Raw genomic sequence first — 72,089 nt, forward strand, 5'->3', positions numbered from 1 at the left:
TGACAGATTGTAGTTCTATCCACCTCATTACATATAGCTCCATCTCATCCCTTTTTATAGCTGAGTAATATTCCATTGTATATATATGCCACATCTTCTGTATCCATTCATTTGTTGATGGGCATTTAGGTTGCTTCCATGTCCTGGCTATTGTAAAGAGTGCTGCAATAAACATTATGGTACAAGTTTCTTTTGGGATTATGGTTTTCTTTGGGTATATGCCCAGGAGTGGGATTACTGGATCATATGGTAGTTCTATTTGTAGTTTTTTAAGGAACCTCCCAATTGTTTTCCATAGTGGCTGTACCAACTTACATTCCCACCAACAGTGCAGGAGAGTTCCCTTTTCTCCACACCCTCTCCAACATTTGTGGTTTCCAGACTTTGTGATGATGGCCATTCTGATTGGTGTGAGGTGATACCTCATTGTGGCTTTGACTTGCATTTCTCTGATGATTAGTGATGTTGAGCATCTTTTCATGTGTTTGTTGGCCATCTGTATGTCTTCTTTGCAGAAATGTCTATTTAGGTCTTCTGCCCATTTGTGGATTGGGTTATTTGCTTTTTTGGTATGAAGCTGCATGAGCTGCTTGTATATTTTGGAGGTTAATCCTTTGTCTGTTGTTTCATAGGCAATTATTTTTTCCCATTCTGGGGGTTGCCTTTTAGTCTTGTTTATGGTTTCTTTTGCTGTGCAAAAGCTTTTAAGTTTCATGAGGTCCCATTCGTTTATTCTTGATTTTATTTCCATGATTCTAGGAGGTGGGTCAAAAAGGATGTTGCTTTGATGTATGTCATAGAGTGTTCTGCCTATGTTTTCCTCTAGGAGTTTTATAGTGTCTGGCCTTACATGTAGGTCTTTAATCCATTTGGAGTTTATTTTTGTGTATGGTGTTAGGAAGTGTTCTAATTTCATTCCTTGACATGTAGCTATCCAATTTTCCCACCACCACTTGTTGTAGAGGCTGTCTTTATTTCATTGTATATTCTTGCCTCCTTTGTCAAAGATAAGGTGCCCATATGTGTGTGGGTTTACCTCTGGGCTATCTATTCTGTTCCATTGATCTTCCTTTCTATTTTTGTGCCAGTACCACACTGTCTTAATCACTGTAGCCTTGTAGTATAGTTTGAAGTCAGGAAGCCTTATTCCACCAACTCTGTCTTTCCTTCTCAAGATTGCTTTGGCTATTTGGGATCTTTTGCGTTTCCATACAAATCATAAGATTTCTTGTTCTAGTTCTGTGAAAAATGCCATTGGTAATTTGATAGGGATTGCTTTGAATCTGTAAATGGCTTTGGGTAGGATAGTCATTTTCACAATGTTGATTCTTCCAATCCAAGAACATGGTATGTCCCTACATCTCTTTGTGTTGTCTTTGATTTCTTTCATCAGTGTCTTATGGCTTTCTGCACACAGGTCTTTTGCCTTCTTGGGCAGGTTTATTCCTAGGTATTTTATTCTGTTTGTTGCAACGGTAAATGGGAGAGTTTCCTTAATTTCTCTTTCTGCTCTTCCGTTGTTACTGTATAGGAACGCAAGGATTTCTGCTCATTAATTTTGTATCCTGCTACTTTACTAAACTCATCAATTAGTGCTAGCAGTTTTCTGGTAGAATCTTTATGGTTTTCTATATATAATATCATGTCATCTACAGAGAGTGACAATTTTACTTCTTTTCCAATTTGGATTCCTTTTATTTCATTTACTTCTCTGATTGCTGTGGCTAAAACTTCCAAAACTATGTTCAATAATAATGGTGAGAGTGGGCACCTTGTCTTGTTCCTGTTCTTACAGGGAATGCTTTCAGTTTTTCACCTTTTAGAATGATGTTGGCTTTTGGTTTCTCATATATGGCTTTTATTATGTTGAGGTAATTTCCTTCTATGCCCATTTTCTGGAGAGCTTTTATCATAAATGGATGTTGAACTTTGTCAAAAGCTTTTTCTGCATCTATTGAGATGATCATATGGTTTTTATCCTTCAGTTTGTTGATATGATGTATCACATTGATTGATTTGCATATATTGAAGAATCCTTGCATTCCAGGGATAAACCCCACTTGATCATGGTGTATGATTTTTTTAATGTGCTGTTGGATTTTGTTAGCTAGTATTTTGTTGAGGATTTTTGCATCTATATTCATCAGTGGTATTGGCCTGTAATATTCTTTTTTTGTGACATCTTTGTTTTTCATATCAGGGTGATGGTGGCCTCATAGAATGAGTTTGGAATTGTTCCTCCTTCTGCTATATTTTGGAAGAGTTTGAGAAGGATAGGTGTAAGCTCTTCTCTAAATGTTTGATAGAATTCACCTGTGAAGACATCTGGTCCTGGGCTTTTGTGTGTTGGGAGATTTTTAATCACAGTCTCAATTTCCGTACTTGTGATTGGTCTGTTCATATTTTCTATTTCTTCCTGGTTCAGTCTTGGAAGATTGAACTTTTCTAAGAATTTATTCATTTCTTCCAGGTTATCCAATTTATTGGCATATAGTTGCTTGTAGTAGTCTCTCACGATCTTTTGTATTCCTGCAGTGTCCGTTGTTACTTCCCCTTTTTCATTTCCAATTCTGTTGATTTGCATCTTCTCCCTTTTCCCCTTTTTCATTTCCAATTCTGTTGATTTGCATCTTCTCCCTTTTTTCCGTTTTGTTTATCAATTTTATTTTTCTTGTCAAAGAACCAGCTTTTAGTTTTATTGATCTTTACTATTGTTTCCTTCCTTTCTTTTTCATTTATTTCTGCTCTGATCGTCATGATTTCTTTCGTTCTGCTCATTTTGGGGTTTTTTTGTTCTTCTTTCTCTAATTGTTTTAGGTGTAAGGTTAGGCTGCTTATGTGAAAATTTTCTTGTTTCTTGAGGTAGCATTGTATTGCTTGTAAACTTCCCTCTTAGAATTTCTTCTGCATCCCATAGGTTTTGGATTCTTGTGTTTTAATTGTCATTTGTTTCTAGGTATTTTTTGATTTCCTCTTTGATTTCTTCAGTGATTTCTTTGTTATTTAATAGCATATTGTTTAGTCTCCATGTGTTTGTATTTTTTAGTTTTTTCCTATAATTGATATCTAGTCTCATGGTATTATGGTCAGAGAAGATACTTGATATGATTTCAATTTTCTTAAATTTACTGAGGCTTTATTTGTGACCCAAGATGTGATCTATCCTGGAGAATGTTCTGTGTGCACTTGAGAAAAATGTGTTTTCTGTAGTTTTTGGATGGAATGTCCTATCAATTAAGTGTAGCTGGTCTAATGTGTCATTTAAAGCTTGTGTGTCTTTATTTATTTTCTGTTTGGATGATCTGTCCATTGATGTAAGTGGGGTGTTAAAGTCTCCTACTATCATTGTGTTACTGTCGATTTGCCCTTTTATGGCTGTTAGCATTTGCCTTATATACTGAGGTGCTCCTATGTTGGGTGCCCAGATATTTACAATTGTTACATGTTCTTCTTGGATGGATCACTTGATCATTATGTAGTGTCCTTCCTTGTCTCTTGTAATAGTCTTTACTTTCAAGTCTAATTTGTCTGATATGAGTATTGCTACTCCAGCTTTCTTTTGACTTCCATTTGCATGGAATATCTTTTTCCATCCCCTTACTTTCAGTCTGTATGTGTCCCTTGGTCTGAAGTGGGTTTCTTGTACGCAGCATATAGAAGGGTCTTGTTTTCCTATCCATCCAGCAAGTCTGTGTCTTTTGGCTGGAGCATTTAGTCCATTTACATTTAAGCCAATTATTGACATGTGTGTTCCTATTACCATTTTCTTAATTGTTTTGGGTTTGTTTTATAGGTCTTTTCCTTCTCTTGTGTTTCCTGCTTAGAAAATTTCCTGTAGCACTTGTTGTAAGGCTGGTTTGGTGGTGCTGAATTCTCTTAACTTTTGCTTGTCTGGAAAGCTTTTGATTTCTCTGTTGAATTTAAATGAGATTCTTGCTGGATAAAGTATTCTTGGCTGTAGGTTTTTCTCTCCCAGGACTTTCAGTATATCCTGCTACTCCCTTCTGGCCTGCAGAGTTTCTGCAGAAAGATCAGGTGTTATCCGTATGGGTTTTCCCTTATATGTTATTTGTTGCTTTTGTCTTGCTGCTTTTAATATTTTCCTTGTGTTTAATTTTTGTTAGTTTGATTAATATGTGCCTCAGTGTATTTCTCCTTGGCTTTATTCTGTATGGGACTCTCTGCACTTCTTGGACTTGATTAATTATTTCCTTTTCCATGTTGGGGAAGTTTTCCACTAAAACGTCTTCAAGGGGGTGTGCTCAGAGCAGGGGGCCTGAAGAAATGGCTCGTCTGTTTACAACACACCCGACAGGAATCTGGGTTCATTGTGACAAGGGGCACAAAGCTTGAGGCCTTCCTATGAACAAATACCCAACATGTGTCCCTGCACCTCCACACGGTTGCTGGGCAGGACCGGTGGCACAGGGCTCAGTACTGGAAGGAAAGCTACAGTATTTAGTGGGGGAGTTTGCCACATAGAGCCAGTCCGGTCCATGCGTGGGTGGGCCATGAATGGTCTTATACAGGCTTTGAACCTCTCTCTTCAAGGAAAAAGAAACATAGGTTACAACTATATACTATTCTGGAAAAGACAGAACTGTGGAGACAATAAAAATATCAATGGTTGTCAGGAGTTTCAGGTGAGAGGGGAGATAATTACACAGAGTACAGAAGCTTTTATGAGCTGTGAAAATACTTTGTGTGACATCATAATGATTTTATGTCATTATACTTTTGTCCAAACCCACAGAACATGCAACACTATTTACTTCATTAAAGTGAACCAACCCTAGGATGAACTGGGGACTCTGGTGATTACGATGTGTCAGTGCAGTTCATCTTCGGTTAAAGGTCTTAAGAACACTCAGGGTAGACATCTTTGGCAAAACATTTGTTTCACTTTTATATATGTGTGTACATATATGTATATATGTATGTGTGTTTGTTGGATTGTGATGTAAAATGTACTTTTTAGATCAACGTTTGCAGGCCACTGTAGTTATACTGGCAGATAAAAGCACAAATTAATCTAAAAAAAAAAAAAAAAAAAAAAAAAGTCTTCAAATATTTTCTCAGACCCTTTCTGTTTTTCTCCTTCTTCTGCCATGCCTATGATTCAAATGTTGGTGGGCTTCATGTTGTCACCAAGGACTCTGAGACTGTCTTCCATTCTTTTTATTCTTTTTTCTTTTTCCTGCTCTGTGGCAGTTATTTCCCCCATTCTATCTTCCAATTCACTTCTTTGTTCTTCTGCCTCAGTTATTCTACTGTATATACCATCTAGAGTATTTTCAATTTTAGTTATTTTGTTTTTCATTACTGTTTGTTTGCTCTTTAGTTCTTCTGAATCCTTATTAACTGTTTCTTGTATTTTCTCTATTTTGTTGTCGAGATATTGTTTCATCTTACTATCATTACTCTGAATTTTTTTTCAGGCAATTTTCCTATTTCTTCTTCATTTATTTGGTCTTGTGTGTTTTTACCTCGTTCCTTCATCTGTGACATATTTTTTTGTTGTCTCATTCCCCCCCCACCCGCCCCGGGATGGGTGAGATTGTGTTCCTGTCGCACTGGGTGTTGGCCTGAGGTTTCAATCACTGGAGTTTGTAGGCTGTTGAGTATAGCTGGGTCGTGGTGTTGAGATGAGAACCTCTGGGAGACCTCACTCTGATGAATATTCCCTGGGGACTGGGTTTCCTTGTTAGTCCAATGTTTTGGACTCAGAGCTCCCACTTCAGGCGCTCAGGCCTGACCCTGGACTTATGAATCAACATCCCACATGTCGTGTGGAGCAGGAAAATGAAAAAAAATTAAAAAAAGAAAGTAGGAGAACAGCAGAACAATAGCAAGATTAAAAATATGCTAAGAATAGGAAATTAACAGATGTGTCAGAAAAAAATTTAGAAAAGTAAATGCAGCAACAACTGGAAGGTAAAACAACTGCAATACCCAAAGTGAGGAGGTGGGAAAAAGAAAAAAGAGAAAAGAAAAGAAAAAAAAAGCCAGAAAAGGCCTTGGCTGTGGGGGCAGGGCTTAGACAAGTGTAGGGGGTCGAGGGTGGAAGAGTTAGGCAGTGGGCAGGGCCTACGCTTAGAAAAGGCCCAGGGGATGGTGGGGAATGGGGCTTAGGCCCAATGAGGCAGAGGGGTCCAGGAATGTCTCTGGTCCTGGGGGCAAAGGACCAGGTGCAGGTACCCAGCAGGCTCCCTGGGCCCAAGTCAGTGGAAGAAATGCTAGGAACCTCCCCTAGTCCTCCAATCTGGGAAGGTCCCTACCCCTTGGGTTCTCTTCTTCCCTACCCCCTCCCTCCTATTCCCCTTAGACCCTCACAGCTGGAGGGGCCACTGGAAGGCAAGAGACCAGACTCTGATGCCCAACAGGCTTCCTAGGGCCAACTGGGCTAGGGTAATGCCTGTGGCACTTCCCTAGATCTCCCAGTCTTGTAGGGTCCCTGTTCGCCTCTCTTCCTCATCACCCCCCCCCCACCCTCCTAGGTCCCAAGCAGCTGAAGGGGGCCCTGGAGTGTGAAAGACCAGGTCTGTGAGCCTAGCAGGCTTCCCAGGGCTAGTGGGCAAGGGAAATACCTTCTCCGCCTCCCTTGATCCTCCAACCCCAGAAGGCCCCTCCCTGCCCACCTCTCCTCTTCTCCCCTGCTTTCCTCCTACACACCTAGGACCAGTGAGACCTAAAGGGGCCCCTGGAGGACCGAAGACCAGGCCAGGGGGCACAACAAGCCTCCCGGTGCCAAGTGAGTAGGGAGATTTCCCGCAGCATCTCCCCTGATCCTCTGGTCTTGCGAGGTCCCCCCCACCACTGTCTGCCTCTCTTCCTCTTCCCCTCTCCTCCCTCCCTCCCATGCCTGTAAGACCCACTCAGCCGGCAAGGGCCCCAGAGACCAAGGCCAGACTCGGGAGCCCAGCAGGCCCACTGGGCCCAAGTGGGCAGGGAAAAGATCCTCCGCACCTCCCCTGGTCCTCTGATCCTGGAACGTCCCAGCATCGGTCTGCCTCTCTTCCTCTTCCCCTGCCACGTTCCTATGCCCCTGGGACCAACCCATCTGGGAGGGGACCCTGGAGAGTTGGAGACCAGGCCCGGGAGCCCAGCAGGCTTCCTGGGCCAGTGAGCAGTGGAAATGCCTTCCACTCCTCTCCCAATCCTCTGATCCCAGAGGGGCCCTCCCCTCTTCCACCTTGCTTCTTCTCCCCACACCACTTTCCTCCTGTACTCCTAGGACCAACTGCCCGGAGGGGCTTTGGAAGGTGGAGGACCTGCCAGGAAGAAATACCCAGCAGCGCCTCCCCTATTCTTCTGACCTGGAGAAATCCCTTCCTACCCCCACTGTCTGCCTCTCTCCCTCCCCCGTCCCTCTCCCTGCAAGCCCCCAGGACCCACATGCCAGAGGGGGGCCCAGAGAGTGAAGGACCAGGCCTGGGAGCCCAGTCAGCCTGCCTGGCCAGGAGGGCAGGTGAAACACCCTCTCGTCTCCCTGTCCCCCAATCTCAAAGCCCCCACCCCCACCTGTCCACCTCTCCGCCTCCTCGCCCCTCCTCCCTCCCTCCCACAACCCCAGGACTCAGGCAGCCCAGAGGGGGCCTTGGAGGGTGGAGGACCCTGCTGGGGAGCCCAGCAGATGCCCAGGCCCAGGAGCTCAGCAGGCCTCCTGGCCTCCTGGGAGAGAGAAATCCAGATGCAGTTTTGCGATCTCCCCAGACCCCAAGAGTCTCTCCAGGCGGGAACCTCCCCCCTCACCCAGCCACCCCCTTGGGGCGCCGGTCCCATCTAGCTTCCCCTTCCCCACCCCCCTGACTGCCCCCAGGTCCTACCCGGTTGCTCTGGGGTTCCTCCAGTCTCCTTTGGCCTCAGGTCCCCCACCCGCCTCTGGCAACTGATCTACTTGTGGGGAGGCACGATCTCTAAAGTATCTTTTTATTTTCTCTCCTTCTCACTAGAATATAAATTCCATGAGGCAAGAAATTAATCTGTTTTATTCATCCATGTGTCTTCAAGGTCTAAAAAAGGTCTGACACATCCTGAATGCTGAATAAAAATTTGTTGAAATTTTGAGTTTGAGTTTTGAAATGTTCAAAAGTTTGTAAGTTTGAGTTTAAACTCAAAATTTGTTGAAAAATGAGTGGAAGAATGAAAGAAACTCTACTATTTATCATCATTATTATCATTACTTTATCTCGTAAACAAAAAAATCTTTGAAAGTTACATGTAGAGTTTTGGGACATGTAGAAGAAAGTGAAGCAGAAAATTATAAAATGACATGGATGAAGAAGTCAAGGAAAGTTAAAACAAATATTAAAAATGGCAAATTGTAGTGAAGCTGCCAACATTCATATAGGCTGCTAAGCTGTGTAAACTAGTAGCATCCTCGGAGACATTGGTACCCTAGCCCCAGAGAATACTGGACCTACTGAAATTTGTTATTTCATCGCTAATGTTCTTTCATTCATAAGTGGATCCCAGTGGAAATTCCAAAATCCCAATGGGTATACTGTGGCTCCTGGAAAGAATAGAGACCAAAGACTTATTTGAAGAACTTGCTTTTCTTTCCTTTGTCCTTGCGTTCAACCCCCAAGTTTCCATCCAAATCATGGTTTCTGAGGGCCCTGGGTCCTGCGGAAGGCCCGCCTCAGGGCAGCCTTTACTTCACTATTCCTTAAGCTGTAGATGATGGGGTTCAACATGGGAATCACCACTGTGTAGGACAGTGACAGCAGCTTCTTACTCTCAGGAGAGGTGCTGGACCGGGGTCGGAAATATGTGAGGATGGCAGTGCTATACAAGAGGGACACAACCAGGAGGTGGGAGGAACAGGTAGAGAAGGCCTTGTGCTTCCCCTCGGCTGAGGGCATCCTGAAGATAGTGGAGAGGATGCAGACATAGGAGCCCAGGATCAACAGGAAAGGGAAGAGGATGAATAAGATAGTGGCTGTCAGAGCCTCCAGTTCAAACAGAGAGGTATCAGCGCAGACCAGTGCAATGACAGGGGGGCTGTCACAGAAGAAGTGGTTCACCCTGTTGGGGCCACAAAAAGGGAAGCTAAAAATCCATGTGGTTTGCACAGTTGCCACTGGGAATCCTGAGAACCAGGAGGCAGCTGCCAGCTGGGCACAGGCCCTGCGACCCATGATGACTGGGTAGCGCAAAGGGTCACAGATGGCCACGTAGCGGTCATATGCCATGGTGGCCAGGAGGCAGCACTCAGCAGCTCCAAAGAAGAAGAAGAAATACATCTGGGCGGCACAGCCCACGAAGGAGATGGTTGTGTCTTGGGTGATCAGGGTTCCCAGCATCTTGGGCATAATAACGAAGTTGAAACCTATCTCCAGGAAAGACAAGTTCCTGAGGAAGAAGTACATAGGACTTTGGAGGGCAGGGTCTGCTGTAGTGACCAGGATTATGAGGACATTTCCTGTGAGGGTAACCAGGTAAATGGTGAAAAAAAGGAGAAACAACAGATCTTGTAGCTCAGAGGACAGGGGGGAGAAGCTCACAAGAACAAACTCACTGACAATTGTCCAGTTTCCCCATGTCATTCTTCCGCCCAGGATTTCCTTGGGCATTTACACTCCAGGAAGGTAGAAGTCCCCATATGTTATTTAGACCTCTGTTAGTCCCTTAGAAAGGGAAACTCCCTTGGCCTCATTCTTCATCCTCTTGCTATAGTTGTTGAAGGTCAAATAGCTGTACTTTTCAAAGTGTAAAGAACAAGTCTGACTGGGATTCACAATTTTTTTTGAAGAATACTTACTTTTGTTTCAGACTCTACTGAGGCACATCATGTGTATCTATACATGTCCCGAGTTTTCTTTACTCCATAGAGGATGGTCAAAGTCACAGCTTCACTTTTGTGTTCCTATTCCATCTCTCTTCAACAGTCAGTGGTGCTAAAAAACAATCCAGGCAAAGCATTTGTGAAGAGAGGGTTCTTAATGCCCAGAAAGGGCATGTTTTCTGCAAAACAAAAGGGTGGGAAGGAGAAAGTCAAGGAAAGTGAGCCAACAACTACCAATGATGCCAGAGGAAGGGACCTGAATGTGTCCCAGTCTGGAGCAGCTCATACTTGGGAAGAGTTCAGTATATTATAGGAATCTTCATTTTGAAACTCAGACAATTGCAGTTTAAACAAAAAGATGCATAATATAGAAGCTGTGGTTTATCTTGCTTGCTGGGCTAAATATTCTCCATGTGGTTATACCTGATCAGACAAGGGAACACAGAGTCAAGATATGGCCAGACCATAGAGAGAATCCAGGTGTCTTACGTATACAGCCTTTCATTAGGTTCCGCTGGTTGACATGTGTCTAGACTCTCAAGAAATATGAAACAAATTTTACATATTAAGAAACATCAACTCAAGTATGTAAGTGTGACTAATAATATTAAATCTTGTAAAAAAGAATCACAAGGTTTCACCATTGCATCAATAACTAAGCTTCAAAGTTGGGACTGTGAAAGTCTTTCTGATGACTACAAACTTAAACGAAGGAATAAATCTAAACATGTAGCATGGAAACTGGCTTATAGTACATACTCAATGAATTCTAATCGTTATAATTATTATGATATAAAGTGAGATCTACCTTCCAAAATCCACTTATTAGCTCATTGTCCAAAATCACTATAGTGCTTTCTTTTCAATCCCTGAGAGAAAAAAATTATTTCTTCAATAAATATTGATTGCCTTTTGTGTGCTAGACACTGCTCTAGCTACCGAAGATAAAATATTAGTAAATAAAACAAACAAAAATCTCTGCCCTCATCGAACTCACTTTCTAGTAGGGAAGACAGATTAATAAGAAATCATGTAATAGAATGTATAGTACATTAGATGGTGACGAGAATAAAATAAAGCAGTAGAGAAGATAGGATTTAGGGTGTGGGGAATGTCACAGAAGGTTTAACTGAGAAAATGATTTTTGAGTAAAGTCCTGAGCAGGTGCAAGACATGAAGTTGGAGTGGTGAAGGAAACAGGAAGGTAAAGAGCAAAAATAGAAAGAATTATTTAAAAATTTTGCTGATTCCTATTCATTTTGAAAACTTAAGCTGGGCATCATTTTTTATGAAAAATTTTTGTGGTATCTTATTTATTTTCGTAGTAAGAATGAATATTTATCGCGCACCAAGTAAGTACCAGACAGTACTCTTAGAGTGTTGCCAGTGTTATGGCTGTCTCACATCTCCAGGAATGTAGGGACTATTATTAGTTTCACTTTACAGCCAAGGATTCTGAGGCACAGAGAAGTGGAGTATTTTCCCAAAGTTAGGCAGTCAGCGATGTTGGCAGCAGGATGTGCATCCCGGGCAGTCTGACTTCAGGCCATGGATTTGCCCATCAGGCGGCACCTTCACCCACTCACTGAGAAAGGAAAAGACTCTGAGTTCACAGGTGAGCTCAGCTGGAGTGTTTGGCATAGGATGGAAGCAAAGGAGAAGAAAGCAAGACACTTTCTAGAAGGGCAGAGCATTTCAAGGCATTAGCACCACTGGAGACCTGAAATACAACTTTCACAGTCCTTACCTTAGAATGACCATGAATACATATCTCCATCTCATATTGTAGGTGGTACGCTCTTCCGGAGCAGAAATAGTGTTGTTCAACTTTTTATCCCAACACCTTGCACAGTAGATGCCCAGTAAATTGTTATTGAATGAAGAATGGAAAATAATCAGGGAAATATCTACATAGGCAGAGTGTAGGCACAGTGAGCCACATTCGTAAGGTATTTAGACACAGAAGGCTACACACACCAACAATATAGGCTTAGATTTAAAGAGTGATAAGAGTCATAAATTGCACCAATCATCTTCCTCTTCCCGACCCCCCTGCTTTTATCTACCTCATTTCAGGAAATGATACCACCTAGCTGTATAACCCAGGAACTGGGATAAAAATTCTTTAATTCATCCCCCAAACTTGATTATTTTTCTTCCTAAACACTGATTCAGTGTCACCTTCTCCGTCCCTATCGCCATGGCATTGGGTTCTGGCTCATATTTTCTCTGGCCTGGAATGCTGTAGGAACCTGATTCCAGCTCATTCTCTTCAAACCATCCTTGACTTGTATGTGATCTGACAGCAACTCAGATAGGGTTATTTACCTGCTAACTGTCTTTCAGTCACTCAGTACTGTTCCTGAAATGAGTAAAACCCTGGACATTTTCTCTGATTTCTGCGTATTTTTCCAGATTAAAATCCCCTACACAGCTGATGCACTGATCACACCAAATTCTTTCTGTTCTTTGCACACACCCTGTTCTCTCACCCCTCCTTGCCTTTGTGCATGTGGCTCTCTACTCTTGGAAACCTCTTCCTGCAGTTATGTACCAATGAGGGTCAAAGATTATCCGCACTCCATTTATATTAAAACTCCTGTAAATTCTATGTCCAGAGTGCAGATAATTTTTGACTCACCCTCATATAACTTTTCTGTTCATCTTGCAAGTCTCAGCAGAAACACCATTTTCTTTGTGAAGTTTCTCTTCCCCCCTTGGCCAAATCAAGGGATTATTCTCTCATTCTCTTTAACAATTCATGTAAACCGCTATTAGAGCATTTTATAATTGTGTATGTGTACATCTGTTTATGTTATATAATTGGTAACACCACGAGTACAAATGTATTCATTCATCATTGTATTCTTTGCACCTATCAGAGTGCTTAACTCTAGGTGCTTAGTAATTAACGTAGCCTAAGGTTTAACTTTTTTCAACACAGTTTGATGGTACTATTGGATCTCTAGTTGAGTCAACAGTCATATAAGACCTGTGTGTGTGTGTGTGTGTGTGTGTGTGTTTTACAGGTGGTACATTAGGCTTTATCTTCTGAGGTGTATTTATTTTGTTTAAATATTTTCCTATGTGCTGAGAAGATATTTTTAAAGCTTTACTCCATCATAACACTGTGCATAAATGTATAAATGTCCAATTCCCTCAAATATTTAATGAAAATATTTCCTAGGACAGAGCCAAGTCTCTGGGGCACATCACTTAAATCATATTCCCAAATAGCTTGACACCAAATTTTAACCTCTACTCTTTGGGCAAATAGCAAAGCTATCTTTTTTTTTTTTTCTAGCAGTGACTTTAAATCATTTCAGACATGGGTTGGGTATATATAAACACAGTTATATGTACTGTCATCCGGAACATATCTCTTTGACATAGTAACAAAGTCGCCTGAAAGAGTTCATCAAATACCTTAGTGACGCAGATAAGCCATATTAATACTCATTCTTTAACCCAAAATCTAATGTCAACTTCCTAACAAAACCTTTCCTGACCATTCTATCCCCCAACTGGATATAATTAATTGCCCTCTCCCCTGTGTTCCTCCAGGATTTTAAAATACTGTTATTATAACGATGGTTTTGTGTCGTAATTATTTTTATGTGTCCTTTCCTGCAAATTGTTTGTTTCTTTAAGCCACAAACCAAATGGTGTCCATCATCATAACCAGATTACATTGCCTAGTACCTACAAAGTAACAATAAGGGTTTGTTGAATTTTACTAATTAACATTTATCTTAACGCCATTAGTTAATTGGCTTAAACACTAATATTGTAAAAAGTTAATGAAGCTTTTTGTCATGAAATTCTTAGGGATTCCATGATGGATTAAATTAATCACTATTATTTTTAAGTATTTGTAAAGATCCTTTTAACAATGTTTTAAATTATTGTCTGGTAAGCGATATGGAAATAAATGTAGAATGATAAAACATTTGAGTTCTTACTGTTATCATTATTATTATTGATATGATATTTCATATATAAAGTATAAAGTATAATTTATACATAATACATATATAAAAATATATACTGTAGTTTCTAGTTTCAAGAAGCCTCTGAGATAGCCCTCAAAATCAGAGAAAATATTTGCAAATGAAGCAACTGACAAGAGATTAATCTCCAAAATATACAAATAGCACATGCAGCTCAATAAGAAAAAAACAACCCAATGAGAAAATGGGCAGAATCCTAAATTGATATTTCTCCAAAGAAGACATACAGATGGCCAACAAATACATGAAATGATACTCAACATCAAGAAGCTTCTAAAGCCAACATTTTGCACTGGATTTAGAGCAGCAGTGTTAGGCAGAAAGAAAGCATTCCGATGAGATGGAGCTGAGACCTGTGACAGTGGAAACCAGAGCAAAACAGCAGCACATATAGTTTGAGGATTTCCTGATGACACACAACCAGCTCACACTACTTAGACACTAGACAGTATGGGACAACAGGCTGCAAAAGAAAAGGTTGTCAAGCCCTCATTTCAGAAGTTAGCAAAGGGAAGATCTGAACATTCAGTTAATGAAGCTGAGGGGACTTGCATATGTACACCGGTAGTTTTTCCAGCTTTCAAAGCAGAGGTGCCCCTTCCCTTTTCTTTCAAATCAGCTGTTTCTGGGACTCTCAACACTTAAGTTGAATGAGGATGAACTAGGGCAGGGCCAGGGACTCAGATCCCCACTTGCATGGCTTTCACTTTCCTCCTGTCTCCTGAAATGGCCCCCTCGTGCCTCTTCTTAGGACCCTAGGGCGGCACAAAACACAACGTGGAAGCAGGATTCTTCACTTTGCGTCTGCCTCCTGCCTGTAGTTGTAATTCCATATTTTTCTTTCTCTTGACCTAGGCTTCCTTCTCTTTCTCTTTCATACCTTTCACCTTTCTCTTCCGTTTTTAATTTCGTTTTCTCTTACTAAATAGGGAAGGGGTGGTGGAGGGGAAGACAGAACCCGAGGGGGAAGGGGATGTTATGGGGAAACTTAGTTGAGGTTGCCTGGCCAGCTACAGCTCTATCCAGAGTGTCTCCTTTCAGGGATAACATCTTGGAGAGTCTACATTTTGTTTCAATGCAGAAGAACTAGTTAACACACTTTAGAGAACTTTGTGAAACTACCACATAAATGATCGTTTGAGACCACAAAGTTATAACGGCAAGGACTTTGGAGTCATAAATTTGGAGTTAAGCTTCTGGTTATTATTTGATTTAGCTGTGAGTCACAGAGCTACTGACATGACATTTTCTGAGTTATGTTTCTTTCCAAGAGTAAAATGCCAGTTATTATAAATGCCCTACCCACCTGACAGGGTAGTTGTGGGCATGAAATGAGATAGTACACGCACAAACACTTTGAACACTCTAGGACACAATACATATATTATCACTGTTTTCTATCCTTTCCCAGGTTCTCTTTGTCCCCTTTCTTTTGTCAAATCCTATAAAACTCCATGGTTTTTTTCACTTGAGACCTCTGCTTGCCTTTCTTATCTCTAGGAAATGTCAAAGAAGGAACCATTTTTGGTGGTGAGCCATCATCTTTCTTACAGGAGATTTGAAGTCTGTGCCCCACCCTCTCATCCTGTACTTACCTCCTGTGAGTGAGGCTTGTGCGTATCACACTGCAGAGAAGCCCTGGTCCGTGTCAGCTGCTCTAGAGCAGCTTTAGATCATGTCTGAATGAGTAACTCCAGGGGAGTCTTAAATTATGGCTACATCTGTGCAAGCTATTTCGGAAACGTCCTGGGCCGTGTCTGTGCCAGTCATTCCAAAGATACTGTGGCTTGTGCTTGTCTTGGTCCACATGGCTGGTGAACTCTGGGGTTGTGCCTTGTCATATTCTCAAAGAAGCTTTGTCCAGGGCCGTAGGTAAACTGTGGGCTGTGGCTGGGCAGTCCCTGCAAAGGAGCTCTAGCTGTGCAGCATTAGTGACTCCAGAGAAGCTCTGGGCTGGGCCTGTGCCAGTCACTCTAGAGGATTCCAGGCTGGGTCTCAGGACTCTTTTGGTCCCTCCTGTTTACTGTGGGACTGTAGGGAAGGGATTCCCTCAATGCTTCCTCTTCCTCAGGTGAAGTCATAGGTTTACTCTGACAGGTATGAGTTTTGAGGGGTTCCCAAGAGTACAAACATTCATGAAGATTCTGCATGAAACCTTTCTTGGAGGAAGGTTTATACCACAGGCCAACTTCTGCACTTGTGAGGCTACAAGAGAAAAAGAACAAAACTCAGTGATCTGTGTATTCTCCAAGATTTCCACCAGAAAGAGATTAGAGAAATATGCCAGTATTGTTTATTTTTTTTCCAGCTTCAATGAGATATAATTGACCTATAACATTGTGTAAGTTTTAAGGTGTATCATGTAATGATTTGATACATGTGTATATTGTGAAATGAATACAATAGGGTTAGTTAACATATCCATTACCTCACATAACTTGCTTGTGTGTATGTGTGTGTGTGTATGGTGAAAACATTTAAGGTCTATTCTCTTAGCAACTTTCAAGTATATAATACAGTACTGTTAACTAGAGTAACCGTGCCGTACATTTGATCTCCAGAAATTAATTATTTAAAACTGAGTTTGGGGCTTCTTAGGTGATGCAGTGGTTAATAATCCGCCTGCTAATGCAGGGGACACGGGTTTGATCCCTGCTCCAGGAAGATCCCACATGCCGCGGAGCAACTAAGCCCATGAGCCACAACTATTGAGCCTGTGCTTTAGAGCTCGTGAGCCACAACTATTGAGCCCATGTGCTACAACTACTGAAGCCCACGCACCTAGAGCCCGTGCTCCGCAACAAGAGAAGCCATGGCAATGAGGAGCCCGCGCACCACAACGAAGAGGAGCTCCCACTCACTGCAACTAAAGAGAAAGCCTGTGCACAGCAAAAAAAGACCCAACATAGCCAATAAAATAAATAAATAAATAAATAAATTTATTTTAAAAAGACAAAAAACAAAACACTGAGTTTGTACCCTTTGACCAATATCCCCATACCCAGACCCTGGGAATCACTATTCTACTCTCTTAAGTTTGTTATTTTCAGATCGCACATAAAAGTGAAATCATACAGTATTTGTCTTTCTCTGTCTGACTTATCTCACTTAGCATAATGCCCTCAAGTTCCATCCAGGATGTCGCAAGCAGCAAGATTTCCTTCTTTACAGCTTATTATTATCACATTTTATATATGTATATATATGCCAATTTCCTGTACGCATTCATCTGTTGATGGACACTTCGGTGGCTTCCATGTCTTGGCGATGGGGAAAAATGTTACAATGACTATGGAAGCGTGGTTATCTTCAGGGTAGTGACTGAATTTCTTTTACGCCAATATTCTTTTATATCTCCTCTCACTTTTGATCTCATTGGTCTGATTCTGAGGACTTTTGCTGACCTGGACTCCAGAGAGGTTTTCCAGGCGTGCAGGGACCATGCAGTAATCACTGTCTAAGCCAAGTGGAGGATGTTTAATGAACACCCTGAGCAGCTCGTGGGGCGTGTTTTCGGTTGGGGAGGCTGTTAACTCCTGGTTGAGGTGAGCAAGCTCTGACCATCGACCTCAAAACCCTAACCTCCCGGAATAGGAACGGAAGCTGAAGGAGCGGGATGATGTCCATGCTTTGCGTTACAAATTCCTGCAGCTTATTAGGCCTTAATCCAAAGACTCGAATGGTATCTGAACATTCCTGACAGTGCTTCTGGAATAGATGTTTGACGGCATGTTTCCTGCTGAAAGCAGGAGCTGTATCTGATGTGTTTATTACTGTTTGCTTAGTATCTGGCACAGTGCCTGCACATACGTGCTTAAGTTTTCCCACAAGGCATCTTTACAACACTGACCTTCTGCCTCATCCCCTACCTGTGTGACTTGAGATGTTCCATTTTGACATGTTAGGACATCCAGCACATTTACCTTGCTGTTTACTCTAGGGAAGGGCTTCACATTCCCAGCAACAGTGATAATAGAGGTGACTCAGTGGATCACAAAGGGTAACTATTTAGTGTTCTCCTTGATAACCCTTATCATTGTCTCGTATATAATATAAATCCTGGTGCCCACATGTTTACTTGGCATCACAACCAAAGATAGTGTGAGAGTAGAAATGGCTACATGACTCCTCTCTGCTGTTTTTCCTCTCATCCTCTCTCTCTTCTCAATTCCTCCTTACTAGCATTTGGAGAAGGAGTAATCGTATCTCAGGCTCCAATGGCCAATGAACACACGTAGAAGATCCACTTTGAACTTTAGTTCATTCATTCAACAAATACTTATTGGGTGCCTAACCTGAACCAGGTTCTGGGGTTTCAGTAGTAAACTTGAGAGACATTGTCCTTGGCCTCATGGAACATACAGTTAGAGGGGATGACAGACATAAGAGAATCATATAAACTGTGAATTTGCAGTTGTGAGGAGTACATAGCCAGAAGAAAATGATGTAGCTGCAAAAATAGCACCACCATTTCCCATTTCGCTGGACACGGCTGTGAGTATTAGGGACTTACTTGTGTAATAATATAATAAAGTTATGAGCACAACCCCGAAACATTAGCTGCATCTTCAGATGGCTAAGAGGAAAACCTTTAAGAGGTAAAATAATCTTCACGAGCTACGTTCTCAGTCCCAGCAATGCCAAAGTGGTTCATTGTAAAAGTGGGAGATGAAGAAAAAAACTAGCACCTTTCACAACCGTATGTAATGATATGTGGTTATAAGTCCAATGTGAAAAATAAAGGCACCTTGAAAATGACGAATGAATAATTAAAAAAGTATTTCACAGTTATATGTTTAATGTTTCTTGTGATTAATGCGTATCCTTGAGAGATGAGTTTGTATTTGTGTGTTTGATACCAATTACTTTTCTGAAGGAAAACAGATGTATCAGAACTCATACTGGGTAGATGTTGAACTTGGAGAGGTCACCACACATTGAACTGAGTTCTAGATTTGGGGTTTCAGAGGTCATTTATTTAATGATCATTTTTTAATGTTCTGATTAAAGGCTTGGAATTTTTTTGTTGACTCAAACCCTTAGAAGATGGAAAGCACGTCTGAAGGGCAGATTGTAATGCACTCTGTTGGAGTTCCTCCTTAATCCTCTTGAGTCATTTTGCCCAGTTGGTGCACCCTTCTGTGTCAGCTTCTGCAAGTTTTGCTTCTAATAGCTTGTACCTGAGGCCATCAGAAGAATGCCCCTGGGCACCAGAAACCTTCTCTGCGAGACAGGCTGCTGGAAAGTTTTAGTTCTCTACAACTAGGAGTACAAAAAGGCCTCCTTCTTAGGACCTGAAGCAGTACAAACTCTGAGATTTATTTTGCTCTGGGGATCCAGCAGGGAACAGGGATTTCACCTGGAATTATTTTGCTTAGCTGCTTCTCCATTCCCCTTCTCCTTTCCCCACCCAGTGAATGGTTTCTCCTTAATGACTCACTTGTACTTGAATCCTTGGTTCCATATCTGATTCTGGGGTAACCTGGCTTATGGTGAAGTATCTGGTCTCAAGACAAGATCAGTTACTGCTTGTTTGGGTGGATGCTACTGAAAGGTGTAAGGGGATTCACAACAGGATGTGAAGGAAAAAACTTTAGGCTTGACTTCTCTGGGAAAATATCTTTCTTGTACCTCTTTCATGGAACTCTCCTAGTCTTTCAGAACACCTGCACTCTACCATAGGAACTGGTCTTGCTCTAGAATCAACACCCCTTTCCTGAGCACTATATTTCTCCACATACAATCCACCAAGTCCTATCAATTCTTCCTATTAAAAAACACTTGGAGTTAATTTCTACTAATACCACTCTCCACGGAGTCACCATCACTTCTCATCTAGATAACCCATTCATTTATTTATCTTGCTTATACTATTGAAGAACAGAAAAATAATTTCATTGTATGTAACTTTGTATTGGGCAAAGCAAATCAGAATAGAGTGAGTAAAGTGATACTCTTCAGCATCTAATAAATGTCCTGAGGCCTTGGCATCAGGAACTCCCTTGGCAGTTTTTAAGAAAAATTTAAAAGTATGCCTGTACCTTAGGCTCCATCCACAAAAAGGGGCACCCCTTGCTCTGTGTAGCTGTGGCTCCTGGAAAGTGGTACTGACTCCCATGGCCATATAAGGGCTGCCCCACTGGTTCAGAGCAGCACACCCATCTGCATTGTCTCAACATCAAATACGTTTTTCTAAATAAAGCATTGTTGGCAATTTTATTCCATTTTTTGTGCATGTTAACGATGTTCTGTGGCAACCTCCAGCCTCACTGAGCTGCATGCCTGGACAGTCTGTGTTGTCTCTCCAGGTACCAGGTATTCTTTCTGTTTACGCTCTGGCTTCAAATTTGCAGATATTTTGAGTGGTCTGCCTTAACCTTATTTGCCCATAGTATTTTAGTGTGAGTTTTGCAGAACATGAAGTTTTCAGGAATGCCTAAGTTGTATTAAAACAGAAACACTCATGGCAGCATTCATTTTCTTACAGGTACGTTGGGTGAAGATGAACATGTAAAAATAAGTATATAAAGAATTTAACTTGTTTACTGACAAACTTAGAATAGATGCACGTAGTAAAGAGTAATTTATGCTGCTTGAGGAATTGCAGTAGACCGTGAAGGATGAGATGGATTTGATTAAAATGAAGGTCAAAAGAACTTTCAAGTAGAGAAAATCGAGTACTAAGACATCAACAACTGCTAATCGTCTAAACTATAATTTAGACATCTAAATGAAATTCATGCCTTTTCTCTGGTTTACTCACCTATTCCCTCTGTATTCTTCAAAATTTATTCATTCAAATTAAATTATGTTCTTTTTGCCTATAATACAAGCAAAATTCCAAATGATTGATGACAAACACTATTGATGTGGCTGTGGGGAAACAAGAACCCCCATAAACTGCTGTTGGGAGTATAAAATGGTACAATCAGTTTGGAGGCAAATTTGCCAATATAGCAACAATATATATGTGTTTACACTTTGCCCAATAAATCCAATTTCTAGATTTCCATATGTCAGGGACACTGGCAAAAACATAGAAAGGCAAATACATAAAGCTATTCTGTGTAATTGTAAAAGACTCATTAAATAATCTATGGTATCTACAAAACAGAGTACTATGAAGTTATAAAAAGAAAGAGGAATCTTTTTGGGGTTAAAGAAGAGCTATGCTCAACTTAGCTGGATGCATGTTAATCGTTGATGAAAGCAGCCTCATGATTGAAATTTATAATATTACTTCAGCAAGGTATAGGAACTAAATAAGATTAAATTAACAATTAAAAATGATCACTCAACAAATAACCACTGAAACCCCAAATCTAGAGAGAGAGAGCCCACGGAAGCTCAGGTCATTCTTCCTGGGATAAATAGAACGAGGAATAAAATGGTTGTTGGAGTTATAAAGGTGTAGGTATGGGAACAATTGATCCACTTTCCCATATCCATGCAGTACATACCAATGAGCTTAAGAGAACTAACACTCCCTCAAGGATATGAGAACTAAAGGCATTGGGAGGACTCATAGGGTTTTCTCTCTGATGAATGGAGTCGGATTTGCCCAAAGGAAGACAAAGTGACAAGGTGAGTTTTGATGGGTTTTGCTCTCTTTTATCATGTGTGTTTCCATGTTAGGATTATAAGTAGTTTCACAGTTCACAGTGTGAACACAGGAATGTGAATATCTGGAATTACTTGGCCACAGAAGTGTTAAAATGACAAGAAGAAAAAGAATGCAAGTCTCTAATGGGCAAGCAGAGGAGGTTTCCAGGTGATAGTGATAGATATGAACTACCTGTGTGCTGTTTTCTCTTCCCTGAGCTTTCTAGTGTTCATTTCAGCAGCTGGGTTTTATCACAGTGGAGAAAGGAAGAGGCAAAGGAATTCTAAATATTGAACTGATTGTGCCCTATTAGAAAAACCTTAGTCTTTTTCTTCATGTCTACGGGATGCAGTTTCAAAGGCTTAGGGCCTTGTGGAAGGTCCGGCCAAGGGCATTTTTCACCTCATTATTTCTCAGGCTGTAGATGATGGGGTTCAACATGGGAGTCACAACAGTATATGACAGTGATAGCACCTTCTTGCTCTCAGGTGAATTATTGGACTTAGGACGGAAGTAGATGAGGCTTAAAGACACATAGAAAAGGGAGACAACAAGGAGGTGGGAGGAGCAGGTAGAGAAGGCTTTGTGCTTCCCTCTAGCTGATGGAATCTTGAGGATGGCAGCAGTGATGCAAGTGTAGGAACACAGGATCAGCAAACAGGGTACCATGACAACCAGAATGGTTCCAACGATGGCATAGATCTCAAAGAGGGCTGTGTCTGCACAGACCAGCCTCAGCACAGGTGGGCTGTCACAGAAGAAGTGGTTCACCTTGTTGGTGCCACAAAATGGAAAGCTGAAGAGCCATGTGGTCTGCACAGTAGCTACAGGAATGCCTGGAAACCAGGAGGCAACAGCCAGTTTGGCCCGTGTCCTCGGGTTCATGATGACTGAGTAGTGCAAGGGACTGCAGATGGCTACATAGCGGTCATATGCCATGGTGGCCAGGAGGGAGCATTCAGAAACCCCAAAGAAGAAGAAGAAATACATCTGAGTGGCACAGCCGAGGAAGGAGATGGTTGTGTCCTGGGCAATCAGGGTCCCCAGCATCTTGGGCACAATGACTAGGTTGAAGCCAATCTCCAAGAAGGCCAAGTTCCTGAGGAAGAAGTACATGGGACTGTGCAGCATGGGGTCAGCCAAGGTAACCAGAATGATGAGGCTGTTTCCCAGCAGGGTGACCAAATAGATGATTAAAAATGCCAGGAAGAGTAATGCCTGCATTTCAGTAGGTAGGGAAGAGAAGCTCATGAGGATAAACTCACTAACTCTTGTCCAGTTTCCTCCAGCCATAGATATAGGAATGAATCCCCAGCTGTGGTCATGGAGAGAGACTCTCGACTGGAAGAGTCAGATTCTAGATTTGTTGTTTGGAGTCCTTTTAGTGTCAGGGAAAGAGGCAAGATCAGGACCTGGTCGAAAGAGAAAGGACCTTGTGTTGTCTGAGAATAAAAGCCCAAGGACGAATGGCCACAGCGTGAGCTCCGGAATGGGCCTAGGTCAGCTTTTGGAGGAGTTGATATGCCTTTATTTGTACACTGACATATAGGGAAAGTTTATGCCTCATCAGAACCATGAAAGGGCCCATTTTGGGCGACAGTGATATCCCTGAAAACACCTAAGCTTTTGAGAAACAAGCCCAATGTTCATGATTTCATTAAATAACACATACATGTGAATTTATCAAAACTTTAGAAACACATTTAATATTTTTGATGCAGAACAATGCATCGTACTACTGTTCTACTCTTTACGAAACTTTTTTACGTGGGTAGAATTTGGGAGGTGAATGAGGAGCTAGTATGTATTGAGTTAACGTATGCATGTGCTGTCCTTGAACATGTGCATTTTACAGGTGAGGAAACTGATCCCAGCAAAGTATAAACAGCAATTAAAGTGGCATATCTGGAGTTCAAACCACATCTGTTGGATTCTGAAGTCCTCTGATTTCTATTAAACCATGCTTCATTGAACTGTTCTGTCTTGATCTCGGGATTATCTCAGTAATGCTTAAGAGAATTACAATTGGAATTTCTGCAAAATCACATTGAAGATAGAAGAAAAGAGAATCAACATCATTAACATCAAGGTGTCCAAACTCAACTGGGTCCTCATTTTACATTATTTCTAATTTGCAGCTGATTATCAAGAGGCTCTTCTTCTCTTATTATCTTCGTAATCTAAAGCATTGTGTTCTAATGGAGACATTATGCGATGAAGTTGGAAAACAATATAGGCCAAGAAGCTGGGATAAATTAAAAGGAATCAGAAGTGGATGGAGAACTCTAGTAAGAACAACACACATTTTACAACAGAAATAAAAACATTATTAGGAGCAGTTAAAAAAAATTGACACAAAGTAAAAGAGAAACAAGGCTGTGGTCAATTTTGGGTATGTTACATGAAAGGACTCCGATTCTGTGCTAAGGAATTTAGACCTCATTCTACAGCAAGAGAGCCACCTGAATACTTAGAAGGTATTAATTATTGAATAACAATTTATGAAAATGACAGCCGTGGGTCAGAAAAGACCACCTGGGGGGAAATCATGATAAATGAAATTAAAATGTTACTGCACACAGTGCTAGAAACTTAAGAAACCTGAACTAGTGAATTAAAATACAAGTTTGAGAATTTATACCTAAATTATTAAGCAAAATTATGAAGAGACAAAAATAATGAGGAGAATAATGAAGTAAAAGACGAAAAATAAAATCAACTTAATAGGCATTCCAGAATGATGTAAGAAAGGAGAGAAGAAAAACAATATCGAAAGGAGTACTAGAGGGAAAAAAAATCTTTGAGCTAAAGGAAGAAATGACTTTTTGAACTGAAAGAATCCGTAAATACAAACAAATTTTAAAAAGATGCTCACAGACATATGTCTTTATATTAATAATGTTTTTAAATTTTTGAGGATAGGGAAAAATTCTATTAAGTAACCAGCCTAGAAAATGATCAAAACAACAAAAAATTAAAACAAATCTTGTAAACTGCAACCAAACAAAAACTCTGGCCCAACTACAAAGGAAAAACATAAATCAGGGAAGTTCTGTGTCTGAGAGATAGGGTAGATGTGCTTTTCCTTATTCTTTCGACTATGAATAACTAACATCCCTAGACATTACATATGAAAGAAACATAAGATTCTAAAAGGTGGGGAAAAGAAGATAGACCAGCTAGGTAGCTCAGAACTCAAGGAAGGCCTTGGCGGTGAGTTCACTGGGCTTTCTTTTTGCCTGGTATACTGCAGGCTTAGAGCAGCAGATGCAAGCAACACTGAAATGCCAATAGGCACAGACAAAAACATCTTGAACAGGAGTCTCCTCTCAATAGCCAAAGGACCAATAAAGTCAGTCTAGCAAGGCTTTTAGGCAATAACCCATCTACTCCAGCTAAACATTAAAGAAAAAACTGTGGTCCCACTTCCACTCACAGCAGCAAAGTTTGAGTGGGAAACAGACTTTTCCCCTCAGTACCTGTAACAGGTTCCCCAACCCATCTGCTGGGTGGTATTAGAGAAGGCCTAGTGGGGAACCAGGACTTTCGTCCCTGCTGAGCAATAACAAAGCCTCCATCCCATCCTGATGATAGTGGAGACAATGTGGGAAGCCTGAACATCCACCCCTACCGGGCAGTAATGAGGTGGCACTGCCACTCCCTTTCTCTGCAGGAGCAATGTTATAGGAAGTCAGCTAAGACAGAAGATTTAAATAAGATTCCGAATCTCACAACATAATGCCCAAAATGTCCTGGTAAAATGGTAAGCAAAAATATATGTAGACCTGATAGACTTTCTGTCTCCTCTTGAGTTTTCTAAATTATGACTGGTGGTTGAAGCACATTCATAACACTATCTTATATGGTTCAAATGTATGTAGAAGAAATATGTAAGAGAATTATATTATAAACCGGGGAGGTCAAAAGAATGGAAAGGAAGGTAAGCTTTCTATAATTCACTCAAACTGGTAAGATGACCACATCAGTAGATTGTGATAAATTAGGTATGTATAATATAATAACTACAGTGGTTACTAAAAAACTAAATATATCTCTATACAAAGAGATATATTTTAAAAAATACTATAGATGAATAAAAATGGAATTATAAAAATGCTCAACTAACATGAACAAAGGTAAGAAAAAGAAAACAAAGAAATGAGAACGAGAACAAACAGAAAAAAATTAACATGGCCGACTTAAGATCTTAACATATCTATAATTACATTACATGCAAATGTTCCAAATACACAATTAAGAGACAGAGATTGGCAAAGTGGGTTAACAACCATAACCTAACTATATGCTGTGTATTAGAAACTCATTTCAAATACAATTACATAGGTAGTTTGAAAGTAAAAAAAATGAAAAAAGATACATCATACAAATATATAGTTTAAAAATGCTTATCCTATTATTGATAATTTGTATCAATAATTATGGCAATAACATATGTCTTTTTTCAGAATTTGAAAATATAACACATATAAAAATCCTCATGGATGAATCTCGCTTTTGAGTATAGATGAAAAAAGTTCAAATAAAATTTAATTCTAGCACAGTGAATCCAAAATTAAACCTCAGTAATACATTATGCCAAAGTAGAATTTATTTCAATAATGCAAATATGGTTTACAGTTAATAGAGTTCCTTCTCCCAATTCAATGAGAAACATGTTAATCTCAGTAGATCCTGAAAATAAATTTTATGCAATTTAGTATTCATTTTTGATTTTAAAAATAGCAAAGTTTTAGTCAACTAAGAATAGATTACTTTCTAAATACAACCTGAGTGTTTGTGTAGAAATAATAGCCAACACTACACTTATAAGTAAAACAGTAGTGCAAAGGTTCTTGAATTTGGGGGGTTATGCAATATTTTGAGAATCTGACAAAAGCAATGATATCTCTTTCCTTCAAAAAAAATAACATTATGTTTATTTTGGAGGAAGTCTTAGAGCTCCTGAAGTGCATCTTGAGACTCTCACACTAGTTTCACAATAAGTTTTGGAGACTTTAGCCATGCAGTAGTGCTAGGAAGATAAATAGGGCATAAATAGTAGAAAGAAAAAGAAAATATCATTTCTAGAAGAAGAGCTATTAATACTAAGAAGTTCAATGAATTGGCCAGTTACAGGGTAGATATATTAAATAAGTAGTTTTCCAATATTCATGAAAAAAAGCTAGTTGGGAAAAAAGTTTCACTGTATCAAAAAAGTACAAAATACTTTAGAATAAACATGTTAAAAGTGTATCATTTGTATGAAATTTAGTATACTTTTATAACATTAGAAAAATGTGTTGGGCAAATTGAGTGCCATATTATCTTTATGAAGAAAAAAGTAGTATTATAAAGATGTCAATTATTAACACATTAATAAGCAAATTTGATATGATTTCAAAAACATTAAGAAAAGTAGAGCGAGAATTATATACACCAGCAGATATTAAAACGTTGTAATATTACCTCACAATATTTTACTATATTGTTTCATAGTATTAAAATATTTTATGTTTATTTGTACATGCTTTGAAGAATATCACTCTAGGCAAATAATTGAAACAGAATGAATCCCAGCAGCAATACATATATAAACAGCTCTTAGGCAGCTGTGGGGCAACTTGAGGGGAAAAGAAATGTTACATTCTCACATTAAATAACACAACAAAATATAGCCAATATGGAAAATGATGTAAATATGAAACTCCAGCTGAACTGAAGAATATATAGGTTAATATTTACTTTAGCTTTCTGAAGGTGTTTCTCAGCATGTATTCTAAACCAGAATCCAAAAAAGAAAAGATCCATTGATATTTACCTATAAAAATTAAACGTTTGAACGTTAAAAGTTTAACACAGAAATTAAAAGATAAATCTCAGATAGAGACAATATCTACAAGACACATGTCAACAGATTGTTACAAATAATTCAAGAGAAAATTAGGTAAATCTATAATCATTCAATTCACATCATCAGATATCAAATGGCAAAAGAGAAAAAGGAAAATTTTCAGTCATCAGAAATCAAATACGTTTTTTAAAAAGGAGATTGTTTTTTCTTTAAAAATTTTCAATATAGTATTTAGTTTGGGTACAATTGAAATATAAACATTCAAATACTGTAGGTCCAAATGATAAATGGATTTCACAGTATATATTAGAGGCTCTTTGCACTAGCAATGCCATATCTATAATTTTAGATTAAGATTATCTGCAAACTTTATCTAGCAGGATACTCCTCTCAGCTTTATTTTTAATAGTGTAATTGAAACAAATAAACAACAAAAGACAATCTAACTGTATAAAAATAGATTGGTGAAATAAACTGTTACACCTATACATCTATACTATGGAATACTATCAATATGAAGTAATTTAAAAGTATAAGTATATCAAATGACCTGAGAAAATATTCAGTAAGTTTTGCTAAGTTGATAAAGTAGGCTACAAATAGTATGTTTAGTGTAAAACACTTATTTTAAAGTGAAAATTTATATATATGCATTACACATGTATTACTTAATACCTATAGAAAGCCTTCAGTTCTATTTCTTTGTTAATGTGTTAGTGGTGCAGTTCCAAGTGTTTTAAATTTCTTCACATTTTATATGTTTTTACATTATCCACAGGGAAAATGTATGGCTTTTAACTTGAAAACAAATACTTGAATATTATTGAGAATAAAATACTTATAACACAAAACAACCCATAAACAAAAGGGAAAGGTAAATGACAAGCTGGGAAAATATTTGCAATAATGCCAACAAATAATGGAAAGTGTTTGGCTACCTAATATTTAGTGAGCTATGGAAATCACTTTTGAAAAGACACGATCTCCCCAAAAGAAAAATAGTCAGAAGACACAAAGATTTATTTCACCAAAAAGTGCCAATGGCCAGTAAGCATATGAAAATTACTCTTTTGCTAATAATAAAATTAAAAGTTAACATAGAAATACAATTTCTTCATCAAATTTGAAATCCTGAAGGATACAATACTCACTGCTAGTAAGGGGTGGTGGAGTAAGCAACATCTTATTTTGTGTGAAGCTGTGCGAATTAGCCTCAATTTGTCACAGATTGTGTGAGGATCCTATAATGTTTATACGTTTTGATTCAAGATCTCCTCTGGTAGAAGAATGGGAGGCAATGCTTTTACGTGTCTGTTCAGTGCTGACCATCATAGTGATACCTCAAAAATGATCATTAATAGATAGATGAATGAATGGTTCAACTATGCAGCATGAATTTGAGGAAAACCATGATATCACTGAAATAATTTTGAAGAACATTTAATGGCGTAGTGCAATAATCACAGTATAGTATTCGTGAAAAAATAAGATGCAAAACTGCACACGTGATAAATTTCTGTTTGTAAATATATGTTTGTATAAAAAGGCTGAAAGTTCATAATCAAAATTTTAAAGCAATCTGCTTCATGTGATGAAAAAGGGGGACTGATCTTCTTATGTCTATGTTCCTGGATCTCTAAATTTTCTGCAGTGAGCTGCATTGGTTATATGAGGGCGATGACAGCAGTAGAAATGAAAATGAGGATGCTGATGATGATGAAACTGCAATAGTTACTGAGAATGTGATAGATTTATGCTTTGTGCTTCACATTCATTCTCTCATTTTCTTTCCACAACAAATCTGTGATTTAAATGCCAAATTTATCCTCCCCATATTAGAGATGAACGCAGAAATTTAATGCAGTACATAATTGCGTCATCAAGAAACTTTGTAATTACATGGAAATTACATGGGAATGACAGAGCCTGCACTTGAAACCATAATCAGAAAAATTTATAATAAAAACACTTGGGTTTTCAACAAAGCGTGTAAAATGAACCCAACGTACACATTTAATTGTCATCGTTGGTCCCAGAACTTCTGTAAACTACTGAGAAGAAGAGATGGCAGCCTGACTTGAGGGTGGGAGACACGGCAGAACTCGCTGGTCCGTGGTGGGGCAACAGGCTCCTTGTCAGTTGCTATAGAACTTCTGCAGGAATATCCTTCTGCTAATTATTTGACTGTCCCAGGAGTAGAAGCTCACTCTTCTAGGCTTTCTAAACCCACAGAATTGTCCTAAAGAAGTTGTCTATTCTGATGTGCTCTGCCTCATGAGTGTTCCACTGAGGCAAGTCTTCCCTGAGTTAATCAGAGGACAGTCAAGACCTGGAGGAGGTATATGTCCCGTCAAAACCTGCAGGGACTGAATTTTTTCTGACCCAGAAAGCTTTAGAGGACAGAATTGGAGAAAAAAACAACGCTGGGTAATCTCGATCTTCTTGTGGTCTAAGATCTCACTTATGACAGAAAAAGGAGGAACTCAGGCCCAGGGAGAAGATTGATGAGATCTTCCCTGTGTGGAATAGGAGTAGAATTAGATGCCCCACCAAACCCTGTCACACCTCATCCAGTTGAGCAACTGAACCTGTTGGATTCGGCCCTTGATAGGAACCTTACCTGTGCCCAGTAACGAGATCTGCCTTGTTCCCCTCTGCCTGCCACCTATGCTTCATGCAGGCCCTTGAGTGTTTGAAGAACTCTGGCTCTGCTGTCAGAAGCATCAGAAGAGGAACCAGGGAGGTCTTACTCCCTGTCCTGGATGAGCCAGTAATGGCTGGACCTGAATCCAGGTCACTGCTGCCTTCTCTTTGTCAAGCGTGAGCGAGCAGACTAGATGGGTTGGCCATGCTCCCAGTCCTGACTTAGGAGACCTGTTCCCAGCTCTGCCTCTTTTGGCCTCAGGGCCAAGTGAAGGGCTGGCACCTGTATTTTCCCCCAGGTATTTTGGAGCTCACCTTAGCTCCTCTTCCTTCCCTTCCTCAAGGGTACCTGACCTTTCTTGACTCTACTGTCCTTTGGGACCCTAAGGAATGTCAGATGCAATAGGACAAAGTTCAAGAAAGGAAAACCATACTCTAGCAATGTGGTATTGTGCAGAGAAAAGCACAAAAGTTTTGAGTTCTGAGTGACCTAAGTTTAATCCTAGCACTGGACCTCTCTGTTTTGTAATGCTCAGCAACTTTAAAATTTTGTTTAAAAAATCAAGGTGAAGAAGATGGTACACACATTATACCACATAAACTGCATATATTTTATATAAAGGAAAATTTAAATATATAGTAATATTATTTATTAGAAAATTCCTGTAAGGATATACAAAAAATTAATAGTTGCCCCTGTGCAATGAATCTGGGTAGCAGAGATCAGTACTGAGAGGGAATTCTACTTTTGGTTGTATATAATTTTATATTGATTGCATTTTTTCCTTAAAACATTTAAAGTTTTGAAGTAATTTTAGATTTATGAGTCAAAGACAGTAAAAATTGTTAATATTTTTTATACTACATTCATTTTCCCCTAGTTTTAACATGTTACATGACCATGGTTCATTTCTCAGAACTAAGAAATTAACATTGGTACAATACTGTTAACTAAACTGCAGGCCTTATTTGAATTCAATCACTTTACCCACAAATGTCTGGTTTCTGTACTAGGAATCATTCCAGAATACTATATTGCATTTAGTTGTCATATATCCTTATTTTTCCCAAATTGTGATGTTTTTGCTGTGTTCCCTTGTTTTTTCATGACCTGGGCATTTTTGAAGATTTGTCTGCAGTTTTTTTGTGATTGGACTTTTTTTTTTTTGTGAGGTGGGGACTCTACCACAGGGTGACGTGCTTTTCTCACCCTATCACACCAGTGTGTGCATGATGTGAACATGACTTATCACTATTCCTTTTCATGGTCTATTCCACAGAAGCAAGTTACTAAATCCAACACACAAGCAAGAAAGGGGAGTTACTCTCCACCTCTAGGAGGAAGGAGTCTGGTGAATTGCTGTCATGTGCAAATTTTGGATTTTTTAATGAAATGGAAAGATATCTAAAACAAAAGAAAGCTACCATTCTGAAGGGAACCCTCCTATGCTGCTGGTGGGAATGTAAATTGGTGTAGTCACTATGGAGAAGTGTATGGAGGTTCCTCAAAATACTAAAAATAGAGTTACCGTATGGTTCAGCAACCGCACTCCTGGTCATATATCTGAAAAAGATGAAAACTCTAATTTGAAAAGATATACGCACCCAGTGTTCATAGCAGCACTACTTACAATAGCCAAGACATGGAAGCAACATAAGTGTGCATTGACAGATGAATGGATAAAGAAGATGTGGTGTAAATATACAATGGAAAATTACTCAAATTTTCAAAAAAAGAATGAAATACTGCCACTTGCAGCAACATGGGTGGACCTAGAGATTATCATACTGAGGGAAGTAAGTCAGACAGAGAAGGACAAAATCATATGATATCACCTATATGTAGAATCTAAAAAGCTCATACAAATGAACTTATTACAAAACAGAAACAGACTCACAGACAAAAAAAAATAATAATGGTTACCAAAGAGAAAAGGAGGGGAAGGGATAAATTAGGAGTATGGGATTAACAAATACATGCTACTGAATATGAACAAGATAAACAACAAGGTCTTACTGTATAGCACAGGGAACTATATTCAATATCTTACCTGTATAATGCAAAATAATTAGCAGGGTTGGGAAGTGAGCATGGAAGCAATGATGACAGTGAGGAGACTCTTAATGATATTACTTTAGACCTGGCTAGCATGTGTAATGGTACGTAATGGCAGTGGCAATGAAAATGGGCATTGAGCCAAGGTTTGAGCAAGAAGAATTTTGCCAAGGAAGAATGAGCAGGATTAGGAGACTGGTTGGACACTTCTAAGATAGCCTTTATTGTAGAATTGTAACATGGTACAGCGTTCTGCATGGCACTTCTTATTCTATAGCTGTTTGTGTGTCTGTCACAGCCAGGAGCTCTGAGAGGGCAGCACCTGGTTCACTGTTACACCAAGATTCAGTCTGTGAATATTCACTGATTGAATGAAAGAATATGTCAACAAATGGTGAGGTCAAAAAGAGGGAGAAGTAACAAGAAAATTCTTTTGAATATTTGGGGATTTTCTGGGAGCTTGGTGCTAGAGGTATGCTTTGACAGCTACGCAGACACGTCCTGGAGGCAGCTGGAAAAATGGAACTTATATTTCAGTGAGCAATCAGGGCAGGGAAACAATTTGGGAATTATCTGTCCATTCATTCATTCTTTCATTCAGTGCCTACTGCATTCCAGGCACTGAACTAGGCTTCAGAAATACAAACATGAATGATGACCTGTCCTTACTGTGTCCTCTATGCATGTGAAAAATACGATTGCAGTGTCTTTAACGCTTAACAGTGATATATGCAAGATGCCACATGTGTCCAAAGGAGAGTGAAGTTGGATTTGCTTAGAAGAATCAGGGAGAGATTGATAGAGAAGAAAACAGAGTTTAATCTTAAATGATATGGAGACGTTAACTTGGTATAGGGAGTATGGGAGGCAGGAATTATAGACAGATGAACTGAAAAGATACAAAGATTTAATAATAATGTCTACCTCTTGTTGGAGATTTATTCTGTTCCAGGTAGCTTTATTTAGAGAAAAAAAATATAACTTATTAGCCCTTTCAGTGATCCCAAGAAATAGTTCAATATAGATAAAGTACTTTTCTCCTATGATCCTTTTGGAGCCTCTTGGCCTTCTGTGTTACATAACATTCTCTTCTTTTCCTTCTAACTTCTTTATAGTTTGTGCCTTTGTATTTTAGAGAATTTATGCTATTTTGAAAAGAACATGGTATTAGATCGTAGAGACCTGGTTTCATACTTAAGCTCTGACATTTACTGGTTGTTCCTTTGTCCTGTTGTATACATCCTGATGACACCAGTGAAGAGTAATGATGCTTCATATACAAATAGGTAACTCAGACAGTAAACACACATTAATTCCTTTCTTTACCCTGCTCTCTGGTAAAAGGAGGGGACCTAATAATTTACCTATGTGATAATTAGCAGCAAACTAATTGAGAATTCTGCATAACTGATACCCTATTTTAAATCACAAGAATAGTAAAGAATAGAAAGAATCGCAAAACTCTGCAAATGGAAGTGGTGCTTTGGATGCTGCTGCAGAATAACTGGCTTTAACACTTCCATAGTAAGTTTCCTTAATATCATTTTCATATTTACATCAACCCCATCAGGTAGGTATTATCAATATCATAGATGAAGAAATTGAGAGAGAGAAATTTGGAGTAGTTTGCATGAACTTGTGTAACTGGTAAATTGCAGACTCCAGATTTGAACCCGGGTATTTTAGATTTTAAATTGTTGAGGGGAATAAAACAGACTATGCTTTGAGAAACTAGAAATGTATGGTGTAGGGGGAAAGAAAATAGTTTGGTATGGTTAGGGTATGGCAAGAACTGAAATTGGAAAGATGATCTAGAGCCAAGCTATAAGAGGGCTTGTATGACATGCTAAGAACATTAGTTTCATTCTAAAGATGACAGTGAATTGTAAGGATTTTAAGCATGATAATGACAGGTCATCACATGTATTTAGAAAGAACTCTGGAGATGATGAGAAGGATGAAACACAATGAGGTGTATGTGAAAGTCTTCAGTACAACTGGAGGCTGGGAGGCCAATTAGGAGGCACTGGAAATAATCCTGGTGGGAGATATAAGCCAGCACCCAAGTTTCATCTCCACAGGGGTGATTTGTTGAAACCCTGGCAATGGTGGGATCTCTAAGAGACAGTACATAAGGAGGGGAGAAGAGGGCCAACAATTGAACTCCCAGGACAAGTACAGTTTAAAAGGACTTGGAAAATAACACAAAGAATCTGCACTTGGATATGTAGGGGGGATAGCAGGAATCCATGGTTATGGAAGGCAAGATGATACAGAGTTTCAAGAGCAAAATTCCTTTGCACAAGCAGCAAAGAAACCCTGAAGAGCATTTGATTTCCTCAAGAATCTCTCTAGACCAAGAGCTGGTGCAAGCCTGGGATCACGGGACTCTGTTGAAATTCCTCCCACCTCTGTTCCTGGTCCCTCCAGACCTCAGTCTGCAGAGTTATAGTCACTGAGAGCTGGAAGGGACCCTGGAGACCCAAGAGTAAAGCCTGAAGTCTCTGCTGAAGGGAGTTAGTTCTCTCTCCCTCTCCTCAGCTCTCCCTTGGCTGAGCTCTCTTCTCACTGGCTTCTATCCTCAGTCTCTTCCACCCCCTGGGGCTGCAGACTAACCAGCCTATTAAGGAGCAGTCACAGGCTGTGACCTCATTAAAAAGTTGATAATGAGACACACTGCTCAAATTGTTGAGGGAGCACAGCTGAGGGAGGCTCCCAGGGGCCTCTCCTGGGGCCTGGAGGGAGAGCTGAGGTGAACAGACAGGATCAGATCTGGGGCGAGGGCTAGTGAACTCGGGCTGCAGAGCCACACCTAATGAACTCATGTTGGCAAGCAGGCCAGCTTTGAGGCTCAAGTCCCCACTGGCCTGCAGGCTGACAAGAGTGGGTGAAATCCAGGGAAGCAGTGATTTTCTCTGAGCTCTCAGCTCTGCTTACTGCCTGCTCTGCTGACCCATTATGATAGAGGACTTCAGTTCTGAGATTAAGAGGTGGTTTTCCTTGCACTGAATTTTAGTTTCATCATCTTGTAACTGCCCAATTATACAGGTCTTTTGACTGATGTCCATCTTATAGACTCTGTCCCCCTGGCACCCATTCTCCAACCATTCTCATGAAAGTAATGTTTCCAAAATACAGATTTGATTGCTTCTTCATACCAAAACCCCTCTGATTAATCTATACAGTTCACCAAATGTGTTCAAACACCTTGGTATAGACGGCCTTTCAAGATTTGACTCCTACTGAACTCTCTACCCTTGTTGCACTCCAGTTTTTCCTTCCATATCATAGTTTTTACTGTTCTTACCATATCATCATCACCACCACTGCCATCAGCATCATTACAATGCTTAACTTTTGTATAGAAATTACCGAGTGCCCAGTCTTGTTATTTAGTGATTTACATACTTCCACGCATTTAATTCTCTCAACCAAGATGTGAAATAGGTATGAGGATTATCTTCACTTTACAGAAGAGCAAATACAGTCACAGAGATGCTAAAGAACGTGTCCAATATCACAGAGTTGTCAAGTGACAGAAGCAGGATAAAACCTAGGCATTTTAGCGTCAGTGTTCATGTTCTTACCCAGGTGTTGGCAAACTATTGTCTACAGGCCAAATTCAACCCACCACCGGTCTTACAGATTTCATGAGTTACGACTGGTTTTTATGCATTTTTTTTAATGGTTAAAAAGTCAAACAAAGAAAAAAAAAATAAAAGAATAATATTCCTTGACACATGAAAAGTATATAAAATTCAAATTCTAGTATCCAGAAATAACTTTTTATTGGAACACAGCCATGCTCATTCATTTACGTATCATGGCTACTTTCACACTACAACAGCAAAGCTGAACAGTTGTTTGAAGTTCATCCATTAGTGATGCTTTCATCTGCTGCTTCGGGCATTGAAAATCATCGGGATGCACAAGAAGAAACTTGTAACTGTGTGAGGTGATGTATGTTAACTAAATTTACTGTGATAATCATTTTGTAATATATATATACGTATCAAATCATTATGCTGTACACCTTAAACTTATACAATATTATATGTCATTTATATTTCAGTAAAACTGGAAAAAAATACATTTTCAGAGCAAAGGCAGGTGAACATAGGAGAGAAATGGTCACAGTTTAATTGGTCAGTCCTTTTTGTAGCTGTTGTCAAGTTATAAAAGTATGTTCTGCTGCTAAGAGTGAATTAGTCTTGCAAATATTGTATATTAATGCATATATGTGGAATCTAGAAAAATGGTATATATGATCTTATTTACAAAGCAGAAATAGAGACACAGATGTAGAGAACAAATTTATGGATACCAAGGGAGGGGGGTGGGAGGAATTGGGAGACTGAGATTAACATATATACACTATTGATACTATGTATAAAATAGATAACAAATGAGAATATACTACATAGCACAGGTAACTCTACTTAATGCACTGTGGTGACCTAAGTGGGAAGAAAATCCAAAAAAGAAGGGATATATATATGTGTATAGCTGATTCATCTTTCTGTACAGTAGACACCAACCCAACAGTGCAAAGCAACTATACTCCAATAAAAATTAATTAAAAAATATTAAGTTACAAAAAGCACAGTGATGCAGTTATTACTTGACAGCATTTTGAGTGCCACATGTTTCTTGGTACTGTAATATTTTATTTATTTCATTACCAGTGCATACCGGTGAAGTCAAAATGAGAAAAAGCATTGACATCAAATGTCACATTTTAAAGGACAGTGGAGTGTAGAATATCCTGATATCAAGTTAGAGGGTAAATCATTGTGTTTATAATGCAATGATACTCAAGCTGTGCAGAAAGTATACAATACATGTAGGCATCACTAGAATAAGTATTTTTTGGAATATTCCCACTTACAGAAAGCAACAGTCAGAGAAATTTGAAAACCTAATGGAATATCCCATCATAGCAGAATGCCTTTACTAAAAAGAAAAAAATTAAAGTGGGACTGCAAGGAAAGTTTCCAAGTGGCTCATTTGTTAGCCAAACAAGGAAAGCCTTTCACCAATGATGAGTTGATTAAATTATCTTAATTGGAACAATCAAAACAAAGTTGTCCAGAGAAAATTAGCTTGCTTACGACCATTATCATTTTCGTAAGAACTGATCCTGGAAGAATTGAAGACCTTGGGAGCAGCATCAATAACAGTCAATTAAGAAATAAGGCAAGTGATTGTGAGTGGTTTTCGGTGGCTCTTGATGACTTGACTGGTACTGCTCATTTGTTGTTGTTTAGTCGGAATTGATGCTGAATTTGAAGCGGCCGAAGAATTACTCTCTGAAGAACCTCAGGCAAGAATGTTGTTGGGCTGTACCTCGCTGGCCTACAAGCCTTGTGCTTGCCCACAAGCCTTGTGCTTGCCCAGTCTCAAGACTGTAGAAAGATTGGGTTGTTTGTTTTTTTGATATTGAGCTGCGTGACCTGCTTATATATTTTGAAGATTAATCTTTTGTCAGTTGCTTCATTGGCAAATATTTTCTCCCACTCTGAGGGCTGTCTTTTCATCATATTTATAGTTTCTTTTGCTGTGCAGAAACTTTTGTTTCATTAGGTCCCATTTGTTTATTTTTGTTTTTATTTCCTTTAGGAGGGGTCCCAAGAAAGATCTTGCTGTCATTTATGTCATAAAGTGTTCTGCCTATGTTTTCCTCTAAGAGTTTTATAATGTCAGGTCTTACATTTAGGTCTTTGATCCATTTTGAGTGTATTTTTGTATATGGTGTTAGAGAATGTTCTAAATTCATTCTTTTACAGGTAGCTGTCCAGTTTCCCCAGCACAACCTATTGAAGAGGCTATCTTTCCTCCTCTGTATATTCTTGCCTCCTTTGTCGAAGATAAGGTGCCCATATAACCTAAACAGACATTTCTCCAAAGAAGACATACAGATGGCCAACAAACACATGAAAAGATGCTCAACATCACTAATCATTACAGAAATGCAAGTCAAAGCCACAATGAGGTATCACCTCACACCAGTCACATTGGCCATCAACAAAAAATCTAGGAACAGTAAATGCTGGAGAGGCTGTGGAGAAAAGGGAACCCTCCTATACTGTTGGTGGGAATGTAAATTGATACAGCCACTATGGAAAACAGTATGGAGGTTCCTTAAAAAACTAAAACTAGAACTACCATATGACCCAGCAATCCCACTACTGGGCATGTACCCAGAGAACACCAGAATTCAAGAAGAAACATGTATCACAGTGTTAATTGCAGCATTGTTTTACAATAGCTAGGACATGGAAGCAATCTAAATGTCCATCGACAGATGAATGGATAAAGAAGATGGGACACCTATATACAATGGAATATTACTCAGCAATATAAAGGAATGACGTTGAGTTATTTGCAGTGAGGTGGTTGCACCTAGAGTCTGTCATACACAGTAAAGTAAGCCAGAAAGAGAAAAACAAATACCGTATGTTAACACATACATATGGAATTTAAAATAAAATGGTATTGAAGAACTCAGTGGTAGAGGAAGCATAAAGACGCAGAGGTAGAGAACAGACTTGAGGACATGAACTTTCCCCCTGGGGAAGGAGAAGCTGGAACAAAGTGAAAGAGTGGTATTGACATTTATACACTACCAGGTGTGAAATGGATAGCTAGCGGGAAGCAACTGCCTAACACCGGGAGATCAACCCAATGATTGCTGATGACCTAGAGGGGTGGGATTGGGAGAGTGGGAGGAATGCTCGGGAGGGAGGCTCAAGAAGGAGGGGATTTGGGGATATATGTATAGATGCAGTTGATTCGCTTTGTTGTACAGTAGAAACTGGCACGACAGTGTAGAGCTATTATACTCCAATAGAGATTGAAAAAAAATTAAAAAGGACCAGAGAAAGGGCCCAAAGTCAGCAGGTTTAATGGATGGGGGAGCTTACAGGTCTGAGGCAAGGTCCTCACTGCTCGTTCTATGAAAACAGTCATCAGCTGGGGCCTGCAGCAAGTATGCAGGAGGGTCAGAGTAGGGTGTAGGTGAGGCAAGTACTGGTCCAGCAGGCTGCATACAGAGAACAAGAGAACACCCATCTCGAGTGGCCTGACCATGCAAACATATTCACTGCTGCTGAGAAAATACTAATTCAGTAGAACTTGATTGTGGGATCTGCTGAGATGTGTTGCAACAGATGGTGGTCAAAATATAGGTGGAGCAGAAAAAGGCTTAGTTGGAATATTTACAAAGTTTGTGAAGATGGAAATTATTAAAACCTATGGTTGTTCACCATATTGTTCATCATCAGGTACCTAAAGGGAAGTATACGAATCTATCATTTATTATCAAACTAGTAGCGTTGACACTAAACTTAACTCATTTTTGTGGCTATAGCTATCGGTTCTATGAATTTTTGTCAAAAATAGAAGCTGAATATCCTAAATTGCCCCACTACAGAGCAATGTGATAGCTTAGCAATGGTAAATTTTATTGCAATTGTTTTGAGTGCAGAGCCAAGATTATATTTTTTCTGAGCAAGAAGAATCTTTTTCAGTCATGATTCTGGAATAATAAATGCCTGTGGAAATAATCTTTCAGGGAAGATATGATATTGTTTCTGAACTATTTCAACCAAAAATTACAAAGCAAAACAGAAGTTATGTGTGAAACTTATTCTGTGGTAAGATCATTTTGATGATAAATCATGCTTGAGTCATAAATAATGTCAAGCTGTTTTACACACTTCCCATGCCATCTAAAGTTAAAATGAGAAGCAAGATCTCCATTCTTAAGCAAATTTACAGCAAGTATATATTCAAACTAGAGTTCCAGCAGTGTTTTTTAGACTGCGATGTGCTAGCAAAAGTGATTTCCATATTTCAAAATATGTTTAACTGTGGAATTGAGGAGCTTCCATCTAACCTTCAATTGAAAATGATTCATCTGCAATGAATGACATGCTGAAAACAAATGTCAGGAAAAGGATCTAATACAATGTATAAATATACTCCCCCAAATGAATATGCTATATTAAAATTTTATAATTGGGGGTGACAACAGTATTTGACAGCATGTAATTGTGTGAAAGACATTTTCAAAGATGCAATATGTAAAATCTCATTATAGATTAGCATTGACATGTGAACACTTGCAATTGATTTTGATGACTTTGAATCTTCAAGTGAAATGTAATCCTCCTAATAGGGAATTCCATTTTCCCCATTAGTAGACATATATTAAATACAAAAAAATTGTACTCAATATCATATTTTAAATTCCACCAATAAAAACTTGTGAAAAAATTTCTCTGTCATATAATTATCTGTAAAGCTTCCTTGATTTTGCTTCTTGGCCTTTAAAGCTTAAAATATTTATTATCTGTCCCTTTGTAGACAAAGTTTGTTGACTCCTGATGCATACCCAATATTATGGTAAGCATTATGAAGTATTGGCCTCTTCATTTTTGAAACCCTGCTTATTTGTCTTAGAATATATCTCCTTACACAATTCAAAACCTCTGCCCCTATTTTGTCTTCCACTTTTGTTCTCTATTACTTCTAATAATTTTGCATGTATTATTACTTAAATTCCTAGTTATATGTTTATATTTCTATCTCACCAATGGACTGCAAAGACAGTCATGTTCAATATACCATTTCTTCTAGTATCTACTGTGGTGGGTTAAACACAGTGGCATTGGATTAAATTCCTGTTCCTGACATCTTTTCCTCATATGCTAATGCCTACTCAGGTCTCCCCCATTCTGCACTTTTTAAATATTCTTTTACTCTGAATCTGAGTTACTTAATTAACTATTCATTGCATGGTACTGAAAAAAGTAGCAAATGGGGATTCAAGGCACCTAAATTTTGTTTCAAACATATATGATCAAATGTCTTTGAATCTTGCTTTCCTTAATTATAAAATGAGGGCCTCACATAAGGTACTTGCTAAGAGCAAATATCAGACTTGGATTTATAGTGTGCTTAGTGCTGTCATAAATGCTTTATATGTAGTATTTACTCTTAAAAACAAAGCTATCAGATAGATACTATTATTATATACATCATTTTACAGATAGGACTTCCTAGGTGGTGCAGTGGGTAGGAATCTGCCTGCCAATGCAGGGGACACAGGTTCGATCCCTGTCCCAGGAGGATACCACATGACACGGAGCAACTGAGCCCATGTGCCACAACTATTGAGCCTGCGCTCTAGAGCCCATGAGCCACAACTGCTGAGCCCATGTGCCACAACTACTGAAGCCCACGCACCAGAGCCCATGCTCTGCAACAGGAGAGGCCACCGCAATGGGGGGCCTGCACACCGCAATGAAGAATAGCCCCCGCTTGCTGCAACTAGAGGAAGCCTGTGTGCAGCAACGAAGACCCAACACAGTCAATAAAATAAGTAAATAAATAAAAAAATAAATTTATAAAAACAAAAAAAAAAGAGGTATAAAGAGTTTAATCCACTTTCCCATGGTCACCCAGCTAGCAAATGACAGAGTGGGTAATGAACCCAGGCACAGTCCCTTTATGTAATGTAATATTCTGTTACTTCAGGAGTTCATAGATTTTTCTTTTGTAATTTCTATTGTTGATTAAATTATAACCTTTTGGAAGCAGTAATTATGTTTTATGGTCTTTTTTATTTTCACATCAATAAACACAAAGTTTTAAAATTAGAAGGCACTTGTAAATAGTGCTGCAATGAACATTATGGTACATGTTTCTCTTTGGATTATGGTTTTCTCTGGGTATATGCCCAGGAGTGGGATTACTGGATCACATGGTAGTTCTCTTTATAGTTTTTTAAGGAACCTCCAAATTGTTTTGCATAGTGGCTGTACCAACTTACATTCCTACCAATAGTGCAGGAGAGTTCCTTTTCCTCCACACCCTCTCCAACATTTATTGTTTCTAGATTTTTTGATGATGGCCATTCTGATTGGTGTGAGGTGATACCTTATTGTGGTTTGACTTGCATTTCTGTAATGATTAGTGATGTTGAGCATCTTTTCATGTGTTTGTTAGCCACCTGCATGTCTTCTTTGGAGAAATGTCTGTTTAGGTTACAATAGCCAGGACATGGAAGCAACCTAAATGCCCATCAACAGATGAATGGATAAATAAGATGTGGCACATATATACAATGGAATATTACTCAGCCATAAAAAGGAATGAAATTGAGCTATATGTAATGAGGTGGATAGACCTAGAGACTGTCATACAGAGCGAACTAAGCCAGAAAGAGAAAAACAAATACTGTATGCTAACTCATATATATGGAATCTAAAAAAATGGTACTGATGAACCCAGTGACAGGTTAAGAATAAAGATGCAGGTGTAGAGAATGGACTGGAGGCCACGGGGTTGGAGGGGTGTGAAGGGGAAGCTAGGACGAAGTGAGAGAGTAGCATAGACATATATACACTACCAGATGTAAAATAGAGAGCTAGTGGGGAGTTGCTGTATAACAAAGGGAGATCAACTCCATGATGGGTGATGCCTTAGAGGGCCAGGACAGGGAGGGTGGGAGTCGCAGGAGGGAGGGGATGGGGGATATGTGTATAAATACAGCTGATTGACTTTGGTGTACCTCAAAAACTGGTACAAGAGTGTAAAGCAATTATATTCCAATAAAGAGCTTAAAAAAAAACGGAAAAAAAAAATAAATATAAAAAAAGAAAAAACAAAAAACAAAAACAAACAATAACAACAAAAATTAAAAGGCACTGAGCAAAACATAACAGAATTGTTAATAAGACCTATATTGGAGTAGGTAGGATCTGTTGTAAGCCTTGAAGAAAGCTGCACACAATGACTAAAACTATGTTTGTGAAAATTTGAAACTATTCAACAAAGACTAAGAACCTGAAAATAGAAGTGAGGGAGAAAATTGGAAACTCTGATCATTCTACCTGGGAAAAATAGCCTGAAAAGAGTTGATTAAGGATATTGGGCTTATAAAGGTATAGTGACAGTGATTAGTGACCCACTTTCTCTGTCCATGCTAAATACCAACAAATTTAAGAGCCCACACTGCCTCAGAGGCATGCAAAATGAAGTGAATGAATGAGAAGAATTTTGTACTAGAGGCATTATATGCTTTTTTTTTTTATTGAATGGAGTCAGATTTGTCCAAAAAACAAAAAATTAAGTTCCAAGATAACTTTGTCTCCCGAAGTTCACGTTACAAGGAGTTTCATACTGTTCCCAATGTATGTCACTTTGGTGGACATTAACAAAGTAAATACCTAGAATGTGTTGGCTACAGAAATGTCAAAATATCAGCTGCACCAATAAAATAAGAATAAAAGTGTATAATAAGCAAGGTCAGGAGTTTGGCAGATGTGATGCCAGGTCTAATCCACCTCTGTTGCTTTCTCTACACTGGGCTTTTCAACAGCCATTTGACAGCTGGGTTTTGTCCCAGTGGAGATCGGAATAGAGGCAGAGAGGAATCCCATACATGAAACTGATTGTTCCTCACTTAATAAAATTAGTTGTACCTCAAAAGGTCTACAGAATGCAGTTTCTGACACCTAAAGCCTTGTGGAAGGTTCGGCCAAGGGCATTCTTCACCTCATTATTTCTCAGGCTGTAGATGATGGGATTCAACATGGGAGTTACAACAGTGTAGGACAGTGACAGCACTTTTTTGCTCTCAGGAGAATTATTGGACTTAGGACGGAAATAGGTGAGGCTTGATGATACATAGAAAAGGGAAACAACAAGGAGGTGGGAGGAGCAGGTAGAGAAGGCTTTGTGCTTCCCTCTAGCTGATGGAATCTTGAGGATGGCAGCAGTGATGCGAGTGTAGGAACACAGGATCAGCAAACAGGGTACCATGACAACCAGAATGGTTCCAACGATGGCATAGATCTCAAAGAGGGCTGTGTCTGCACAGACCAGCCTCAGCACAGGTGGGCTGTCACAGAAGAAGTGGTTCACCTTGTTGGTGCCACAGAATGGAAAGCTGAAGAGCCATGTGGTCTGCACAGTAGCCATGGCAATGCCTGGAAACCAGGAGGCAACAGCCAGTTTGGCCCGTGTCCTCGGGTTCATGATGACTGGGTAGTGCAAGGGACTGCAGATGGCTACATAGCGGTCATATGCCATGGCGGCCAGGAGGAAACATTCAGAAACCCCAAAGAAGAAGAAGAAATACATCTGAGTGGCACAGCCGAGGAAGGAGATGGTTGTGTCCTGGGCAATCAGGGTCCCCAGCATCTTGGGCACAATGACTAGGTTGAAGCCAATCTCCAAGAAGGCCAAGTTCCTGAGGAAGAAGTACATGGGACTGTGCAGCATGGGGTCAGCCAAGGTAACCAGAATGATGAGGCTGTTTCCCAGCAGAGTGACCAAATAGATGATTAAAAATGCCAGGAAGAGTAATGCCTGCATTTCAGTAGGTAGGGAAGAGAAGCTCATGAGGATAAACTCACTAACTCTTGTCCAGTTTCCTCCAGCCATAGATATAGGAATGAATCCTCAGCTGTGGTCATGGAGAGAGACTCTCGACTGGAAGGGTCAGATTCTAGATTTGTTGTTTGGATTCCTTTTGGCATCAGGGAAAGAGGCAAGATCAGGACCTAAGTTGCAGAGAAAGGGCCTTGTGTTGTCTGAGAATAAAGACACAAGGAAGAATGCCAGAGTGTGAGCTTTGAAATGGGCAATGGCTCCTCCTTCCTTACTCTTAGTCTTGTAATCCATTTTCCATTTTGTTACCACATTTGCTAAAACAAATTGATCATACCTCCACACAGCCACTTTCTGTTGCACACTTAATACTTTTGTAGTGGGGTTGGGAGGGGTCCTGAGGCGATGGAGTGGAGTCAGATGGAAAAGCAGTAGAAAATTCCCATGTATACCTCTTATAGATCCCCTTTTTTCAAAGATGCAAAGTGTTTATCTTCTCCATCTACTGCCCAAAGCAGTACTTACCTTTGTGTATGCATTTAAGGTCTGCAATCCTAAGACAATTTGAGAGTATACATAGTAGAAGAGGTCATGTTTCATCATGTTTTGTCTTAAGGTGACTCAGAGTAGGAGAAAAAGAGGCAAGGGGGTGCACAGGAGGGATGTCTACAGAATGTAGTAGTTTTATTGCACTTTTGCCTCCTTTCAATGTAAGAACTGTGGAGTACTTCAAATCAGATAATACTGATTCCTTCTTGTCTAATCAGATTATGAGGTAACAGCCTTAGGGTCTTTCTCCTCAGTCCAGCCAAGCTGTAATTGACAACGGATTGTCAGGACCCAGCACACCCACTGGCTTTCCAATTTAAGACCTGAGAGGAGTATTGTAGGGCAACTAAGGAGATAGTGAGTGTGTCCCAGGAGATTCCAACTACTTCTCTTTCAACAGTGGACAAATTGAAAAAAAGAAACTTATTCCCAAAGAAATTCTGTGAAAAAAATGAGGACGATTAGAATGAATGTTCAAAGGAAAACAATTATGAATAAAAAATTAACCTGGTTTATACGAAATAAGAGAGAGAATCTTACATGATGTCAAAAAGTTAATATTTATTCTGTTGAGGCACTGGCAATATGATGATTGATTGTTCCCTTTAGTGTTAGAATCTAATGAAGGAGATACTTCAATAATCAATTATATTAAACCACAGAGAAGTTCATGATACAGGATATATACAGTACCTTGCTGGGGGTGGTGTATGAGGAATAGGGATATCTAATACCACATATGAAGGCTTTTCTAAGCAACAGGGATGAATACGAAGTCAGCTAAAAGATGGGTAAGACATCTAGGGTGCTCTATGACATTGTGAAAGTATTATCAAGAATAAAGTACTAAGAAAAGAATAAAAATCACTGAGCCAACACTTGAAATGAAAGTATTCCTATGTACACAACAAATAAATGGAAATATATTCCCACCTGTATGTCCTGATATTTGTATTTTTCTTTTAAATTTGAGGATAGGGAAAATTTCTTTTAACCCTTCAGATAGAAAGCAAATAAAAATGAAAGAGTAAAACCACACAAGCCACAACCAAAAGATCTTTCAGGCTACATACAAATCCATAAGAACTCTATTTTATACAAGTCAAAAAAATAACTCTAAATGGACTAAGATTTAAACATAAGACCTGAAACTGTAAAACTCCTGGAACAAAATGTAGGGGAAAATCTCCTTGATACTGGTCAGGACAACCATTTTTCTTGGATATGACACCAAAAGCACAAGCAACGAAAGCAAAAATAAGTGGGACTGTATCACACTAAAAGCCTTCTGCACAGCAAAGGAAATCATCAACAAATGAGAAGGCAAGCTACTCAATGGGAGAAAGTATTTGGAAAGCATATATTTGATAAGGGGTTAATATTCAAAACATATAACTCCAACAACTCAACAGCAAATATAATAATAATAGTAATAATAATAACATATGTGTATCAAATTGTTTTATATCTTCAACTTATACAATGTTAAATAACAATTATATCTCAATACGGATGGAAAAAAACTCATAAGAAGAACAGGTTTCTGCTGACAACACACATGCCTAAATACAGTAGATTCAGATTTTTAAAATTTGAGGGAGAATTGAGACTTTTATTATTATCACATAAAAATAATGAAAAAAATTAACTTGGTTTTCAAATCAATTTAGAAAAGAAAATAGACACAAACAAGGAAAAACAGTTAAAAGCAAAACTGAATTTTAAAATTGTAAAATTGGTAAATATATTTAAAAGTCAGTCCTTTGAAAAATTAAGAAATAGAGATAGATTGTTAGGAAGCCTCATAATGAAATGCCTGGAGAAAAAAAAAGTATGCAATAATAGGAATGAGAAATCAAAAATAAACTTAGAATGAAATTTAAAAAATCATAATACCATTACATTAATAAATGTGTGATTTTAAAATGAAATTCATGGTTTTTTAGTAGGATGTAAGGTTCACTTTGATTTTAAGATACGATATGAGTGGGTTGAAATAATTTTACACAAGTTTATGAAAAAGGCCATCAGTTGGGATATTCTAATGGATGAAGTAAATCACTCCTTCAAGGAACATATATATCTTGTGATTTGGAGCAAAGAAAAAGATACAGTGTTTCACAGTTTATATTATGACTATTGTATATACCTGTTTTCAAAAGTTGCAAATATAATACACACACACACAAAAACAATGATCAATCCCAATCTTCCAATCCATCCCCCCCCCACCCCTCTTGGTGCCCATACATTTGTTCTCTATGTCTGTGTCTATTTCTGCTCTGCAGATAGGTTCATCTGTACCATTTTTGTAAATTCCACGTGTATGCGTTAATATGCTATATTTGTTTTTCTTTCTGACTTACTTCACTCTGTATGACAGTCTCTAGGTCCATCCACTTACCTGCAAATGGCACAATTTTACTCCTTTTAAGGGCTGAGTGATATTCCGTTGTGTATATGTACCACATCATTACGTACACTACTATGCATGAAGCAGATGGCTGGTGAGGGCCTACTGTATTGCACAGGGGGTAAAAAAAAGAACGTACCATCTGTTTGCAAGACATGTATTAATCTTTAAAATGCATTCCAATATACATTAGGTGCAGACAAACACTGTTTGATTCCACTTATAGGAGGTACATAGAATAGTCAAATTCATAGAGTCAGAAAGTACATTGGTAGATGCCAGGGCTGGGGTGCGAAGGGTAGGGAGCGGGAATGGAGAGTTAGTGTTTAATGGGACAGAGTTTCAGTTTAGGAAGGTGAAAAATTCGGGAGATGGATGATGGTAAGAGTTGCACAGCTATGTGAATGCACTTAGTGCCACTGAACTGTACAGTTAAATGTGGTTAAAAATAGTATGTTTTATATTATGTGACTTTTACCACAGTAAAAATCAACCTTATTTGTGAACACAAGTGCAAAAATACCAAATAAAATGAGATCTCTGTTAATCCAAAACTGCAACTGTAGGGCTAAGTAAGATTTATTCTAGGATGCAAATATGGCACATAAATTTAAAATAAGTAAATATAATTAATTCCATCAAAAATCCAATTGAGAAATATATGTTAACCTTAGTAGATCCTGAAAATATTGATGAGTTCAGCATTTACCTCTAATTTAAAAAAAAATCTAACCAAGCAAAGTCTTAGTAACTCAAAATAGAGAACTACTTTCCTAATACAACCTGAATATTTACATAAAACAATAGTCAATTCTGGGCTTAACAGTGTAATATTAGAATAATGGTTCTGAATATTTGGGGGCTATGGCATGCTTTTATAATCTGATACAAGCTATGGATTCTTTCTCATCCCAAAGGTATGTATTCAATTTTGCACATATTTAGGGGTACTCATGAACATCCTGAGGACCAACCATAGACAATATTGGGGTTTTAATGCCATTATCAGTTTTGGCAGTTCTGGCCAATGCACTATGATAAAAAGAACGAATACGGCATAAATATTGAAATGGGAAAAATAGAGTTATTGTTACTCATAAAAGAATAGTTATTAAAGCTAGGAAGTTTGATGAGTTTACAATAGATGTAAAAAAATCATATTTTCCTGTATACAAAGAAAAGTTGTCAAAAATAAATTTCACATTATAAATAATGTAAAAACCTTGGAATGAACATATCAAGAAATGTATAGTATTCTACTTAAGAAGACCCAAAACTGTTATGAAATGTTATAAAATCACCTTGAAAAATTGTCACATTGAGTTCATGACTAGAGAGACAGTATTATAAAAATATAAATTCTTATCAAATTATTAAAAATATTTAACATAATTCTAGATCAAAAACCCCCACTGGCTCTGTTTGTAACTTGACAAAATAATTCTAATATAAATAAAAGAGCTGGTGAATGTCAAGAACATTAAAAGAAAAAATAGAGGAAGAAATATGTATGTAACCACATTAAAATATTTTGTAATATCATATTATATTATATAATTTATACTATGAAGACATTTTATAGCCTATTTACACATGCTTTAGGTGTATTATATTTGTGTTGGACAAATTATTGAAACATAACATCCAGGAGCACTATTTACAAGAAGAAATTAAGAAAGAGATTTGCGGCAATGCAAAAAGTCAAGAAAAACTCTCACCTTTTTTCATACAAAATCTTATATTCAGTAAAGATAATGATTTCAATGTTGAAATTTGACTCTAGCTGCATGCAAAGAAAATATGTTTATTTTAAATTTTGCATACTGCTGGCTTTTCTAAGCAGTATATTAAAGCAAAATTGATAAAGAAAAAGATTAATTAGCTCAAATAAAATTAACTAATTTTGAACATTAAAAAACCCTAAATAAAAAATAAACTGAAAATTAAAAATGGGAAATTATCTAGAGATGTATGAGAAAGTATTCCTAGAGAGTCTTCAAGAATAGATAATTAGGGAAAGGGGTACAAAGACAGACATATAAGACCAATGGGACAGAAAATAGAGCCTAGAAATAAATCCATGCATTTAAAGTCAACTAACCATCTACAGGAGTGCCAAGAATACACATGCAGAAAGGCTAGTATCTTCAACAAATAGTGTTGAGAAAACTGGGTATCCTCACGCAAAAGAATGAAATTGCACGCTTATCATACACCATGCACAAAAATCAACTCAAAGGGATTAAAGATTTAAAAGTAAGACCAGAAACTATAAAACTCCTAGAAGAAAGCATAGAGGAGTAGCTTCATGAGACTGGGCTGGGCAGTGACTTTGGACATGACATTGAAAGCGCAAGGAACGAAAGCAAATTTAGACATGTGGAACTATATCAAACTAAAAAGCTTCTACATGGTAAAGGAAACAATCAAGAGAATAAAAGGGCAACGTACAGAATGGGAGAAAGCATTTGCAAACCATACATCTGATTAGGGATTAATATCCAAAATACATAACTTATACAACTCAATAGCAAAAAATCAAATGGTTCAATTAAAAAAACAAAGGATTTAAATAGCCATTTCTTCAAAGAAGACATACAAATGGTCAACAGGTACAGGAAAAGATGCTCAGTCTCACTAATTGTCATGGAGATGAAATTCAAAACATTTCCATCTCAAAATGAGGTATCACCTCACACCTGGCAGAATGGCTATTATGAAAAACAAAAGATAGCTAGTGCTGGCAAAAATAAGGAGTAATTGGAAACTTGTACACTGTTAATGGTAATGTAACATGGTACAGCCACTATGGGAAACAGTATGGAGGTTCCTAAAAAAATTACAAATAGAACTACCATATGATTCAGCAATTCTACGCCTGAGAATATATCCAGAAAAAATGAAAACACTAATTCAAAATGACACATGCACCCCAATGTTCATAGCAGCATTGTTCCCAATAGCCAAGATATGGAAGCAACCCAAGTGTCCATCAACAGACAAATGGATAAAGAAGATGTAGTACATACATATAGTGCAATATTATTTAGCCTTAAAAAAATCCTGCCATTTTCAATAACGTGGATGAACCTGGAGGACATTCTGCTAAATGAAATAAGCCAGACACAGGACAAATACTGCATGATTCCACTTATATAAGGTACATAAAATAATCAGACTCAGAAACAGAGAGTAGAATAGTGATACCCAGGGGCTGGGGGGAGGGAGAAAGGGGAATAATTGTTTAAAGGGTATGAAGTTTTCAGACGAATAACTTTTAGAAATCTGCTCTACAACACCGTGTCTATAGTTAACAAATTGTATACTTAAAATTTTAAGTTCTCACGTTGTGTTCTTACCACAATTAAAAAATGACCTAGACAACATTATGCGTAGTGATATAAATCAGAGAAAGGCAAATACTGTATTATATCACTTATATATGGAATCTAAAAAATAAAACTAAATATAACAAAAAAGAAACAGACTAGGAGCTGCTTATTATCTACAGGAATACGCCCAGTGTATATCCAGATTAAGCTATTTATGATAAACAAGTGGAAAATGAATATAAGAATTTCAGAAAGTTCATCATTCCTTGAGTTTCTATTGCATTTCATGTCCACTCACATTCTTTTCTTAAACACCACTTTCACTAGAAACTTCATTTCATGAGAAAGTATAGTGAATGGTTCTGGTGGAAAAGGATTGGAAAGGAGGAGGGAGGAGAGATTTCCCAAAGAACTTCTGGAAACTAATGGGGAAGAAGAGATCACAGCCTGACTTGAGGGTGGAAGACACTGCAGAACCTATGGCCGGCCCACAGGCTCCTTACCTGTCCCTCCAGAACTTCCATAGGAACATTCTTCTTCTAATCATTGACTGACTATCCCAGGAGGAGGCACCCACTCCTCTAGGCCTTCTGCAGTCATAGAATTGTCCTAAAGAAATCATGAACTTGATGTGGTCTGCCTCGTGCATGTTCTACTGAGGCAAGTCTTTCCTGAGTTAATTAGAGGAAAGTCAAGGCTCGAAGGAGGTATATGTCCTGTCAAAACTGCAGGGACTGGAATTTTTCTGACTCAGAAAACTTTAGAGTCACAATTGGAAAATAACCTGGGTAATCTCATTCTTCTTGTTGTCTCATCTCACTTATGACGAACAAAGGGGAAACTGAGGCTCAGGAAGGCAAAAAATGATAAGATCTTTTCAGTGTGAACATAGGAATAGAATTAGGTGTTTGTGAAAAACCCTGCTAAACCTTGTGTAGTTGAGCAACCAAACCTGGAGCGGGGCCCCTTGATAAGAGCCTTACCTGTGCACAATAGGGAGATTTGCCTTGTTCAGCTCAGCCTGATAACTATGCTTCATGCAGGCCCTTGCGTGTTTGAAGAACTCTGGCTCTGCTGTCAGAAGAATCAGAAGAGGAACCAGGGAGGTCTTACTCCCTGTCCTGGATGAGCCATTAACCGCTGGACCTGAATCCAGGTCACTGCTGCCTTCTCTGTGTCAGGGGTGAGCGAGCAGACTAGATGGGTTGGCCATGCTCCCAGTCCTGACTTAGGAGACCTGTTCCCAGCTCTGCCTCTTTTGTCCTCAGGGTCAGGAGAAGGGCTGGCATCTGTATTTTCCCCCAGGTGTTTCTGGGCTCAGTTTAGCTCCCCCTCCTTCCCTTCCTCAAGGGTACTGACCTTTCTTGACTCAATGGTCCTTTGGGACTCTAAGGAATGTCAGATGCAATAGGATGAAGTTCAAGAAAGGAAAACCATACTCTAGCAATGTGGTATTGTGCAGAGAAAAGCACAACGTTTTGGATTTTGATGACCTAAGTTTAATCCCAGCTCTAGAACTTTCCAGCTTGTGATGTCTAGCAGTTTTATTAAGCTCTCTGAGTTTCTGTTTCCACACTGCTTAGACAAAGATAACATGCTTATTTTACAGGGTTGGTATGATGGGATGGGATATATTAACAAGGATGTTAATGTACTCTATTACAGCATATATTTTACTATATCGTGAATGTCATGTTATAATAACCTTCTCAATAGACAGTAATTGTTCCTCAACAAATATTGACTAATTACTATATGCCAAGCATTGTTCTAGAACCTCAGAAAGAGAAATGAACAAAATAAAGTTCCTGTGCTCATAAAGCTTGCATTTGAGTGGGGGAAGCCAGGCATTGAACAAAGAAACAATAAAGGACGTAAGACCAAGTAGTTGCTATACACAAAAGCCAGGATGGAAGAAATAGAAAACTACTGAAAGAAAGGACTCAATCAAATAGACTTGTTTCTTACAGAATCGTTTTGTCTTTTTGCTAACAGTAAGTTGGTCATTGTTAAAGAAGTTGTAAATATAAGTGGAAGATGTAACCCCTTGTCCAAAGGTTGATCAAGTGAATTGAGGCTACTGGCTTTTGAGAAGCCTAGAGGGCAGTACAGTGATTCAGGCTTTAAGAGTCATACAATTTTAGACACAGGAAAGGTCAAACTATTTCTTATTATGGTACAATTTTTAACAGTAAGATAATGAAAAATCATCTTAATTCCATCAATAGGTGACTGATTAAAATTTGTAGGTTTTCCATTGTAATACCATGTAATTGTGTATATATTATGTTAATGTGGAATAAACTCCAAGATAAATTTTTATTTGAAATAAAGCAGAGTGAAGGACATTATATACATATCACACAAATTATAGAATATAATTATATTTTGTAGAAATATATATTATATATATACATATAAAATGTATAACCAGTGAATTTCTGGAAAGATATACAAGGAATTAATAATAGTTGTTGCTTTTGGTGCAGGAAAGTGGGGAAGCACAGAGGTCAACCCTGAGAAGGAAGTCTTTTAATTGTATATTATTTTGTACTTAATTAATTTTATCATATGCATTTATTGCATTTTTAATAAAATAAGGTACTTGAAATAAAACAGCAACTTACTTTCATCTCATTCCTCCACTGTTAATTTCTAGCGTTATGACCTAGAGAAAGATACTAAAATTACTCAATGTCCCAATACCTGTTGTAAAAACAAAGTAAGTTAAAGTATAGAAAACATGATAGGCCTTGGTGGATGCCATGTACGGCAGGTTTCATTAAGATATTATTTGACCTGAGACTTGAAGGTTTCCATTAAGGAGAAGAAGGGGCATTCCAGTGACTCTATGATGAGCCAACACCATTATTATGAATTCGATGATACTGTTTCTGCAATTATCGACATAGAATCTTTATACTAATTCTTTTGCTTTGTATATTTTTCCTGTTTCTTTTTACCTGGTTAACTCCTGCACAGTTTTTTTTTTTTAATACCACTTTAAGTATTTCTTTCTCAGTGTGGTTTTCTCTGAATCATGATTACAAATTAGCACTCCCTCCTTTAGTCTTTCTCAGAGAATTATGTTCTTTTCCTTCACAGTAATGATATTGATTTGTAATTATATACTTATTTGTGCAGTTCTCTCTTTACTATCTCTCCTCTCCACTGGACTGTAATGTCCCTGAGGCACGGACTCTGTTTTGCTCATGCCTGTAAATCCAGTACTTAGCAGTGAGTGTAAAGGAGGATTGGGAAGTGCTCAGAAGCAATGAGATCACTGAGGAGGCTCTTATGATAATTTAGAAATAAGGGCCTGGCTAGTGTCATATAATGGTATATGATGGCAGTGGCAATGAAAATGGGTATTGAGGCAAGGTTTGAGCAAGAAGAAGTTTGCCAAGGAAGAATAAGCAGGATAAGGATACTGGATGAACTCTTCTAAGATAGCCTTTATTATTATTATCTTTTTTTGCCTTCATTGAATTTGCTACAATACTGCTTCTGTTTTATGTTTTGGATTTTTGGCCGCAAGGCATGTGGGACCTTAGTTCTCTGACCAGGGATTGAACCCACAGCCCCTGCATTGGAAGGCAAAGTCTTAGCCACTGGACCACCAGGGAAGTCCCTGAAGATAGCCTTTATTGAAGTGTAGAATTGTAACATGGTACAGCACTCTGCATGGCACTCCTTATTCTATAGCTGTTTGTGTATTTGTCTGTCTCACAGCCAGGAGCTCCAACAGGGCAGCACCTGTTTCATTGTTATGCCAAGACTCAGTCTGTGAATATTCATTGATTGAATGAAAGAATATGTCAACAAGTGGTGAGGTTAAAAAGAGAGAGAAGTAACAAGAAAAATTCTTTTGAATATTTGGGGATTTTCTGGGAGCTTGGTGCTAGAGGTATGCTTTGACAGCTATGCAGACATGTCCTGGAGGCAGCTGGAAATATAGAACTCACATTTCAGTGAGAGATCAGGGCTAGGGAAACAATTTGGGAATCATACATTCATTCATTCATTTATCGAGTACCTATTGCATTCTAGGCACTGGACTAGGCTTCAGTAATACAAACATGAATGATGAACTGTCCTTATTGTGTTCTCTATGCCCCTGAAAAATACAATTGCATCCCTTTAATGCTTAAAAGTGACATATGCAAGAAGCCACATGTTCAAAGGAGAGTAAACTTGGATTTGCTTAGAGGAATCAGGGAGAGATTGATACAAGAGAAAAAACTAGAGTTTATTCTTAAATAATATGGAGACTTTAACTTGATATGGGGAGTATGGGATGAGAGGCAGAAATTGTAGACAGATGAATTGAGTTATGATACAAAGATTTAATAATCATGTCTACCTCTTGTTGGAGATTTATTTTGTTCCAGGTAGCTTTTTTTAGAGAATAAAAATAACTTTATTTTTTCTTTCAATGATCCCAAAGAAATAGTTCAGCATATATTCTATAGATCCTCTATTTATATATATGCTGGTATTAAAGGTTTTCTATTCTCCTATGATTCTCTTGAAAATAGTAAAGCTTTTACAAAAAAAAAAAAAGAAAGAAAAGAAAAAAGAAAAAGTTATTAGATCTAAGTGAGCTTAGTAAGGTCACAGGATACATGGGCAACATACAAATATCTATTGTATTTCTATACCCTAGCAATGAATACTTAGTTCCACATGCACTTAAAATTAAAAAATGATATCTAGCCATTGTATGGTGTGCTCTACTAATGTCATTTTGGACTAGTTTATTTTTAGTGTTGCTCAATTCTTATTTGTTCTTACTGATTTTCTTTCTACTTCTCCTATCAATGAATGAAAAATGAGTATAGAAATCTCCCACTATATATGGATTTATCTATTTTTCATTTCAGCTCTCTCATTTTTTTCCTCTGTATTTTGAAGCTCTAGTCAGGTGATTAAACATTTAGGCTGATGATGGCTACTTGGTGGATTGTTCTCTTTGCCACTAAAAGTTGTGCCTGTCTATCTTTGGAAATAATAATGGTCACAATGCCTGGATCATAGTAAGAGATCAATGAATAAAAGCAAAATAAACAGACAGAAAATTTCAGGGATTTTCACCCACTAAATCTACTGTTGGAATTTTATCTCAATGTGGTGGCTGAATAAAATTTAAAAAAGTTAAAAACACTAAAATGTTCATTACATTATTATTTATACTGGAATATAAGAAACAATGAATGATGGAGAATAGAGAACATATAGATTAAGTAATGTCACTTATGGGTGACATATTTTATGGCCTTTAAATATTATTCTTACAAATAATTGTAACAGTGTGAAAATAAATACTTATTTTGGGGGTTAGGAGCTTTATATTCATTACCCAATTTAATCATTACAACAACCCTGTGTGGAAGTTACCACGATTATCTCTGTTTTTAGATGAGAAAAGTGCTTTACCTACCTAAATAACTTGTTGAGTGTCCACTTTGTTAACCTCAGTTACGATATTAAGTGATAAAAAGAATTATAAAAATGTATATACAGTAGGTCTACAACTGCCAGAGATTATTAGAAGTAAGTACCGGAAGGTGTTATCACCATTTGTCTCTGAGTAATGAGAATTCGGTGATTTTTTTCATCTTTCTACTTTTCAGTTTTTTTCCAAATTGTAGTGGGAGTGGTTTGTTGACTACATAGTATAAATAATCACATAATATAGAATTATATCAAAGACATTATTCTGAACAATTTTATAAGAATACCTTCTATAATAATCCTTGGCAAGAGAAATGAAGCTTCTTCTCTTAATGTTTTATTATAAACACTGCTCATTTAACTTTAAAAAACAATTTGCTTTAGAATGCTCTTTATTACATTGTTATTGAATAAAATAATTCACAGCCAGCTTATAATGAGGGAAAATTGTAGTCGATGACAAAATTTCAGCTTTACATCTACTGTTTGCTGAGTATATGACCATGGGATTATCAGGACTTGTTACATTATTTGAAAATATAAATGCATATAAAAGGGATTGCAACAGCATCAGTTTAAATGAGGTAGGAGGTACCTGATGAATATTGGAGTTGGAAAACAAAAAACAGAGAAATAAGGAGGTAGACAATTATGTGTAGATTCCATATATTTATGCTTTGAGAAAGAGAAAACGTTGAAGCAATGTAGTGTTGGATTTTTGTACTTCAGTATTTTTTCAAAGAGCTGATGATCAAAGTCAGTATGGGTCTAGTTCAGGTTAAACAATGTTGTGCGTCAAGAAAGAATGGGATGAGATCAACCCCTATGTACAATGTGGTGGTCTATCTTAGTTTAACTAGTCCCTGAGTAAAGAAAGTGTTATACTTTAATGATTTAGTTTAAACTTGGATTACATTCATACTCCTCATATCTTTTTCACATATACTAATACCTACTCAGGTCTCCCCCATTCTGCTCTTTTAAAAATATTCTTGTTTACTCTAAATCTGAATTACTTAATTAATTAGCAATGCATTGCATGACACTGAAAAAGCAAAGATTCAGGGCACCTGAATTTTGTTCCAATCATTTATGATAAAATATCTTTGAGCCTGGCTTTCCTTAGCTATAAAATGAAGGATTCAGATGAGGGAATTGCTAAGAACAAAAACCTATATACGAATCTGCAATATGCTAGGGCTGTCATAAATACATTATTAATATCTAGTCTTAAACACAAACCTGTAAGATAGATATTATTATTATTTGCATCACTTTATAGATGAGGAAAAAGGCATAAAGAGTTTTCTTGACTTTCCACTGGTTATCCAGTTAGTAAATTGCAGAGTGGGATATGAACCCCAGCAAGGTCAGATGGTCAAATGTTACATAATAGTCTGTTACCTCAGGAGGTCATAGTTTTTCTTTCGTAATTTCAAATGTTGATGAAATGATAAACTTCTGAATGCAGTAATTGTGTTTTGTGGTCTTTTGTATTTTCACATCAACAAACACAAAGTTTTAAAATTAAAAGGCACTAAACTAAGCAAAGCATAACAGAGTTGTTAATAAGACATATTGGAATAGCTAGGATCCATTGCAAGCCTTGAAGAAAGCAGCACCATGATTGAAATTATGTTTGTGAAAGTCTGAAATTAACAAGCGTAAAAACCTGAATATAAACGAGAGAGACAATTGGAAACTCTGATCATTCTACCTGGGAAATATCACCTGAAAGGAGCTGATTAAGGATATTGCAGTTATGAAAAAATAGTCATGGGGATTACTGATCCACTTTTCTCTATCCATGCTAACTACGAACAAATTTAAAGCCAAAACTGCCTCAGGCATGTGAAATTAAATGAATGAATGGTAAGAATTATGTACTGGGGCCTTATGGCCTTTATTTCTATTGAAATGGAATCAGACTTGCAGAAAATAAGGTAAAGATGACTCTTGTGTCCCAAAGTTCGCATTACAAACAGATTCATACTGTCACCATTGTATGTCACATTGGTGCACGTTAGCAAAGTAAATACCTCGATTGGTCACAGAAGTGTCAAAATACCAATTGTATCAATAAGATAAGGACTGTAAGTCTATAATGGGCAAGCAGAGGAAAACGGTGTATAATAAGGAGAAGTGTAATCTACTTCTGTGCCCCTTCTCTCCACCGGGCTTTTCAACAGCCATTTCAGCAGCTGGGTTTTGGTGCGGTGGAGATGGGAAGAGAGGCAGAGAGGAATCCCATACATGAAACTGATTGTTCCTCACTTGATATACTTTAGTTGTACCTCAAAAGGTCTGCAGATTGCAGTTTCTGACACCTAAAGCCTTGTGGAAGGTTCGGCCAAGGGCATTCTTCACCTCATTATTTCTCAGGCTGTAGATGATGGGGTTCAACATGGGAGTTACAACAGTGTAGCACAGTGACAGCACTTTTTTGCTCTCAGGAGAATTATTGGACTTAGGACGGAAATAGGTTAGGCTTGATGATACATAGAAAAGGGAAACAACAAGGAGGTGAGAGGAACAGGTAGAGAAGGCTTTGTGCTTCCCTCTAGCTGATGGAATCTTGAGGATGGCAGCAGTGATGTGAGTGTAGGAACACAGGATCAGCAAACAGGGTACCATGACAACCAGAATGGTTCCAACGATGGCATAGATCTCAAAGAGGGCTGTGTCTGCACAGACCAGCCTCAGCACAGGTGGGCTGTCACAGAAGAAGTGGTTCACCTTGTTGGTGCCACAGAATGGAAAGCTGAAGAGCCATGTGGTCTGCACAGTAGCCATGGCAATGCCTGGAAACCAGGAGGCAACAGCCAGTTTGGCCCGTGTCCTCAGGTTCATGATGACTGGGTAGTGCAAGGGACTGCAGATGGCTACATAGCGGTCATATGCCATGGCGGCCAGGAGGAAACATTCAGAAACCCCAAAGAAGAAGAAGAAATACATCTGAGTGGCACAGCCGAGGAAGGAGATGGTTGTGTCCTGGGCAATCAGGGTCCCCAGCATCTTGGGCACAATGACTAGGTTGAAGCCAATCTCCAAGAAGGCCAAGTTCCTGAGGAAGAAGTACATGGGACTGTGCAGCATGGGGTCAGCCAAGGTAACCAGAATGATGAGGCTGTTTCCCAGCAGGGTGACCAAGTAGATGATTAAGAATGTCAAGAAGAGTAGTGACTGCATTTCAGTAGGTAGGGAGGAGAAGCTCATGAGGATAAACTCACTAACTCTTGTCCAGTTTCCTCCAGCCATAGATATAGGAATGAATCCTCAGCTGTGGTCATGGAGAGAGATTCTCCACTGGAAGGGTCAGATTCTAGATTTGTTGTTTGGATTCCTTTTGGCGTCAGGGAAAGAGGCAAGATCAGGACCTAAGTTGCAGAGAAAGGGCCTTGTGTTGTCTGAGAATAAAGACACAGGGAAGAATGCCAGAGTGTGAGCTTTGAAATGGGCAATGGCTCCTCCTTCCTTACTCTTAGTCTTGTAATCCATTTTCCATTTTGTTACCACATTTGCTAAAACAAGTTGATCATACCTCCACACAGCCACTTTCTGTTGCACACTTAATACTTTTGTAGTGGGGTTGGGAGGGGTCCTGAGGCGATGGAGTGGAGTCAGATGGAAAAGCAGTAGAAAATTCCCATGTATACCTATTATAGATCCCCTTTCTTCAAAGATGCAAAGTGTTTATCTTCTCCATCTACTGCCCAAAGCAGTACTTACCTTTGTGTATGCATTTAAGGTCTGCAATCTTAAGGCAATTTGAGAATATACATAGTAGAAGAGGTCATGTTTCATCATGTTTTGTCTTAAGGTGACTCAGAGTAGGAGAAAAAGAGGCAAGGGGGTGCACAGGAGGGATGTCTACAGAATGTAGTAGTTTTATTGCACTTTTGCCTCCTTTCAATGTAAGAACTGTGGAGTACTTCAAATCAGATAATACTGATTCCTTCTTGTCTAATCAGATTATGAGGTAACAGCCTTAGGGTCTTTCTCCTCAGTCCAGCCAAGCTGTAATTGACAACGGATTGTCAGGACCCAGCACACCCACTGGCTTTCCAATTTAAGACCTGAGAGGAGTATTGTAGGGCAACTAAGGAGATAGTGAGTGTGTCCCAGGAGATTCCAACTACTTCTCTTTCAACAGTGGACAAATTGAAAAAAAGAAACTTATTCCCAAAGAAATTCTGTGAAAAAATGAGGACGATTAGAATGAATGTTCAAAGGAAAACAATTATGAATAAAAAATTAACCTGGTTTATATGAAATAAGAGAGAAAATCTTACATGATGTCAAAAAGTTAATATTTATTCTGTTGAGGCACTGGCAATATGATGATTGATTGTTCCCTTTAGTGTTAGAATCTAATGAAGGAGATACTTCAATAATCAATTATATTAAACCACAGAGAAGTTCATGATACAGGATATATACAGTACCTTGCTGGGGGTGGTGTATGAGGAATAGGGATATCTAATACCACATATGAAGGCTTTTCTAGGCAACAGGGCTGAATACGAAGTCAGCTAAAAGATGGGTAAGACACCTAGGGTGCTCTATGACATTGTGAAAGTATTATCAAGAATAAAGTACTAAGAAAAGAATAAAAATCACTGAGCTAACTTTTTTTTTTAACTGAAAGCATTCCTTAATACATACACAGAGAAAATAATGGAAATATACCAATATGTCTTGATCTTTGTATTATTTATTTAAAAAAAATTTTAGGATAGGGAAAATTTCCTTTAAGCATTCAGACTGGAAACAAATAAAAACAAAAAAGCAAAACCACATAACACAATCAAAAGACCTTTCAGGCTCCCTGCCAGTCCCTCCAGAACTTCCAGAAGAACATTCTTCTGCTAATCATTGACTTAATATCCCAGGAGAAGGAACCCACTCTTCTAGACTTTCTGCAGTCATAGGATTGTCCTAAAGAAATAGTGTTCTTGATGTGATCTACTTTGTGCGTGTTCCACTGAGGCAAATCTTCCCTGAGTTAATTAGAGGACAGTCAAGACTTCAGCAGGTATATGTTCTTTCAAATCTGCAGAGACTAGAATTTTTCTCAGCTAGAAAGCTTTAGAGTCAGAATTGGAAAATAACTTGAGTAATCTCAATCTTCTTGTAGTCTCAGATCTTCCTTATCATATGACACAGAAAGTGGAAAGTGAGGCTCAGGAAGGTGAAAAATGATAAGATCTTTCCTGTATGGACATAGGAATAGAATTAGGTGTCATGACAAATGCTGCCAAACCCTGTCTAGTCGAGCAACCGCACCTGGAGAGGGGCCCCTGGTTGATCCATCCCTCGGTGAGAGCCTTACCTGTGCCCAATAGGGAGATGTGTCCTGTTCAGCTCTGCCTGACACCTGTGCTTCATGCAGGCCCCTGAGTTGTTTGAGGAACTCTGGCTCTGCTGTCAGAAGAACAAGAAGAGGAATCAGGGATGTCTTACTCCCTGTCCTGGATGAGCAATTAACAGCTGTGAGGCAGGAGAGAACGGAGCAGAGCACAAGGCTTAAAGAATAACACAGCTGTTGAGAAAAATCAAAAACTGACAAAAACTGATTAGAACCATCTAGGCCCAAGATGGCAGAACATTTGACTTCCAGTGGACCTTCAGCGTCATTATACACTCACTGTAATACCTTAGAATGCTAAATGACACACCCACAGGCACCATGACAATTCCGAGGTCAACCATACAATGCGAAAAAGTGGGTGGTGGCTCAATTCCTGGAAATTTCTGTCCCTTCTCCAAAATAGTGTGAATAATCCTCCCACTTGTTAGCCTATGAAATTACCCAGCCCATAAAATCTAATCACCCCATATTTCTGGACATTTCTTGCCTTCTGAGATGGACCTTATTCTGCCTATGGAACATGTATCTCTTTCAATAAACCTGCTTTCATATGGAAAGGCCTCTAGTTGTTCTACTCATCCCAGCTGAGGTGTCACACATGTGGGCTAAGAAGCCACCTGGACATCCAGCTCTCATCTGGTTAGAACTACATGAGAACCTCTGGTTGGGTAAAAACTGTCCCGTTGAGTCCAGGCAGCCCATACTATGACTCGCTCTTTAAATCTTTCCTGCATGAAGCCAAGGACCCTCACTTGGTGGCCCATCCCAGGAACTTGCCCGAGACCTCGGACATGTCTATCCTCTCATGCGCCATTTTCCTGCAACAGCTTTACAAAGGAAGAGGAAGAAGGTGGTCTTCTCTCCCTCCCCACTTTTCCTTTGATTATAAAAATGTAGCCCTCTTGGTTCTCCGGGCTAGCACTCTTGCCTGCCACAAGCCTCTCATATTAATAAATCTACTGCTTACCTATTACTTTGCCTCTCACTGAATTCCTTCTGTGCTGAGATATAAAGAACCTGAGCTTCATTAAGTCCTGAGATGAGTTGTGATGTTTCAGCCCTAAGACTGTGGGTTCAAGTCCCATCTGAGGTGCAGTTTCAGTTGGACCTGAATCTAGGTCACTGCTATCGCCTCTCTGTCACGCATGAGTGAGCAGACTAGATGGGTTGGCCATGCTCCCAGTCCTGACTTAGGAGACCTGTTCCCAGCTCTGCCTCTTTTGTCCTCAGGGTCAGGAGAAGGGCTGGCATCTGTATTTTCCCCCAGGTGTTTCTGGGCTCAGTTTAGCTCCCCCTCCTTCCCTTCCTCAAGGGTACTGACCTTTCTTGACTCAATGGTCCTTTGGGACTCTAAGGAATGTCAGATGCAATAGGATGAAGTTCAAGAAAGGAAAACCATACTCTAGGAATGTGGACTGCTTAGAGAAAAGCACAAATGTTTTGGATTCTGAATGACCTAAGTTTAATCCCAGCACTAGAACTCTCTGGTTTGTGACTCCTAGCAATTTTATTAAACTCTCTAAGTTTCTATTTCCATATTGCTTAAACAAAGATAATATGTTTATTTTACAGGGTTGGTATGATGGGATGGGATATATTAACAAGGATGTTAATGTACTCTATTACAGCATCTCTATTACTATATCATGAATATCATGTTATAATAACCTTCTCAATAGCCAGTAATTGTTCCTCAACAAATATTGAGTAATTACTACATGCCAAGCATTGTTCTAGACCCTCAGAAAGAGGAATGAACAAAACAAAGTCCCTGTGCTCATGAAGCTTACATTTGAATGGAGGAAGCCAGGCATTGAGCAAATAAACAGTTAAGGACTTAAGACTAAGTAGCTGGACTTCCCTGGTGGCACAGTGGTTAAGAACCTGCCTGCCAATGCAATGGACACGGATTCCATCCCTGGTCTGGGAAGATTCCACATGCTGTGGAGCAACTAAGCCTATGTGCCACAGCTACTGAAGCCTGTGTGTCTAGAGCCTGTGCTCTGCAACAAAGGGAAGCCACCACAATGAGAACCCCATGCAGTGCAATGAAGAGTAGCCCCGCTCTCCACAATTAGAGAAAGCCCATGCACAGCAACGAAGACCCAACACAGCCAATAAATTAAAAAAAAGAATAAGACTAAGTGATTGCTATACACAAAATCCAGGATGGAAGAAATAGAAAACTGAGGAAAGAAAGCATTCAATCAAATAGACTTTATTACAGGATCTTTTTGTCTTTTTGCTAATAGTAGGCTGGTCATTGTTAAGGAAATTGTATAGCGGAAGATATAAGCCCTTGTCCAAAGGTTGATTGAGGGACTTGAGGCCACTGGCTTTCAAAAAGCCTAGAGATCAGTACAAGGTAGAGCCAGTGATTCAGGCTTTAAGAGTCATATAATTTTAGACACAGGAAAGATTAAATTGTTTCTTATTATAGTACCATTTTTAACAGGAAAATAATGTAAAAATTATTTTAATTCCATCAGTAGGCAGCTGATTAAAAGTTGTAGGTTTCCCACTGTAATACTATGTAACTGTGAATATATTAATATGTAATAAACTCCAAGATAAATTTTTATTGGAAAAAAAAGCAGGGTGAAGGATATTGTATACACATTACACAAATTACATATATTTTATAGAAATAAATACCACAAATAAAATATGTAAATAGAAAATTTCTCAAAAGATACATAAGGATTTGATAAGTTGTTGCCTTTGGGCCAAGAAAGTGGGGAAGAAGAGAGGTCAACCCTGAGAGGGAGATATTTTGATTGTGTATTAATTTGTAGTTAATTATCATGCACATTTATTAATTTTTTAATAAAAGATACTTGAAACAAAACAACTCTTTCATTCTGATTCCTCCTTTATTAATTTCTAGCCTTAGGACCTAGAGAAAGATATTAAAATTACTCCAGGTCCCAATGTTTGTCATGAAAAGGAAATGCAATTAAATATAGAAAACATGCCATGCCTTGGTCAGTGTCATATAAAGCAGATTTCATCAAGGTACTATTTGACCTGAGACTTGAAGGTTTCCATCAGGGAGAGGAAGGGTCATTCCAGTTGACTGTAAGATGACAACGTCAATTTGATTACTGCTACTGTCACTGTTTCTGCAGTTACACTTAATGTTTGTCAGACTGGCTTCTTTCTTTTCCACTAATTCATTAGACTTTCCCTGCATTAGGATCTTTGCATAGCTTAATTCATTTGTTTCTAGTGTTTTTCTTCCTAATTTTCGCCTGGATAACTCCTACTCTATTTTCCGATATGCTTTCTGATTTTCTGATGTTATTCCTCAGAGAAGAGTTCCCTGACCCCCTTGTGTTAGGAGTCCCATTTTTCCTTCTGCAGAGAATTCTATTATTTTACTCCATAGCTATGGTAGCATTTTATAGTTATATACTTATTTGTGAATTTGTTTCATCCTCTTTTAGGTGAGGGATTCTGTAAATCAGTACTTAGCAGTGAGCGTGAAGTGCGATTGGGAAGCAAGAATGCAAGCTGTGAGAACAGAGAGGAGGCTTATATAATAATGATGCAGGAACAATGGCTTGGCTAGGCCAGCGGCAGTGGCAACGTAAATGAGAATTGAAACAAAGGATGTGGAAGACTGTTGCCAAGGAAGAATTCGCAGGATTCAGAGACTGGTTGAAGAGTTGGGTGATAGCACTTACCAAAGTGTAGAATTATTACACAGGAAAGCAGTTAGCATAGGAGCTCTGAGAGGGCGGCGCTTGCTCATTTGTTTGTTGTACCTTCAGGATCCGGTGTGTAACTATTCATTGGTTAAACGAAAGAATATGGCGACGAAAGCGGGAATCGAAAAGAGGAAGAGGTAACAAGCCAATGGCAACGGCAAAGGAGATGGGAATTAACAGGGAGGAACAAAGTGTTGCCAAGGAAGAATCTGTGGGAGTTGAAGACTGGTTGTGTACTCCTATGATACTGATCATCAAGTTGTAGCATTAGGGCAAAGGACATGGAATGGTGTTTTACTTTCATAATTATCCGTTTACTTCCCTGACCCATTTACTGGAGGAGCACCAGCTGAAGAGCAGCGCGGATCGTACTCTCAGAATTCGGTACACACATGTTCCCTGCTGGAATGTAAACATAAATCAATGAAAACTTAGATGAAAAAGAAGGGTAGATAATAAGAAAAAAAATTGCCTAGATGTAGTGACTGGCGAACGAGTTTGCGTTTTACTGTAAGTAACCATGAGTTCAGAATTTCATCATGAATTCAACCACCCCACGGGGCTTGGAGTTGACTCACAGTCTGCAGGTAACCCTCCGCTAACCAGCTCAGCACGCTTTTAACAAGCGCCGATCCTTGATCCTTGTTCTGCATGGTTTGGACTTCTATGCTGAGTAGGGTGCCTGGGTGTTTAAGTGCACTTTTTTCTCCTTCTATGGACACATGGTTGCAACGTTCACGTTTGATTGCTGGTACTCAAAGTGCCTTCATACATTACCTTATGGGTAATGTAAGCTGTTTAAAACTTCGGAAAGCTGCAGACAGTTATCATTTGTGGGTGAGTTGTTTATATCAGTGTATGCAAATAAACCCGCACAAACAATGTATGTTTACTAGTAAAGAAAGGGGTAGTCATGTTTACATCTTTTCTGTGGATGTTTTGGATAACAATTCTGGTGGGCTTTGGGAGTTAAAATTTGGTGGGGGGGCGCTTTTGAGGAAAACATTGATAAGCAAAAGAACATTTGGGGGAGAAAATTAGTGGAAAACATCTTTGCTGTGTTTATTGTCACTATTAATAGAGAGAAAGAAGCATCCTTCATAAAAGTTTATTTCATACGTTAGTTTGAGAGTGTTGTGCTAGTTGATACCTTGCTGCCTGAGCAGAAATGTCTTGGAGGCACCTGGAAATGTGAAACACATTTGAGTGAGAGGTCACTGCTAGAGGTAATGATCTGGGATTTAATCATTCATTTCAACATTTATTGAGTATTGGTGAGGGCCAGGGAAAGGAATTTGAACATAAATGAGAGGTTGTCCTTATACTCAGCTGATAGATATGCATGTAAAATACAATTAATTACATTACCTTAGATGCTTTAGTAGTAATATATGCCCAGGATATGTGTGACAAAGGCAAGTGACCTTAACTTCGTCTGGGGGAATTAGAGAGGGTTTCTAGAAGAAAAACATTTAGAATTGTATTATGAAAAATGAAATTAGAACTGAATCTTGAAAGATTTAAGTATAAATTAATTTAGTATGACGAGGAGGAAGTGAGAGGGAGGAATTTTAGATAGAAAAATTGTGTAAAGATACAACAGGTTAATAATTTCTACCATTTATTGAACACTTACTCTGTGCCAGGTATCTGTTTCATTCAGCAAATAAAAGTAATTTTGCACGTACTTTTAGTTCTCCCAAAGAAATAGCTCATCACACAATAGATGAGATCATTTCTACTGAAGTTCACCTCAGCATTGCTTTTTGTTGTTTTGTTTTCTTTGCTAATTTTCACTTTCCTCAGAGCTCTAAAAGAGCTCTGTGTTAAACATTATTTTTATGTATGTATGTATTTATTTATTTTATATAACTTCTTTCGAGCTTCTATCTCTGTATTTTAGAAGAAGGAATATGCAATATTTTAAAAGTACATGATATTTTGGATTCATACCTAGATTAAAATTCTTGCTCTAACACTTAAATTGCTGTGACAATTGAACAAGTCACTTGCTTTTTTGAAACAAGTATCCTATTTTAAAAATTGTGATGAAACCTGTGATGAATAATTCATACTTTATTTAAAAATATGTAATCATATTTGTCTGTCAATAAATGTTAGTTACTTAATTCACCCTGCTTCCAGGGAGGAGATAGAATTTAAGTAGATTTCTCATGTTACAATTACAGCAAACTCCGTGAGAGTTCTACATAACCACTCTCTCCCTTTGAATTGAAGGAGACACTATAGAAAGGATCATACAGCTCCACAAGTGGAAGTGGTTGGCTCATGTAATTTTAATTTTATTATATATTATTATGTATTGTTTGGTTAATAATATGCTATATGATTATATTATATCCCGTGTACAGATTATGAAATACAAGGGTAGATATTTAGAGTTATTTTTATGAACTTGCATAGCTGTGAAGTACCAGACACAGGATTCGAATCCAGGTTTTTCGGACTCTAAATTGTCGAGGAGAATAAAAAAAAGTCTATGCTTAGAGAAACTAGAAATGCATGGTATAAGGGGAAAGAAAGTAGATCAGTGTGACAGTTGTTGAATATGCATTCAACTGTATGGTTGGGATATGGAAAGAACAAGACTGGAAAGATAAGCTTGAGCTGGACTGTACGTGGGCTTGTATGACATGCTAAAAACATAGTTTCATTCTGACGATGAGGATGAATTGTAAGGATTTAAAACATGATTATGATGGATCATTACATGTGTATTTAGAAAGAACTCTAAAGTCTTCAGTACAACTGGAGGCTGGGAGACCAATTAGGAGGCACTGGAAATAATCCTGGTGGGAAATATAAACCAGCACCCAAGTTTCATCTCCACAGGGGTGATTTGTTGAAACCCTGGCAATGGTGGGATCTCTAAGAGACAGTACATAAGGAGGGGAGAAGAGGACCAACAATTGAACTCCCAGGACAAGTACAGTTTAAAAGGACTTGGAAAATAACACAAAGAATCTGCACTTGGATATGTAGGGGGGATAGCAGGAATCCATGGTTATGGAAGGCAAGATGATACAGAGTTTCAAGAGCAAAATTCCTTTGCACAAGCAGCAAAGAAACCCTGAAGAGCATTTGATTTCCTCAAGAGCCTCTCTAGACCAAGAGCTGGTGCAAGCCTGGGATCACGGGACTCTGTTGAAATTCCTCCCACCTCTGTTCCTGGTCCCTCCAGACCTCAGTCTGCAGAGTTATAGTCACTGAGAGTTGGAAGGGACCCTGGAGACCCAAGAGTAAAGCCTGGACTCTCTGCTGAAGGGAGTTAGTTCTCTCTCCCTCTCCTCAGCTCTCCTTTGGCTGAGCTCTCTTCTCACTGGCTTCTATCCTCAGTCTCTTCCACCCCTGGGGTTGCAGACTAACCAGCCTATTAAGGAGCAGTCACAGGCTGTGACCTCATTAAAAAGTTGATAATGAGACACACTGCTGTTGAGGGAGCACAGCTGAGGGAGGCTCCCAGGGGCCTCTCCTGGGGCCTGGAGGGAGAGCTGAGGTGAACAGATAGGATCAGATCTGGGGCGAGGGCTAGTGAGCTCGGGCTGCAGAGCCACACCTAATGAACTCACGTTGGCAAGCAGGCCAGCTTTGAGGCTCAAGTCCCTGCTGGCCTGCAGGCTAACAGGAGTGGGTGAGATCCAGGGAAGCAGTGATTTTCTCTGAGCTCTCAGCTCTGCTTATGCCTGCTCTGCTAACCCATTATGATAGAGGACTTCAAATTCTGAGATTGAGTAATTTTGTGTTGCCCTGAGCTTATTGCTCACGGGCAATTGTCTAAGCCTTTTGACTGGTCTGTGTCCCGCAGGCTTTGTCCCCTAACCACCCATTCTCCGCTGTACTGCCAAGACACTTTCCAAACGTAGCTGATTATTACTTTAGGCTGATGCTTAAAACCTTTTAATGGAGGTAGTTCACAGAATAAGAGTCAGAATCCTAGCATAGAAGACTCTGGAATATTTGGCCCCTGCCTATCTCCCCACCTCATCTCTTCCAGACTTCTCTCCCATGGTATCATTTTCATCATCTCACCACTGCTATCACCATCGTCATTATCGTGATTATATCAGTATAATTAACATTTCCATAGTGCTTCTTATGTGTCCAACAGAGTTTTACAGGTATTAATTCATTTAAACCTCACAGAAATGCAGTGAAATAGGTGCTGTGATGTTCTGCATTTTATAGATGTCATAGAGTCAAGATCTGCTGTGTAACTTGTCCAATGTCTTACAGCTACTCAGGAAGAGAGTCAGGATTACAACCCAGGCATTTTGGCTTCAGACTTTACGATTTTACACACCAGGAAGACTTGATTCTGTACCCTTTGCACTTACTACTTGTTTGTTTTGGAATGCCTATCTCACATACAATCTTTTTTTCTTTTTTAATATTTATTTATTTATTTGGCTGTGCCAGGTCTTAGTTGCGGCACAAGGGATCTTCATTGTGGCATGTGGGTTCTTTTTAGTTGCTGCACGCAGGCTCTTTAGTTGCAGCATGCATGCGGGATCTAGCTCCCCAACCAGGGATTGAACTCGGTCCCCTACATTGGGAATGCAGAGTCTTATCCACTGGACCACCAGGGAAGTCCTTCACATACAATCTGAAACCTCGGCTCCCATTCCTTCTTACACTTCTTACTTTTCTACTACTTCTAATCATTGTGCATGTATTATTACCTATTGTCCTGGTGTTTTTATGTCTGCTCCCCACTGGACTGAAAGTTCTTGCCCTTGGATTGAGTTGGGCTCAGTAAATGTTGTTGTGGTTTTACTGAATCTTTCAGTATTTATTATATTACTTTAAATATACACCATATCATATTCTCTTTGAGAAACTGGAAACTACAAAATTCTTGACCTCTCTCGCAGTCATGCCCCTACAGCCATATATGTGTGTCCTCCTTACTTTCCCATTACAATAAAAGGGATCTCTGTCAACATGATTGCTTATGCAAGAAATAGGAGTATAGTCCTTGACACCTTTCCAATACTAAGCCATCATCAGCTCTTATCTGATCTACTGCCATTCTTATACTAGTCTCTCTCTTTACATTCTTGCTATCAACAATAACTTATCCACCCAGTAGGCATATCTTTTTTTTAAAATTATCCCTTGCTCAATATACTTCAATGGTGGTCCATGGCATTTAGTTTAATATCTAAAATCTATAACATGGTCACAAAGAAGTTCTGAATAGTCTAATCTTTTATTATCTGTACAGTTAATTTTTACCTCTCTTCTCTTTATTCATGAACAGATTTTTTTTTTCTGGTTTTGGTGTCAGTGTATACCGACCTCATATCATGCGTTGGGAAGTGTTCCCTCCTTACATATTTTGGAAGGGGTGGAGAAGGATTGGTATTGATTCTTTTTTAAATGTTTGGTAGAAGTCACCAGTGAAGCCATCTGGTCTTGGACTTTTATATTTTGAGGTTTTTGACGACTAATTCAATCCCTTCGCTGGTAATTGGTCTGTTCAGATTTTGTATAGCATCCTGACTCAGTCTTGGTAGCGTGTATGTTTCTGAAATTTTATCCATTTCTTCTAGCTGGTCCAATCTGTTGACATATGACTGTTTGTAGGGATCCATTATGAGCTTTTGTAGTTCTGTAGTATTGGTTGTAACATCTCCTCTTTCATTTCTGATTTTGAGTCCTCTTTCTTTTCTTGGGGAGCCTAGCTAAAGATTTGCTAATTTAGTGTTTCTTTTCAAGAAACCAGTTCTTAGGTTCTTTGATCTTTTCTGTTGTCTTTTTGTCTCTATTTCACTTATTTCCACTGTGATCTTTGTTATTTCCCTCCTTCTACTAACTTTAGGCTTCATTTGTTCTTCTTTTTCTAGTTCCTTGAGGTTTAAAGTTAGGTTATTTATTTGAGACCTTTCTTGTTTCTTATTATAGCCATTTATTGCTATGAACTTCCCACGTAGAACTTCTTTTGCTGCATTCCATAAGTTTGTTTTATGTTGTATTTCTATTTCCATTTGTCTCAAGGTATTTTAAATATTTTCCTTTATATTTCGGTTTTGATCCATTGATTGTTCAGTAGCATGGTGTTTAATCTCCACATATTTGTGAATTTTCTGGGTTTCTTCTTATAACTAGTTTCTAGTTTCATACTATTGTGGTCAGAAAAGATGCTTGATATAATCTCAGTCCTCTTATATTTATTAAGACTTGTTTTGTGCCCTAACATACAAAGTATCCTGAAGAATGTTCCATGTGCACTTGAGAAGAATGTGTCTTTGTTGTTTTTGGATGGAATATTCTCCATATGTGTGTGAAGTCTCTCTGGTCTATCATGTTATTTAAAGCCAATGTTCCCATGTTGATTTTCTCGCTGAGTGAACTATCCATTGATGAAATTGGGGTATTAAGGTCTCCTATTATTGTACAGCTGTTAATTTCTCTCTTAAGGCCTTTTAATTTTTGCTTTATATATTTTGATGTTCCTCGTTGGGTGCATAAATATTTACAAATGTTGGATTGACCCCTTTATCATTATGTGATGACCTTCTTTGTCTCCTATTACATTCATCTCTTTCTCTCTCTCTTTCCTGGGGTTTCCTATAATGCAAATGTTTTACTGCTTGATGTGTCCTTTAAGTTCCTTAAGCTGTCCCCATTCCTTTTCATTCTCTTTTCTTTTTGCTGCTCCGATTGGATGAGTTTCACTACTCTATCTTTGAGTTCACTGATCCTTTCTTACATTTCATCTAGTCTGTCTTTGAATCCCTCTAGTATATTTTTCACTTCAGTTCTGTGACTTCTGTTTGCTATGTTCTTATATTCTCTTTCTCTTCATTTAAATTCTCACTTTGTTCATCCATAGTTCTCCTGAGCTCAGTGAGCATCTTTATGACTATTATTTTTAATTTTTATCAGAT

General features: G+C 38.6%; 4 protein-coding genes and 1 non-coding gene across 5 annotated transcripts; 1 reads left to right on the plus strand and 4 right to left on the minus strand.

Annotated features, from left to right (window-relative positions):
- The first annotated feature begins 4,253 nt into the window (after positions 1-4,253).
- Positions 4,254-4,383, plus strand: LOC130829580 (small nucleolar RNA SNORA11). Its single transcript, XR_009047603.1, has one exon. It is a non-coding gene; the product is annotated as a small nucleolar RNA SNORA11 (small nucleolar RNA).
- A 4,217-nt stretch (positions 4,384-8,600) lies between these two features.
- On the minus strand, positions 8,601-9,548 carry LOC130860770 (olfactory receptor 10A4). Its single transcript, XM_057749350.1, has one exon. The coding sequence runs from the start codon at positions 9,546-9,548 to the stop codon at positions 8,601-8,603; it is 948 nt and encodes a 315-aa protein (XP_057605333.1).
- Positions 9,549-21,754: 12,206 nt separating this feature from the next.
- Positions 21,755-22,702, minus strand: LOC130861486 (olfactory receptor 10A5-like). The gene has a single exon (XM_057750421.1). It carries the CDS (start codon positions 22,691-22,693, stop codon positions 21,755-21,757), a length of 939 nt encoding a protein of 312 aa, XP_057606404.1. The 5' UTR covers positions 22,694-22,702.
- Positions 22,703-43,449: 20,747 nt separating this feature from the next.
- LOC130861424 (olfactory receptor 10A5) lies at positions 43,450-44,412 on the minus strand. Its single transcript, XM_057750283.1, has one exon. The coding sequence runs from the start codon at positions 44,401-44,403 to the stop codon at positions 43,450-43,452; it is 954 nt and encodes a 317-aa protein (XP_057606266.1). The 5' UTR covers positions 44,404-44,412.
- Positions 44,413-58,392: 13,980 nt separating this feature from the next.
- LOC130860771 (olfactory receptor 10A5-like) lies at positions 58,393-59,364 on the minus strand. The gene has a single exon (XM_057749352.1). It carries the CDS (start codon positions 59,353-59,355, stop codon positions 58,393-58,395), a length of 963 nt encoding a protein of 320 aa, XP_057605335.1. The 5' UTR covers positions 59,356-59,364.
- Between the last annotated feature and the right edge of the window lie 12,725 nt (positions 59,365-72,089).

This window comes from Hippopotamus amphibius, chromosome 9, assembly GCF_030028045.1.
Source record: "Hippopotamus amphibius kiboko isolate mHipAmp2 chromosome 9, mHipAmp2.hap2, whole genome shotgun sequence".
NCBI classification, from domain to species: domain Eukaryota; kingdom Metazoa; phylum Chordata; class Mammalia; order Artiodactyla; family Hippopotamidae; genus Hippopotamus; species Hippopotamus amphibius.

Excerpts from the sequence above, each read along its gene's own strand:
- LOC130861486 (XM_057750421.1), bottom strand. The coding sequence starts at position 22,693 with ATGGCTGGAGGAAACTGGACAAGAGTTAGTGAGTTTATCCTCATGAGC.
- LOC130860771 (XM_057749352.1), bottom strand. The coding sequence starts at position 59,355 with ATGGCTGGAGGAAACTGGACAAGAGTTAGTGAGTTTATCCTCATGAGC.
- LOC130861424 (XM_057750283.1), bottom strand. The coding sequence starts at position 44,403 with ATGGCTGGAGGAAACTGGACAAGAGTTAGTGAGTTTATCCTCATGAGC.
- LOC130860770 (XM_057749350.1), bottom strand. The coding sequence starts at position 9,548 with ATGACATGGGGAAACTGGACAATTGTCAGTGAGTTTGTTCTTGTGAGC.